The 72,089-nt window shown below is 45.3% G+C and overlaps 1 protein-coding gene and 1 long non-coding RNA gene across 4 annotated transcripts; both read right to left on the reverse strand.

Annotated features, from left to right (window-relative positions):
- Positions 1–2,169: 2,169 nt before the first annotated feature.
- On the reverse strand, positions 2,170–45,727 carry LOC135376218 (uncharacterized). Of its 3 annotated transcripts, XM_064608821.1 has the most exons (10): positions 45,360–45,723; positions 38,028–38,090; positions 36,868–37,019; positions 36,562–36,602; positions 22,766–22,883; positions 14,970–15,041; positions 14,506–14,635; positions 12,707–12,817; positions 10,024–10,056; positions 2,170–3,528 (listed from the first exon to the last, which is right to left on the reverse strand). In XM_064608821.1, exons 1-10 carry the CDS (start codon positions 45,540–45,542, stop codon positions 3,409–3,411), a joined length of 1,023 nt encoding a protein of 340 aa, XP_064464891.1. In that variant the 5' UTR covers positions 45,543–45,723; the 3' UTR covers positions 2,170–3,408. The 3 variants fall into 3 exon arrangements, with proteins under 3 accessions (XP_064464891.1, XP_064464892.1, XP_064464893.1); XM_064608822.1 differs by lacking the exon at positions 12,707–12,817 and having other exon boundaries at positions 45,360–45,724; XM_064608823.1 differs by lacking the exons at positions 12,707–12,817; positions 14,506–14,635 and having other exon boundaries at positions 45,360–45,727.
- Positions 45,728–65,298: 19,571 nt separating this feature from the next.
- On the reverse strand, positions 65,299–67,494 carry LOC135376215 (uncharacterized). The gene is made up of 3 exons (XR_010417580.1): positions 66,619–67,494; positions 65,850–65,915; positions 65,299–65,471 (listed from the first exon to the last, which is right to left on the reverse strand). It is a non-coding gene; the product is annotated as an uncharacterized LOC135376215 (long non-coding RNA).
- Positions 67,495–72,089: the final 4,595 nt, after the last annotated feature.

A 72,089-nucleotide genomic window follows, 5' to 3' on the forward strand; every position in this document is an offset into this window, starting at 1 on the left:
CTTTAACCACCAAAGCTCATCACATTTTTGCATAATATTTGTGCTTGTAACAAACAGATCTGAAGGGTTCACCGCTGTGACTAGTTTTGCATACTTTGTGTACAGTTTTTTGTTGAAATAAATTCATTACAAAACGCGTGCTCTTCGACTGAAGTACTCACAAGGGGTTATACACAGACAGAAAATTCACATTAATATGCACGGGGGTACGATAGACAAGACGTCTAAACTACGGATAAGGGTAGCAAAAGTGAGGTATAACAAAGGCCTAATCCTAGACCTACTTCTGAAATGGAGGTATAAAACAGATCTAAGTCTAAACTTCAGTGCTAATGGATGTCTAAGAGCCATGACTAATTTTAGGCACCATGTCTAGAAAAGGGTAAATCATGTCTAAGGTTAGGCGGCTATTACTGTTACATTAGCACGTCTACTGCTATGCTAGTGAACGTCTACTTGACATTAGGTCTAGCCTTAGGCATTCTATAGTTATCCCAGATGTCTAAGGTTAGGCATCAAATAGTCATCTATTATCCCACCATGTGCTGCCTGGGCAGCCGTAATCAACTCTGATATCGAAGCTGTATTGCAAGGCAACTGAATCATATAGAGTAAATACTACGCTAGGTTTCCACAGCTAAGCTTAAAACATTGTTGCCAGGGTGGCTTTCTTTCGTAGTTGCTTACGTTGAGCGGCAGATGTGAAATACCAAAATGCGCGGCACTGCATCATTTGATGACTTATGTCGTGGACGCATACATTCTCCTTGTCCTCTGCCGTCTGTCCTCGCCTTGTCGCCTGTCCTCCAGCAAAAAATCACAACAAAGGATGTGGTATATCGGAATATCTCGTTCCAAAACTGCGCAGATTTTATTCAATATTTATGAATTACGAAGCGAGCGCCTCTGTGAAGCTATAGGGCTATGGTGTGCTGAGCGAAGGATGGTACTCTCGCTACTAGATGGTTCCACATGCGTCTCGATAGCGAGCGATTGAATCGCCTCTCACGAATTTCCGCCGAGCTAATCGTCACGTGACAGCTTGTCTGGCCGTTAGCCCAAGAGCATATACTTCATCCTTCTTGCATGCGCTGTGTTGAACAGGCTAGAGGGCCCCGCCAATGCCACATATAGATGCAGTCTCTGAAATATGTTTTCTGTGCATTATCTGTATGTTATCTCAACCAACACGGGATGCGTGAGCTTCAATAACAGGGATAACGTTTACCAAGCCAACTTCCATGTTTTTCAGTCTGCGTGGGGACGTTGGCAGTTCATCATCCTTACCTCACGCATTTAAGGAAGATGGATTATCTGACTGTAGCCTCCGCATATTTTTGATCACCAGTATGATAACATATCTGAACATATATGAATAACTATCACCATATTTACCGCAGGAACAACTGGCACATTATCCCATCTTAAACAAAGTGCTCAACCGCTGACAACCTATGTCTATGAAGGCTAAGCATGACCAGGTAAAATTTGTTGATAGTTGACAGAAATCGTTCATAGCGGCGGTTGGCATCAACGTTGTTATCTGCAATATGTCGGATGTTTCACGAACCGTTGCACAATCGAAGAACTTTGTTTTTTATATATGTATTTAGATATATTTATATTCATGTTATGTAACTATACATGTCTTATGTTAAGTGTATATCCAACACCTCCTACAAGCTGCGCTGAATGAATGGGAGGCAGTCATTATTTAAACAAAAATTCAAATGAGTTTCATCCCAAAACATTATTTCTAAAGCAGGGCGCCGTCAGTATTGATGTGGCTACTACCCCTTTTGGCACCTTCAATGGACGTCTTTTAGAGAAAAATCTCCAACCGAAGCGGGTCATTGCAGTAATTAAAAGAAAAAGACAATAAAAAAATGTGTTTTCATGTTCATGGACAACATGCAAAGCCCCGCCCTTGGTTCCGTATGAACGGTATTTTGAACCGGTTACCGGTATTTTTCGTTCAGTTCCGAGTCGGCCAAAGGTAACGGTTAGTAATAGTGTTCGTTTCGGATTAGGTTCGACTCTGACACAAACAGACCCAAATGAACAAGTGCACGGTTCGTAATCTCTGCATGGACGTAGGCAGGTGGGACACTTATACTTTTTGCCCTCCGTGACCAAGCAAAAAGCTCGGGGCAAGAAAAAAATGCGCAGTGAACCACTCAATACGTTTATGAAGGGTACCTCTTATCGGCACGCAAAACTAATCCACTAGTAAAACCGCGATCTAGCGCATTCAGTCTGCTGACACAGTCCCTTGATGGAAGTAGGTGCACGAGGCAAATCACCTATTCGCTTTCTTCTGCTACGCATATAGTGTGCATGTTTGCTGGATTGCTGTAAATGGCCCCACTGATAAAAATGAGCGGCCACCGCGTCTGAGAGATCACATGTGCTGTTAATTTCCGGTGTCTTTTCTTGGCAGCGCACATGGAGTAGGTAGCGTCACAGCCCCGGGTGTCACCCAGCTTGAGTACAAATACTTGCTGGCGAATGACATAGCTCACTATCCGGACAAGCAAGCTGCTTTGAAAAAAACCCTACACCCAAAATAGCCACATATGAAAAAAAAACAAAAAAAAAACGCTTTATGTGCGGCAATCGCGTGCTGTCAAAGATCACGTGCCTGGCTTCAATCCAGGGGTACACGCCTGCAATGCTTTGCATAGACGTCATCATGGGAGAACGAAGGTTTGCAAGCGGACGACAATGCTGGTGGGTGACGTTATAGTATCCTGCTCCAGACGAACCATCGTAGTATGGAACTATTATTTTTTCTTTTGCTCTTCCCATTTCGGTCTGGGTGTGCTAGTGTCATCATTTACCAACTACCAGCGCAAAACGAATGGGTTTGTTGTATTCGGCATAGAGGAGGTGCTTCGTGTTCGCTCACGTTTCTGTTTTTCTTTTTTTCGAATCCCTGCGCAGTCTCCCTTTAACCTAACTCAACCGTACCATGTGTACAAGTGTTATTGCATGGTGGTATAGTGGAACTATTTGGCATTCCATTACTGCATTTATAATGAGTAATGTGTCGTGCTTATCTCTGTGCCGTCGTTCGCGATGGCATCCGCAAACCAAATTTAAAACCATTCGGATAACCTACACTTACAAAGTACTTTGACGGCACTCAATCAGCCTTGTTTCCAGTTGCATCCTACTTTACGCAAGCTCACGTTATAGCTCTTGTAGCACAGTTTCAACAATTACACACACAAGTGGCAAAGGAGCATCAATGTGTTATAGAATCACATAGTTCACAATTCTGAGCAGTTCTGCAACAGTGTCTCAATGCAGGGAATATTGAAAACAAGACAGCGGCAGCAGTCGCTTAGTCGAATCGAAGTAACGTGCACGACAAGACCAGGCAATCTTGAGCAGATGAACGCCACCTCAAGGATATTTTGCACAGGCAGCATCTTCGTCGTAATGACTGTCTGGTAGGTTCCAATTACGACGGGCCAGCGCCTTTATCTCGCTGTATTTCCTTCCACATTGCTCGAAGAAGCACAGCTGTAGGAAGAAAAGGAGAAACGGACGGTTGTTTAGAACAGAAAGCTGAGCGATTTTGTACTTTGATGACATTCCGTTGACTTGTGACAATTCATGCGTAAGCCAGACGGGGAGGTGCGTTAATGATAGGCTTATTTAACATGCTACTTCTCTGAAATCAGGGGCAGGAAGCAGTTTTGCGCTACACTGAGGAGCATGTGGCTACTGGCCTCTGCTAGAGAGCACTCGGGTTTTCGCCAGATAGAACGGTGAGCGCACCAGAGCGATATTCGAAGCTCTCAAGATCCGTGGCAGAAAAGAAAGCCGTGTCAGTGCTCTTTGCATTGAACTTCAATTACGAGAGATTGCTTATCTAAACGCGTCTCATGTGTAGCCACTGTGCTTGTATTCCCTTCTTCCCCTCCCATTTCCCTTTTCTTTTGCTGCGGTGCATAGCATAAACTTCAGCTGTTACTCAGCGCCTATGTTGTGTGGTTCTTCCTTCGTCTCGATGGTTGCTGCGCTGTGTTGCTGCGTTCATTAAACAGACCGTACCATGGAAGTACAGATAGATGAACACCTGTGTCCGGATCCAGGTCGTGGTGCAATAACATGAATCGTAAGAGACTTATTCAACTTTAGACCTGTCGTCATTTCAGCTGAGTCGTTCGTCACGGCACGCGAATTCTGTTTTTTTTTTTCGGCAAAAATAAACTTTCATATGACATACGTAGACCTGTACATGAAGACATGCGAGGTTGTCCAAACTATTTGGATAGCGAATTACTTTTCCTAGTGTATTGTGGAAACACAGCACTATTTGAATACAATATGCATCTCCGCGGCTATATGAAGCATTTTTATTTCATGCCACGCAACCAGGGAGTGCGACGGGAAACAGATGCTAAAACGATAAACGGTATCTACCTGAATTCCATAGGAAACGAAAATAAAGAGAGAAACAATAATGGCTCCGTTACTAATACCAGAAACAGAAACAAAAAAATATATTTGCATTCGTCTTACGAAAATCGGAAACCAACGAGAACGAAACCCGACACCGAAAGAGCAGAGACACAAAAACAGACGAAATATCTTCTGCAGGAACGGAAATCGAATCACCAAATCACCATTATTAAATTAATCACCAAAAAACGAAAACAGTAAGGAACACAATAAGCGGGGATCTTCGAGGGACAAAAACGGAAAGAGTGGCTAGTAGCCACTAGTCCAGATGATGTTCCTATTTGGCCAATATTGATATTGATGAATAAAGGTATGGATCAGCAGGCGTTTTATGAAAGGCTAAATAGACGTTCATTAAGGCTTTAGGCCGGTAATAGTTAGTACGAGCTCATCCTGTTAGAGCGACCGATTTCTCGAGAGACTTCAGTGGCAAAGCGTTCTCCGAACCTGCGTTAGACTAATGTTGAAAATGAAAAATAACTTGCTAACACAATCATCAGTGATCGAAGCTATAAAATGACGTAAATGCGTCATGTTAAACTCGCATAAATCGCTAATCAGCCTTAGACAGTGTTCCGCGGTGACGAGAAAAAAGTACAAGGTAAGGAACTTTGCTGACCTCCAACACGCTACAGCTTCGGAGACAAGCTCGGGAAAATCCTATTACGCTCCGAAAGGGAGATGAACACAACCGTCACTACTGAATGATCCAGAGTAGATGCCGCAGGGAATCCGACCCGACTGAATCTGAAACCATCTTGCCCCATAACGGAATGGAGTTCCTGTCGACCACGCGATGTCAGGCACAAAAATTGGATTACGGTGTCGCCCCGCTGGTCGCGTGACGGCAAAGTGGCGGTCCTGATGGCCAGGACAGATATTGATGAATAAAGGTGTGGGGCAGGAGGCGTGCTACCAAAGCCGACTTTTATTGAAGTTAAAGACGTTGTTAGCACTACGAGTTCAGGTTGGTAAAGGACCGAATTAAAGAGCTCGTAGATGTTGATGCGTCGATGCCGGCTGATGAACGCTCGTGGCCTCGCCGATCGCCTTTATGGATGCAACGATGAAAGCGATCAAAGTTCAGAGGTAGTGACGACAACGCTTATGATGCTCATACAATATTATTTTCAGTAACTCTTACTGTACTAAGTGTTACTTTCAGTAACACTCCACATAACGGAAAATGTCGCTTTCATGAAGGCCAACTAAATCATACGAATAGACGTAAGAAGGAAAGGGCAGGGAGGAAGATCGAAAGGGAGCAAAGGAGCTGAACGGCTCTGTGGGCGGCCGCAGGAAGCCATACTGAAGCAGCCGGGGGAGCGTAGCGTATTTTTAGCTGGTGAAAGCAGGCGCAGACTCTGAAAACAACTGGCAACGCTTGCTCCGGAGCTTCCGTTGGCTACAGATTTTGTCACAGTGCGCTTCAGTCGAAGCTCCTAGCCAAGGCTAGTCGAGGCAGTTGCGTTGATGTGGCGGTGGCGGGGCTGTCTGGGATGTGGCATCCACCCATCGAGATTCAAACTTGTTCGACCGCGTTCTGGCGGTAGTGGATGGTTCTGCTGATCATTTTCGAACTTCAGTTTCGCTGAGCCTCTCATTATTGTTATATTCAGCCTTAGCTTCTTAGTATTTCTCTTAAATATATTGAGCAACCAGGCTGTACTGAAAAAATGTTGTTACATGTATTGCGCGTGTTCTCAGCAAGCAACCAAGATCCCACGAAGGTCCTCAGGTAGCACAGAATATTAACCCACAAAGGCGAAGCGTTGTCAGGATTTTCCCCATATTGGCTGAAACTTGACACAAGGGCTCCATATTGCCAAGTGCGAGCCAGTAATGGGGAAAATGTCGACAATATGGGATACCATTGCAAAGATTCAACCAATATGGTGAAAATGTCTGCAACATTCCCCATATTACCCGTGTGCACCCCCTATTGGCTGAAAATGCAGAAAATGCGTATTGGTACCTATACCAAATGCCGAAGTAGCACGGCAAGATCGGACGTTGAAGCGTGTGAAATGCACTACTCAATGTGTTGTTACATTCAATAACTCCCCGTAGACTATTAACGTTGCTCGAAACAACATATCTAGCAATGTCACTGTAAGATGCACCGGATCTCTGCTTGTATACCTGCTGTAAAGAGTCATCATTTCACTTGCATTGCTTCGCGATGCCAATCGGTCGTAACCGCAAAACAAAAAGAAACGTTTCAAACATCATTTCAGCAAAATCACGCTAATTATACAAGGGCGTAAGACGTTTGTAGCGGTGACGACGATGGATGTGCCTTTGCAATGTCGCTACACCTGCATCCAGTCAACGTATGCCAACAATTCTGACAGCGTCAGTTCCTGTCAAATACTGTGTTTTCGATTCAGGCTGTGAGCTCTACTGTGATTACCTGCTATCTAGAGCTGTAAGGCCATTCATCTGTTTCTTTATGGATGCTACGTAAATGCTTTGCAATGCGAGCAACACGCGAATAAAATTTATTCACGCTATATCGGAAGCTCAGACAAGGTATTTCTGCTTTCTCCCAGCTCCATCGAAATACTACTCAGTAAAAATAAGACTGACAGTAAAAAAGAAATTGTATAAACGTCCGACGCATGTGTATATCTAAGACGACATCCCGGTGACATTCGAGCGACGTTCAATCAGTGCTTATATCTTGGATAGTCCAGGAACTTCCCCAGGATATATGAACTGCGGCTTATACATCGGAATGCAAGCATGCAGAGCGCGATAATCTGTAGGCGTACCTGAGACATGTGTTGTTTACTGCACCCTTAAAAAAATGGTGTACTTTAACTCATTTTTCTTGCCACATGTATAACTCCCTTTCGGAGAGTACAATCACTCTCAACAAAGGAGTTACTCCCTTAATTCCTACCGGAGAGTAATATTACTCTCCAGTAAGGCGTTAGAGCGTATCCCCACTCCCTACAGGTTGTGAGGAGACTCCCTTATTGAGAGTAATTGTACTGTCCAAAAGCGAGTGATATATGCTACAAGGAAAAGAGTTAAAGAACACTCTTTTCTTAACAGTGTGGGATCACAAGGATATCCGGATATTCAGGACGTTCGTGACCAGGTAGACATGTTCCAGGGATATTAATGAAAGAGGTAGATTTCGTTGAATCTGAACAACAAAGAATACGAAGACAACAGATGACTCAAACCAGCAGTGAAGCTTTAATGCGAAGGTAGCGCGAAAAGTGGAGCGTGGAATAACGTTGTCTCCTGCAAGGCTCGCAACCGTAGCAATCCTAAGCAGTCAGAGCTAGATTCTTTTTTTTTCTTTTTTTTTTACTGTTTTCTTCCCCACTTCGTTCTGTTTGTCCCGGTTTAGTATGTAACAGGAGAGCTTCAGGTAATTGTGCTTGTTGATTTTGCGAATGCGTTGCAACTGACAACTTAATGGGATAAATATCCTCGCGGCACTCGGCTCCCCAACGAGGAGTAACACGACACATGAGCTACGTGGATTGGGGACAGACCCGCTTACAGCCACAAATGTAGAACCGAGAACCGTGGCAGTCGTACGACTTTGCTGTTGCTGAAGTGGTCGAACGTTTGGGACTGATTTCGAGTACTAAAAAGGGATTAGCAAAAGTTAAACTCATAAATGAAATGATAAAATAACAGAAGGTTAGAATAGACAAATTGGAATACTAAGGGGGAATCAAGAGGGACTTACGAAGGAACTACTCCTAAATTCGCACTTACTATGCTAATTAATTAATTTATTCTATCTTTCAACACCATACAAAGTAGAATATCTTTTATGCTTTAGCATTACAATTCCCGAGTTCGAAAACCGTGATGTGATGTGTGAAGGGCCGGAGGAAAACCTTTCCGCTCCCTTCCTTATTCAATACCGGCATGCCTTGCAAGCACAATGGTAGATGGAATACCTCTCTACGGCAGCAAGGCCAGGGGAGGGGGGGGGAGAATGCTGCCGCCCTTGTTGTGGCTTTGCAGTTACTGATAGTGATTCTTAGGGGTGGATAGGTGTGGGTAGAGGTGGATAGCGTTGCGTAGTGGTAGTGGGTGCACGGTGTGTCCGCGATAAGCGAAAAAACAAGAGAACACGCGCATTCCGCCGCATTAATTATGCATTCATTAATCCTACTTCGAATTTCGCAGTGAACCCGTTCCCTGGGATAGCAGAATTTTGTAGCTGAAATTTCTTGTGTAAATAGTGCATACGTAATTCACTTGTTTTAGAAACTGCCAGTGGTCACACGCACGCGCACAAATTGTTCATCAATGTACTTGTTTCATGTATTTACTGTTTATTTTCACAGGTGCCTGCAGTATCTTGAATGGACTCCCCGCCAACGGACAACCGACATTCTTCCCCCCTCTATGTTGAACAGAGTTGATCCCATGCTCGCTTTCCGCATGCCACGAAACACATCTCGTCAGGATGCTGCATTAATCCACCGCATGCGCCTCGATGTGGCCTTTACAGCTCAGTGGCGTTACCGCTTGAGACAAATTGATTCTCCCACCTGTTGCCACTGTGGTGCTCTTGAGGATCTGGAGCACATTCTTCTTCATTGCCCTCACTACGAACCTTCCCGACTCACACTCTCCGAGTCTCTTCGTCAGCTGGACTCTGGCCCTTTCTCCCTACCGAAATTGCTTGGTCCCTGGCCCAATCCAGCCCAGCAACGCTCTGCGCTCAAAGCTCTTCTGACATTTCTGGACACCATCGGACTTCGATCGTTATTGTAAAGGGGCTCGTTATTTTATTCCCCCCATTCCACCAAGCACTGGGGTAGAGTATCGCCTGTTGCGATGAAACTCCCCACTCTCCAAGACCGAAAATAAAGTTGTTGTTGTTGTTTGAATGGGGTGATGGAAAGAACGGCGGTCTGTCCATGAAGTGTCTGCTTGCTAAGTTGTGATTGAGATCATCCCATCAGCTTGGTCTCAGTAAACTCAATAACTCAGTCTCAGTATCAACTACGTGGTATTATAATACGTGGTATTATAGTATTATACGAGTATTTGCCATTTTAGCGTAGCACAGCCGCTTTTAACACAGCCAGGAGCGTGGTAGCGCACGAGTGCGAGACATTTTAGGCTATCCTGAGGGTTGTGTTACATATCCATCAACTCTATATTTAGATATGTTTTGAATGTATGCTAGTCGAATGAAGATTGAAGGACAGACCGAGCTCTGGAAGGGATGACGTTTTTAAGACACTTGAAACGGGTGCGTGAGCTGCAAGCTGCGTCATCGGAGATGAAACAGGCAGTTCTCTCTATAGACATCAAGAAGCTAAGTGTCTGCGTCGTGTCTGTCTGTGTCTAAGCGTGCGTCCTTTGGGTTGTTTTTGGCACTTCGATTAATATTGTGGCATCAATGTCCTATAGTGACACCATAAAGCATTGAAGAGTGTTTGACGGAATGCCGAATGGTGCAGCCAGTTTTCACGAAAGATTCTGGTGCTTTCTGTCAATCTATCCGGTCATAGCGTAGCTAATAAAGTTGGTTGTCGAATTATAAGATAAAAGTGCACGTACCTCATGGTCGTCGTCGAAGCATGCTTGTCCGGACTGAAAGGCAATAACGAAATGTTAATCAGTTTTGTGACGCTCTCGTACATTTGCATCAGTTCATAGCACACAGAAAGGTACAAAGGGAAATGTTTTTATTTTACAGAATAACATTTTCTGTGCCCCATAGCTTGATGGATACATAATCATACAAAGTTCGGCACCAACCCCTGATATGAGAACAGATAGGAAATCGGCCATAGCATTTGTTCCCTTTAGGACGCTACGCTACGTCACCCTACGCTGCATGACGATACGTCATCCGTAGACGTCTCACTGACGGAGGTGTCTGCCGTGGCCATGGCCGTCATATCTCACACAGTGTGCTTCAACATATTTACACACTAGTACCCCGTCTAATGTAAAACTTGGCATATGGGTTCACGTAGGAGCAAATGTACCCTGCTTAAATTGGGGTATGTAGTTATTCATTCAAAATATCCTGGCACAGCGTCGATGTATTGTGTGCACCGGACTGTATTGAAAAAGCGTTCTGACATGTGTTCCCACTGTTCGACATGGCCCAGAACGGTTCTCAGCACCCCCTCAAGGTTTTGCCAGGATTTTCCCCATATTGCATTAAACTTGGCAATAGGGGCCCCATATTGCCAGGCTTGAGCCGTTAACAGGGAAGTGTCGCTAATATCGCCCTCTATTGCAAGTGTGCAACCCGTTCCAACGTTATTCTCTGGTATGTAAAGCAGCACATAAAAGTCTTGTGTTCTGTTTTCTAAAAGCGCTCTGAAAAGTTGACAGGGCAACAGCCAAAAGACAGCAGCAGATTCGTTCAAACGGCACGATTGTTATGACCCAGCAGGAAAACACTGATCATATACTATCGCCGTGTTCCGCGCATGGTGTTCGTCGCATCGCTAATGACAAGAACGGTGCAGCGGAACTAGACGCCATATAACAATGGCACGGGGAAAGAATCCGCGCCGGTTACGCTGTATTGCGCTCTTCCAACATTTTCACATTATTGCAGCCTCTGCCAACGCCTCTTAGCTACAGAAAGTCTGCTTATTACCTCCTCTCCCTTCTCTACGTGGTCATATATAGCCCGTCTGATTGCGGCTCGCCCTTTTACGAATCCAGAAACTCCGAAATGATTGCAACTAACTTGGAACCTGTAGAGACGAATGTGTAGATATAAAGTAGAACACATTCCACAAAATTAGTCACAAGAAAAATATGGGACAGTTTTGAGCTTTATTTTAAAGTTTTCCCGTTTAGTACGCCTGGACTGCTCGCAGACGTTAGTGCTTCATGCCGTGGTTACGACGGCTGAGAGCTTTGATTTGATGTGTTTGGGTTAGCGCAGGGAACAGTGGTAAGAAGTTTCTATAGAACGAAAGAAAATGATGTTCACAAAGATGCTGGTATGCTAGGCTTACAATGAGGATGTGAGGGATTGAGTTATTCCCCACAGTGACTGCATTCGGGAGGGTCTTCTTCCCGTAAGAGATATCCGTGTGTTAAATAGATGTGTCGCAGGCGGAGCCGACAGGATAGCTCTTCATACCGTTGATTGGATGCAGATGGAGGAGTGTATCCTGGGTTTTATAATGTGTAATGTGCTCCTTGTCAGTTGGTCCCAAAACCTCTGCCAGTGTCTGCTGCTTTTTAAACATAGACTTTTGATGGAATGTCGAAGGGCGTTATGTCGTTTCTTAGGGCAGCAGGAGCTGCTCGATCGGCCATTTCCGGGTATACCAAGATGGCTGGGTACCCAGCAGAAAAGTAACCGATAACCCCTTTAGATACAGTGCGTGCTAGCCTCTTTGCACCATGGACAATGAATGACACAGGTAGTCTGTAAGCAACTTAAAGAATCTGTGTATATGCCTGATGATTTGATTTTGTAAGATATAATTAAGGGCTAAAATTATGGCATACACTTTGCTGTGAAGACAGACATGGTTACCTTCAAACGACGTGACCTTACAACAGTGCCAGTGACCATACCTCGGTCTTTGAACCATCCGTGTACAGCTCTACATGGCCGCCAAAGCTATTCTTTAGCACATCAAATTCCTGTTGCAGTATTGTGTTTCACAGTTTCACGTTTGCTGTATCTGAAGAGGTACATGTTCCATTTTGGAGGGCGCTGCCACGGATATTTTTTTTTTACTTCACTCAAGGATGATAGAGTTGTACTCTGGAAAGCTACAGTGATCAACTGCTTGTTACATTAGAATGCTAAAAGAAGGCACAGCTGAAGGCCTGTTCAAGAAATTGAGTACCTGAATTGTGTACCTTTCACACATTGATAGGCATGGTTCTGGGGGTGCACCCTGATTCTTAATACATATGAAGCAGCCAGGTAAAACCCGCGTTGCTCTAAGGACCACTGATTTGTTTCTATGTATGTTTGTTCTATGTTTCTATGTATTGGCGAAGTTCTGAAATCTCCGTTAACTAAACGTAGTCCTCTGCGTTGTACTGGATCCACTGTGACGGCCGTGTGAACCGTGCACAGAAAATTCATAATCCAATTTGGAAAAAAACAGTGAAGACGTATATCTCTTTAGTGTTTCACAATCTGGATTGGCTACCGCTGCGGAAAACACTATTCTGACTATCACGCCACGACCACGGTTGAGCAGGCTTTATCCATCTAGGTAGTGTTCACTCAGCTCTGTGCACTTACAGTCTGCGGAGCCTTGCATGGACCAAGGAAGATGATGTGATGTATAATGTCATATCCCACCGAAATCCCACACTGCGTGGTACATGATTGGCTCACTACAGAGACTTTGCCCTAGAACGGTGACAGACGAGATGTGTATTCATCACTCACCATATCATTGTCACACATCCAACATGAAAATGACACCCATGAGCATTTTCAGTAAAGTTTCAGAATCAAAAGCATTTGATGAATTTTTATGGAGCCCTTATTTAGACTGAACTATAACGTTTTATTTTTAGTTTACTAGCGCCAGGAGCTCACGCAGCGCCTCACGCCAGACGCGTGCGTCGGATCAAGCCTGAAATGAAATACATGTGATCATCCCTACGGCTGAGTCTTTCTTACTCAACACCTTATGTGGCACAGTTGTGTGGAGTTTAAAAGAGTATTCTACTTTCGGCATGGATATGAGGACGGTTCTTGCCGAAGTCCGCCTAACACGCAAGGAAATTCGTCTGCCTCGACGCCACAGGTGCAGCGTCCAACGTTGCTCCATAGACGAAAACGTGCTGGGAGAAGGCAATGCATTTAGGACAGGTCCTGGTCGCACGTCACAGCAAATGTCAACCCACACGTGACCATAAATGTGGCCGCACCAGTGATCGTTTGTAAACAGTCCGTTTACTCTTTTTGTGCACTGTTCCGGGCGTCTTTCGACCTCGGTAGTTATATTCACCCGATACATGACACCCGTTTTCTACATGAGGTCTCCTACTGTTGACCACTTTCAAGGATGCGATGACGACCTACTATTACACACTGAGTCGATGCGATTGGCTTAAACTGCGGGGAAATCTGCTACTATGTCTGGGAAGAAGCATCGTATAGTGGACGTTGGCAAAATACGTTCGTCTTCTGGCTTGAAGCCAATCGGAATATGTCGAGAAGCGCTAAAACGACATGACCTCAAAATGATGTTGTCAATGCTATGACGCCACGCGTAATCTTGCTTCACGCGTGTTTCCTAACGTGGTGTCTAAGCAGAGACCTCGTATTTTCCACTTTCTGGGCTTCTATCAAACGCACACAGAGGACACATCTTTCAGCTGATATAGCTGAAACGGTGTTGTAGCTGAAACCGGTAGTACTCCCATATAAATGAATCGTGCTTTTCCTAAAGTGCCTTCAGGTGTAGTAAATAATGAACCGTTTAGTGCTGAGACCGAAATAGCACTGACATACTTGAGTTGAGGAAAAAATGTATACACGCCAGGAGTTTTGTTTCTCAGCGAGGTCAAGGATCCGCCTGAGGTAGACGACTTGCTTTGTGAGTGGCGTATTCATCGTGTCAGTAAAGTATCACTAATCATACGTGAATGTGGACACCCTGGCAACCACTCCACTAGGTTTGCCTTAAACCTGAGTGTAGGATCTATTCTTTGGTTCTATCAAGAAGCGGTCCGTCCGTAGTACCAGAGCACCTCATCACTAATAGTCTGCTGCTGAGACGCTTGGAGCTCGCACAATACTAATCAATCATTAATACTATCGATCGCCATTAAAAACGTTAATGCCGTCAATTCTTCTGGCCACTTGCGTCACTTCTTTGGTCACGCGCGAACCAATTTCCTTGGAAATGCGGTTACCGGAAAATGAAAAACAACGTATTGTCATGGAAAAAAGTTTAAAGCCATTCTAAGAATCGAAAAAAAATCGCTGTATTACTTCGCCGCACTACGACCTCGTCTACATTTTCATAATCTAAACAATACGAAAATACCAAGTATATGATATTTTTTTCACGTAGTGATGCTTACCGGCCTCCTTCCATACATAGTAGCGCTCGTCTTACAGAATTCATCTATGCGGAATCCCACTACTCCTGAAAATGTAGGCGCGTTTTTCGTGTCTGTCGTTGTGTGGCATAGGCTTCTATTCAAGTCCTCCCTGTAAATAAACAGGTGTAGTCCTAGATATTGTGCGCGTCTAATAGATATCCATTTTAATCCACGGGATATTTCAGGGATGTACTATAAACATGTATATCCCATCCACATGTCTGAGCACGTCTAGTGGACGGAAATACTGGACGTTTGTGACATCCATCAGAATAAAAAATCTCCGCATATGACACAGCACATTTAATGTCAGTCGCGAAAGACCTCAGCGATTTGTATCCGCCCAAAAAAGTTACCACCTTCATCGGCTTGCTTTGAATCCGCTATCTTGGAATCTACCGACTCATCCGCCGAGAGAAGCCATTATGAAACATGACCCTTACTTATATGCAGGGATGAGATGTTGGTAGCACTGTTCAAGATGTTCGACATCACATACATCCTCCTTCGCTATCCTGCAAAACGAGAGTCATATGGTCATGTGAGTTTATCGACTGCCTCAGAGACTTCGTGGCGCACATGCGGCAATCTCCAACTGCTGCAAGCGTACAATACTTTCACATACATTTAGATCACCTTGCTGAAGAAAACGACTTGGAAACAACGGCAATCCGGAAATGCTCAGCGCAGCGAAATACTTTTGTGCATTTTTCTTCCTTTTCAAATATTTTCGATTTCTTCCTGCGCACATGATACTGTGATGATGCGTCCACCTGTGCGTTGACGCGCGTTCACTTAGTTCTGTTATACTCTCTAGTTCAAATATAATTCTTACTCTCTCCGAACTGCCGAGACAGACTTCATCCGTCTCTTAGTTCGCCGGCAAAAAGCAAAGAAGCATGAAAGCAAAACGCACAAGGCTATCTTCCGACAGCAGCAGCATACTGTGAACTCCTTCGGTCGACTTTGCCGCTAGGGGCGCAACCTTTTTTTCTTTTTGCATCGCAGCCGTGCGCAGCCAACCCTCCCCCTGCGCCGGCAATTACCTCATGCATATAGTACATGGGTGTACACTTGAAAATATTTTGTGTTTCTGCCATTCTGTAACGTGAATTACAGATGGTACCGACAATGCTGATAATATGGACTGCCTATGACTCCCCTGCTCACGCCAGTATGTCGTACTGACAAAACTACAGACAGAACATACTCCCCTCCATTGCAAACACCTTCCCGAACCGTACTCTCCGGATCCCTTAACGAGCTGCGCTCCTCCCTCTCTCTCACACACAAAATTGCTTGGTCCCTGGCCACATACCCCCCCCCCCCCCTCAACCCACGAAAGCTCTCTTCACCTCTATGGGTACTACAACACATAGATCCTTATTGTGACGGATCTCATATTTTCATTCCCCGCATCACCACACGTAATTTATTTATTTATTTTATTTATTTATTTATTTACCCTCAGGGTTCTTCATTACAGAGGGGAGTGGGTAATATATTGAAAATAGACATACACATATGTTATACAAAAAACAAGAACAAGAAATGCAGTTGATCAAAATGCAGGTTTCATGGACAAATAAGCACACGTATCAAAACAGGTATCAAATACTATATTCGCTAAGTGCATTGTTGAAATGAGTGATAGAGCTGATGTTGGAAACAGAAGAAGGAAGGTGGTTCCACCTACGTGCTGTGCGCGGGATAAACGAATCAGCCAGTGTGTTAGTTGCAGCTATGGGAACAAACACTGTGAGAATGATCTACTCGCAAGGATATATAATGTGCAGAGGAAAGAAGTTCGTTTTTTAGCGACATGTTGTGATAATAAATTTTATGAAACAGAGAAATGCTAGAAAAGTCGCGTCGGGACTGTAATGATTGTAATGATAAATGATTCTTCATTAGTGTCACGCTGGATGTTCGATGGTAGTTGCAGAGAATGAATCGCGCGGCTCGGTTCTGCACTTGCTCCAATTCGTTAATCAGGGTACGATTACTAGGGCTCCATACAGCTGAAGCATACTCAAGATGGGGTCTAATCAGCGACTTGTACAAGTTTAGTTTAAGGCTACTAGGGACACGAGAGAAGTTACGTTTAAGGTATCCGAGCGTACGATTGGCCTTATTTATAATGTAGCAAACATGTGGTTTACCATGAGAGGTTTGAAGACAGGATTACACCTAAATATTTATAAGAAGATACCTGCTCAAGTGGCACGTTATCAATGCAGTATGGTTCTGCTGGCGACAGTTTACGTGTTATTCTCATGTGTTTACATTTTGCGATGTTTAATTCCATTGACCATTTCTGACACCATAGTGAGATCGCTGTTAAGTCGGACTGAAGCTGTTCAACGTCATCGGTTGTTTTGATTTCGCGATACACAACGCAGTCGTCGGCGTACAATCTGAGAGACGATTTGACAAAGCCAGGTAGATCATTAATATAGATTAGGAATAACAGAGGACCAAGTACGGACCCCTGCGGTACACCAGAGGTAACCGGAGGGGGAGATGGATCATGATTATTGACAGATACAAATTGAACGCGGCAGGAAAGAAACTGTTCAATCCATACTAAGATTTTCTGATCAACGCTAAGTTTGCTTAGTTTGTACAGGAGCAGAGAATGAGAAACTTTATCGAATGCTTTAGCGAAATCTAAAAAGACGCAGTCTACCTGGGAGCTGTGGTCAAGGATAAGGGCAAGTTCATGAGTCAGTGAAACTAGTTGCGTAGCACAAGAGAAAAATTTACGAAATCCATGCTGATGAGGACAAAAAAATGAGTGAAATTCCAAGTGATTGACTAAGTGTGTTCGAAAATTTTACATGGCACACTGGTCAACGATATAGGCCCGTAACTCAAGGGTGAACTTCTATCTCCGGATTTGTACAGCGGAATCACCTTCCCAACCTTCCAATCGGATGGAACACAACCTTCTTCTAGTGACTGTTGAAAAAGTGTCGAAAGTACAGCGGCGGATGAAAGTGAAGTTGCTTTAAGAAATTTGCTATTGATTCCATCAACGCCTGCCGAAGATGACAGTTTTATCGCGTCAATCACCTTCATAATTCCAACGATGTCAAACACTAGGGGATCCATTGGAAGAAGGTTAACTGATATGCTATATGACATATCTACAGATGCAGTGTGAGAAAATGACTTAGAAAATTGATCATTTAACACGGAAGCGCACTGATCAGGCGGAATATCATCACCACTTGGTTGTTGCAGCTTAACATCATGTTCGCCCCCATCTCTGAAGACACTCCAAAACTTCCTGGGATTCTCTTTTAGCATGGTCGGCAGAGTTTGCTCGAAGAAAGTATTCCTTGCGTTTAAAACTTCCTCTTTATATTTTTGCTCAGTGTAGTAGAATACGGCCCAACGTTCTGCGTTGCCAGACTGCTTAGCGGCACGAAATAACCTTTTTTTCTTATTTCGCAACCTCGTGAGATGAGTGTTGAACCACGGGGAGTCAGACCGCGAGAAAATTCTGCGTTGCGGAATGTATTTTTCCATGAGAAACTCCACAAAGTCTCTGAACGCGTTCCAGTTTTCATTTACTGACCGCGTGTGACATATTTGAAGAAAGTCTGACGACCATGCTTCAAGCAAGCTGTTGATAGTTGTGAAATCAGCATTCTTGTAATCCCGAATTATTTTACTCTGCCTTACTGGACATGGAGTAGACATGTTAAGCTTAAAGTGGATGATTTTGTGATCACTGAGACCAGGTAAGCACGTCATAGATGACAGGTAAGTTGGCGTTGTAGTGAAGACGAGGTCTAATGTTGATGAAGTGACCTCTGTTACCCTAGTTGGCTCTTTTACAAGTTCAGTTAAATTAAAGTCTAAGCACAGGTCTAAGAATTCATTACAGTCAGAAGAATATGGTACAACACATGGTGATTCACGCTCCCAAGTTATATTAGGAAAATTAAAGTCACCGAGCAGGAATAAAGGTAATGCTGGATAACGAATAACTACCGTATTAAGGACATCATGAAGTTTGCACATGAATGAACGATCCATCGATGGAGGACGATAACAGACGCCCAAAACAAAACGGACGTGTTGACAACATATTAAAACCCAAAGTATTTCAAGATCACAATCAATGTTCACGATAACTGCGTTGAGGTGTACGGCTACTGCCACGAGGACACCACCACCAGTGCCCCAAGCAGCACAATCTACTGAAAGTCGAGTGCAATAGGGGTGGACGGGTAGGTGGAAGGCCTTGAACACACTCGTGAATCTAAAGAACATTGATAAGACACATACCGGCCACCCCCATTGCACTCGACTTTCAGTACACTGTGCTGCTTGGGGCGTGAGCCTCTATCAGCGCGGAAAACATTGTAATCACGTTCACACCTAAATAACTCACGGTTTGAGATTAATGCACGTTTCAGTCAGCACAACTATAGATGCATCACATGAGTCAATAACTGAGCAAAGATCGTCACGCTTGTTTACAACACTCCGTATATTGGTGTACAAAACAGTTATTTCATTTGTAGAACTATGACCATCACCCTCTGCGAGTGGTCAATTAGGCGTGCGTTCGACGACGCTTACATACGAACCGCGTGCCTCATTACTCGAACTCGCAGAATCCAGCGTTTCTCCTGAATTGATTCTGTTCTGGTACCGTGAAGGACTAGTATTTTCGTAGACAGAGTCAGCTTCACTATCATACATAAAACATTTGTTGTCGATGTATAACTTATTGTAGCGAAGCTTAAAAGGACTGTTCATGCTCTTCCCATATTCTAATAGCTTTTTCCTAGCAAGACGAGTGGGTAGAGAAAAGTCTTCTGCAATGCTGAATTCACTCTCTTTTAGCTTGTGCCGCAACTGTAGCACACTATCTTTTACTTTAAAGTTCGCGAAGCGGACAATAATGGGCCTGCGTTTATCATTACGGAAAATACCGATCCTGGGGATCCGGTAATGGGGTAGAGCATCGACTGCCATCGACCATGGTGGATGAAACACCCCATTCGTCCTCTCAATATTATCAATACAGTTCTGTGTTGAGAATATTAAGAGATGGACGAATCTAGAATTTCTTGAATCCGAATTCGAATCCAAGGAAGGTTCTACGAATTCACGAGACTTACGAATCTCGAATCTTTCAGTCCTTTCTTTAAAGAGAGTTCAAGAGGCCAGGGAACAAACTATTCTACTGAAAGGTGCTGACTTTGTTTAATAAAACACAAAGAACATTTCGGCAGAAAACATAGCAACACAGTCAGCACAAATTATTGCAGTAACTTTGCACCAATATTGCAATGCAATGCAATTCTGCAAAGAGGCGGCTGCACAAAATTTGTCTGCTTTGACTAGTGGGCTGCACTGGTTATGCTGTGCTCTCAAACATGTTTCCTGTAAACATGAAAGTAGAGAATATTCAATAGATTACATAAAATATGGTTTCTACACTCTCAGAAAAAAAGTGAGTCAAAAGGGTGTCAAACAATGCTCGGACACCGTCGCGAACACAGAAAGCGTTGCAGCGACACCTTTTCTCGCTCGTATTTAATGTGGGGTCTTAGGTGCACTCCCTTCATGGAGAGGTGTTAGCCTCACTCCCCTAACGAGGTTCTTCCAGACTATGCAACAGTACAGTCTGGTATCCTTATTTATTTGTTAACTTTACCGAGACACGCCTGTAAATAATAGAAGAGATGAACAAGCCTGTGTCTAGCATGGCAAAAGTAGTTTTGTTCCTGCAGAAGGCATTTACATTTCGCAAGCCCTGGCAAGCCCTGGCTGTACCAAAAAAATCCGTTTGTGGCAAATATTCTTGGAAAGTATCCAACATTACTCACCGAGGAACAGATTCTGCAATTTCACGAGCAAGCTGGTGCCTATTTCCTACATATCTACCGCACAATATATGAGCACAAGGAAGTTTCCTTGTGCTCATAAAGTTTCTTAAAGAGATTCTACAATGTATTCTTTTCTCTTTAATTGTAACTGACACTTGGATCGGTCGTTTCATTGGAGGGAAAATGTCCGTGGAAATACTCTCTAAAGAACTAAGAAATGGAACGTTCGGTACAAAGGGATATGTGTTCTGCAACGCTAAGCGCAGATGCAGATGCAGATGCACTTTACTGCAGATGCAGTGCGAGTTCATGAGGCGTATGTCCGTCACCATTACAAGACTTTTGTGCTCTAGGGGCAGGTTGTAAAGTGCATAGTGCTGCAATCGCAATGAATGCTTCTGAGGAGTGTTCTGCTTCCGTAGTTCTATGGGACTCTACCTTAACTATTGAGCAAGACTGAGAGGCACTGCGCCTGTTGTTCGTGTTTTGGGGCGCGGGCAGTATTGTTTTTGTAACGCGGTGTAGCGCAGATCGGTATCTGCACAAAATAAGTCCAATGAAGTAACACTTAATGACAGGGTAGGAAAGAGTGCTTAGTGTTCTCTGTGATGTGCTTGTTAGGCAGTCAAGGAAGCACATGCGGGAATGGTGCCAGGGTAACACCCTCACGGAGGGGAGTCGAGGACTACTTTATCAAGGGAGTCAGTAGAACATCCTTAGAAGGGGAGTAGACCAAAGACTACAAAGGGAGGCATATGTGACCAGCGTGAACACCCCCAATAGAGTTTCTCATACTCTTTTTTTTCTGAGAGTGAAAGATCATGCTGAGCGAGATGTATTTTTATAAAAAGTGCACACCTGAGTCTTGTGACTAGTTTCTGTAACTAGTATTTTGTCTTTTTTACTCTCTCTCCCTCTTGTGTGTCATAAGCGGCCGCAAGGTTCCAAGCTGACCAGAAGATAATTAACCCATTTGCACAATCCTGATTATGTGATAACATTTGGAACACACGGACCTTGTTAGCCCCAATAACACAAAGCAATCACGCTTTTGCGCCGTATATTGTGGATGTTCTTTCACCGGTGTGGACAGGTTTTCTGATGGCACTGCACCTTGTTTCAGCGATTCATATTCAGCTTCTCTTTCGTAGTCGCAATTGTGGCAATATTCACTAGAAACACGAGCAGTTCATGGCACCGCACCTCCTTTCCATTCCGGCGGTCCGATTGCTTCGTGCGATAAAAAAAATCCGTCTCGTCACTTGAGACATATGCTTCCCACTAAGTCTAAAAGTCTGTCCACAAGACCTGCTGTACTTAGTCCAATGTTGACAGGGTTGACAAAACGTCGAGTGATGTCGCGGGACTCGTTCAGCCCATCAACACCCGATCCTCAAGTTCTGCTGGTTCAGGAGCAACAAATTCACAGGCACGCTGTTAGCACATGCAACGTCAGACATCCCATACTGACCACAAAATACACAAAATACACGACAAGCGTTGCTTGTTGTATATCTTCTTGGACGGTCATACCTCTGCAGCATCACATATGTTATGAGTAACGTACATGTCTTGACTTGAGACAACTAATCGCTTAGCATACTAAAATTGGTCATCGCATTATTACGGAACGCCTTCGCATACCAAGTTTCGCAAGTTTCAAGACAGTGTATACCAGAAGTCTCAATGTGTAAGCCCCAAGACAAGGGTGTAGCAGCTGTGTTTCAAACACGCTATATCCTTTGTGATGAAATCAAGGAGGTGCATCATAATTGGCTTACCGGAGCAGTGGTAGTACAGTTCGGATAATCGTACCCCAGTCGAAAAAAAAGTAATGGGTCCAATTGGAAAATTTTCAATTGGATCCAGTTTGTCGACCAGTTGTGTTTTCGACACCCATTTGACCAATTGGACCCGTTCCAAAAACAGTTGTTCTTCCCATTGTACACCAAACTGGTGTTCCAATTGGTCGACCGGTTGTGCTTTTGCCGCCTATTGGACTGAAAATCAAATGAACCTATTCAGGACCCAGTTCGTGCTCCCACTGCATTCGCAATTGGAGTTCCAAAGTTGAAATAACTTTCCCAAACGCAATGCATGCGTTACGAATACGTATTCGTAACACACGCATTGCGTTCAGAAAAGTTTTTTACAGCGAAACAGCTCCAACTACAACTTCTTTGTAACAACTACAAGGATGTAAGTAACTACACAACACAAGCTCGCGTTGTGTTCTTACGTCGCGTCCTTGTAGTTGTGCCTATAAGCTCATGCTTCGTCGTCATGGACCCGGCGGACAAGCTTTCCTGTGCGTGTCCTGTTATCTGTATAGCGTGTACTTAGTGTATACTCCGTTGAATTTGGATATTCTCGCATGATCGACGTACCTGACCAGGGTGGTGTCCCACATAGATTGTACAATAGCTTGATATGAAAAGGGAGCGTCGTAGAAGATGTTGGGCTCCAAGCGTCCTCCACAGGGTCCTTTTCCTGTGTAGTACCAATCTGAAAGATGTCAGTACATTGAAACAATGAAGACTCAATGAAGGACACAATGAAGATATCGTGATACTCTATCGACCACAGTTGATCGACCACAATTGAAGCATCACGAATTTCCGCACTAGAACGCTCCGGCAGAGACAGCCGTTGCAGTCTAAAGTTCCGCCAGCAATTCACTTCGCTAGACACATCTTGCCTGACCCAAACATACTCGGCAAGTTCTAGATAACATTTTTGCATTTCAAATTGAAATTCGGAACTGAACGAAACCGAAGATGGCCACTAGCACCTTCAAGTAAAGTAGTGTGTGAGCTGAATGAAATAGTTTCGATTTGTTTTTCACAAACACAGCAGTATGTTGTGAGGCTTAAAGGGAGAGTTCAGAACGATCGGGCAAAAAATGATGCACGTCATACCTGCCGAATAATATCCGCTTATACGTACCATAAGTCTGGTGGGTAGGATTCTGGCGGATCCGTAAGAAAATATGAAGGGAAGTTGCTCAGGACGAGAGCCCCCGATAGCCGTGGAGTGTTTGAAAGTGTTTCAAAAGTTCAAAAACAGTTGAGTGAAGTGACAATGGAGACGAGACAAGTACAAACACTGTCAGAGACAATGAACAACAACAATCATAACAATCGCCGAAATATCGGCGACCCCCGTCGTGAGGCACGTGCCTTCACACCACAGACTTTCTCCCACCTGTGTCAAATTCGGCTTCAAATCGGGATGGAATGAACCCGAAACAGGAAGCTGGAGAGATTTCATTTTCATTTACAGTCAACCCTCAATTTATGAACACCCTCGGTTCCCCGAAAAATCGTTCATAATAATTCATCGTTCGAGCGATTCATAAATCGAAAATTCCGTTAGGTGAGTACTATCGAGCAAATGGAACAGTATTTCCGAGTTGTTTTTTGTTTATAATGCAATATATTGTGTAATTTTGCTTTCGACCATGCCTTCTGCTGTATCAATCTCACAAAGCACAGATGTTATCGCATTCACACTGTTTATTATGCAATACTAAATAGTGTAATTTTGCTTTGGATCATGCCTTCCGCTGTGGCAATCTTGGAAAGAGGAGATGTCAGCACGTTCGCACTCAACTGTCTCGGATTTCCTCTGGGCTTTTTAACCTATGTCTATTAATCTCCGGGTGAGAGCGGACACCTTATTCGTGAATTGAGGTCAGGAACACTTCTGCAAAAACCCGTTTGTTGTTCGGATTTCGAGGGGTTAAGAACCGAGGGTGCAATACCTGGCAAACGTGTTGTCTGTTCAAGCGTCATTCATGAGACCACGAATAATCCCTTTGAAGGTTTTTGTTGGCCTCGGAACGACCCGTTCATAAATTGAGGGCAAAAACGCTGGGCAACTCCTAGTTGCCAGAAATTCCATTCATTATTCGAATACCGAGGTTCATAAAACGAGGGAAAAATGCATGTAAAAAGTTTGGGTCCTCGTGCTAGTGTTCATAAAACGAGGGAATTCATAAATCGAAGGTTCATAAATCGAGGGTTGACTGTATTTCATTCTACACAAAATATATCACAAACTAGAAACCATAGACATGGAGGAGCCAGAGGGAAAACACCCGGTTGCAGGCTCCTCCATTAGAGACATTTCTCCTCCCCAGGTCCACCGCGCAGAAGTTGTAGAGGAGATGGTGTTCCTTTACATGAGTCCTGACCGGCGATGATGCAGTGTCCCAGCGGGCAGATGGTCGTGGCGTCACGCTAGGACGGTGCCGGTAGAACTGACAAGCCAGCGCAGCAGCTCGTGGCAGCAGGGGCACATCGTCGTCGTCATCGGTGGACACAGGACACAGTACACAGTACTCCCCCTCTCAGACTCGGAGCGGGTAGAGACACGGTGACAAGAGGCACGGCGCAGGAATCACGGCTAACTTGGCGGACGCTGGTGGGCTAAGAGTACCGGAGCGTCGGGGAGGGTGGCGAAGTCACGCAGAGCGTGTTGCGATGGGGGCGACGTAAGCCGTAGTCACGAGCGTGTTCTGGCGTTGCCGAGCTGACGCGTCGTCAGGGCGAGTGACCAGCGGCTCGGAGATGCGGTGAGGGAGCACGTTGCTCGACCAGGTACCGCTGGTAGATCCGGGGAATACCATCACGATATACGTGAAGGCCTGGCGAAGTGTGATGGACCACGGCGTACCGCAACCGCTACGGGGCGTCGAAGCCGAGTGAGAAGATGGTGGCCCCTATTACGTTACGAGCCCCCGGTGTAACGAAGTGCTTGGGGACTCACGAGTTTTGCCGTAGCGCCATCGACTGCTGTCAGCACTAAGTTTGGTGGTGGTGAGGTGGGCCGAATTGATGCCTGATATTGACGGTGGTTGTCCAAATTTGGGTTGGTAAGATGCCGAATTTCGCCGAATCTGGTGTTCTTCGTCCGGGTCGCCAAATGTAGAGGACGATGGTCTTCCTCTACACATTACACATGTCCTGACCGGCGATGATGGAATGTCCCAGCGGGCAGATAGTCGTGACCTCACGCTAGGACGGTGCCGGTAGAACTGACAAGCTAGCGCAGCAGCGCGTGGCAGCAGGTGCACATAGTCTTCGTCATCGGTGCACACCACACAGTATACCACGCCGGTCGCAACCGCCGTGTAACATTCCGGAAACACAATAGACAAAGATTTCAGATCACACTGATGAATAGAAACAACTTCTACGAGCACAAAACAGCGCTGGAATGGTATGGCTTGTAGAAGCACCTCCGAAAAGGCTCGCTTGTAGAAGCTAGCCTTTATCAAATATCAAAAGCAGTTTTCATGACTTTTGAAATTTTAGATCGAAAACAAAAGGGGAACCCTTCGAAACAGGTAGGCAAATATTTCACAAATAATGAACCCCATGAACGAACGCAGCTCCTAATAACCCAATATACATTTCATTCGGCTCCTGCCTACTCAATGACGTATATAAATGCTTTCAAACATGATAACTCGCACGCCTCTCTCGACCACGCATACGCCACATGGCTACGTAGCCTTTTGCAGTCCGATCGCGGGAGGAGCTCTACGCTCTGGAGGGACGTGACGTGACGTTTCAGATTCCCAGCCAATAAACAAGCTCTATTATCAGCGGTGAGGCGGAGTGTTCTGTTTGCTTCTGGGGAACTACATTTTGCCATCCGCCGTTTCGAAATTAAGCGTCATGAAATCTCTCTCCAACATCTCCGTCTCGACTAAGCAATACTTAGAGCCTAATGTTGACGCGAAAGTCAGTAGTTGGGCTGCTATCACATGACACGATTCGCACCCGGGTACCTCCCAATTACGACGTGACATGGCCAGCACGCACTAACCACTGAGTCGCGCGAGCTGGTGACGCGATGCCGCGTGGTTCAATCCAAAGTACCCCAGCCCAGTCGTCTGAACCATTCGAAGGTGACCAAGACGACGACCATCGCTCACCTGAGATTCGGGAACTGTAGCGCCGTATATTCATTCGCGCTTGTGTGGTGCTGCGTGTAAGGAAACCTGTTGCGTGTGTGATACCTCAACTGAACGCAGAAAGCGACAACGGTGGTGGACAGCGGTACCAGCCTGTGATCTGCCTGCGACCTCACGCTAACGCTACAGGGTCCGCACTCCCTGATTCGTTTCACTGATTCGCGTTTTTCCAGTTTGAAGATGGAACCGTTTAGGGGTTGAATATAATATGATTAACAAACATCTAGTCAACTTTCGCAAGTGAAGTAAAATTATTCGTGGAACCCTTCTTCATAATTGGTGAGGAAAGAGCCAGGTCAAAATGACGTCAAGTGAGATCACAGGGCGGAGCTAAGAAGCGACAGAGTGCATTGTATATATCATCCGCATGCAAGCGCATTTCGGATTTCGGCGATAGTAAGTACAACGAGCTGTCACTGCCTAAGCTTTCACTAATTTAACGGAGAGAAATGCGCACCTTGTTTACGTATTTACTGCCCCTTTAAAGCAGCATGGAAAATGGGGAAGTTCACTCCTTGACCGCGTTCAAATATCTCAAAACTGTCCTACCAAATATTTTTTGGCCTATGCGAACGTTTGATAACCCTCTATTGCGAAGCTCTCAGCTTATCTGTACAGGTCGCGTGACAAGTCAAGAGAAGGCGTCGCATGATCTAGCGAAGCACCTGCATCTTCTCACAGGATGGATGCCACTCAAAGGGGCACGCAGGTTCACATGAAGTGTGCGAGAGGACCGCCTGTTGAGTTTCAAGTGACAATCATTATGCGAAGATACGCAGGCAAATCTGGAATTAAGTACATATCAGACATATAGCGAATATCTTACAGCATGCAGTTGACATCAGAAATGGTCAATAAATTGATATTTGAATGCTCCTTGCGCAGTGTGTTAAGGCAGGAAAGTAATGTGTCATCAACTTGAGCAATACTAGATTGGCCAAAAACACCGAACGTGTCTCTCCAAACAACAAAATGTGTGGATGGCGTTTCTTATTGCGAGGCGAGTGAAGTAGCAACGCTGACTACATATTGTCAACATGATTCGTATATATGGCCGGAGTCCTAGTCTTCTGATTACATGCCCGTATATATCCATGATCGCTTGCTTTTGACGATCCTTACCAGCCGCATCTCGCCTTCTTGGGGTGTTTGTGATTTCGGGAGATCGTCGTTTGATTTACCGTTGTTTGTTTGTTAGTATGTATCTGTCACGTTCGTGGCGCTGTTCAAGCTTTGGTTTCTTTGCGAAAATTCGAACTTTATGGTATTAAGCTGTCCGAGTAGAAGTGACTTTCCCTGCTCGCTTAAGATAAATTGTGTCCTTTTCCTGCGCTTTCTTCACGCAGGGACAATGCAATTGAGTATTTATCATTATGTAATAATTATCTGATAGCAGAAATGGGCGTCTGTCAGTTTCTTAGCGTGTGCCTCGTTATTTTATTTTTTCTCTTATAGCCATGCAAGCAAAAGTGCATGTAATTTTCGCTGCTCTTTTCTTATTTTCTCTACTTTTCCGCTGAAGAAAGCCTCCTGGTAAAAGCTGAATAGTGTTCTATCAGTGGAAGTGGGGTTGTTTGTTTGATTTTGTTGGGAGTTCAAAAACTTGATGAAGTAAGCAGTGCTTAATTTTGCAGTCATGGGTTTTTGAGCAGAAATGCTGGTATCTGAGCACGGAGTAGAAATTCCTATATTTCTCTGCTCCCTAAGAAACTTTGTCCGTCGTTTTCCGAGCAAACCGCGTTTAGTTTACGCAAAATAGAAAAATGAAGTTGTGTACGCTCTATATGATTTTCTGTCGAAGGCTTAGGTCATTCCCCGATGAGCAGTATTTTGTATGTGATGTCGCATGTCTGGACTTATTCAGTAGTGTCTTGCAAATTTTACCCTTCGCTAATACCTTGTTGCTGTCATGTTGTGCTAGCCGCGTATAGCGATAAGCGGTGATTCTCGGATTATTCCTGAGCGGTTCGACTTAAGCCTTTTCTCTGCTCACTTAAGGAAATTTGCATCCCTGGGGCCCTATCCTCGTCAAAAGTAATCGACCTCGATCACTTTACGTCACAAGCTGTAGGGCGGGGCTGCCACGGAATACTCCGCCCTTAAATCCCGCCCGTTTCAATTGAAATTTATACCTAGTTTTCCTTCGCAGCCTCTCGGCCCTAATCTCGGACCGTGACCCTACGTCATTTTGACGTAACAATGACGTAAAAGATTAGTTTCAAAGCCGAAAAGTAATCTAGCGAAAGAGGGTCGATTACTTTGAGCGGCGATGGGTTTCGTGATGGGTCCGTATGTGCATTTCCGTTTATTGTGTTGTATAAAGTCTGTACGTGCTCGTCACAACAAAAAATTCATGTCTTTCTTCGTTGTGTTTAATGATGAGAAAAAAGCACCGCGTAACACCGTTTCTCTGCGCCGATCGCGGCATCGTATATGCGTGAAAGCGGCGGGCTTTTCGAAGCGTCGTCCGAGCCGTACGTCGTACAATCAATGTTATTGCAACGTAGCGGCGTGCACACAAAAAACTCATCGATCAAAGTTCACTGTTTCTTGAGTAAAACTATCAATGCTCATTTGCGGTATCATTACCACCCCCACAGCTCACGAGCAAAAGAAGCATATTGCAATGCGAATTATCATTTCGCATATCGAGCACACGAACACACAGAAGAATATAAAGAAAAGCTCATAAATAAAGCTCAAGATTTAAAGCACGAACCGATTTCTCATAAACGCGTTTCCGTTTCATAAACGCGTTTACGGCTCGCGCCACACTGTCCGTTCGACACTTTGCAATGATCCTTCGCGCTTTTACCCTTTTACCGTTTTGTCAGTTTTGTTGCCTGCCGTCAGCGCCATCTCACGGTACATACCGAATTATAAATGCCAAGTACAATCACGGTGTCACACAAACATTGCCGTCTTGCACACCTGTACGTCAAGAAAAATGACAAACAGCAAAAAAGGAAATTACGAGCGTGCTTTTCCACGCATTTTCCACGAAATTCAGTTTTACGCCGGTAGAGTTTTCTGTTTCCGACACTAATAACCGAAACAACAAGGCAGGGCCAGGGCGGGCAGATCACAGGTGTGGTCTTCGCATTTCAGGAGGAAACACCGATAAGGCTGGTCGCTTTCCAAGATAACACGTGGGGCGATTGGTTGATAGAAGGTGTCAACCGCTTTTAATATTCACGCCTTTTTCGATTGTGCACCAATGACAGAAGAAATTTCAAGTAATCGAGGTAGATTACTTTGACCAGGATAGGGCCCCTGTGCTGTGCTTCCTTTACGCAAGGGCAATGCGACTCTGTATGTGGCATTATGCAAGAATTATCAGGTGGCAGAAATGGGTGTCTTTTTCTCAGCTTATTAGCGTGCGCTACGGTTTCTTGCTGTTACAGCAAGTGGGGAACAAATGCCGTGTAATTTTTCGCGGTTCTTTTCTTCTTTCGCTGCTTTTACTCAGAATGTAGGTGAGGGGGAAAGTCAGCATCCAGGTAGAGCAGGAGAAGGCCGCTCGGCTGAGGAGAGTTCATGAGAATGGAATTTGTTTGTATGTATATGCATATGTCTGTATGTATGTTGTTTTGTATGTATGTGTTGTGTGTGTTTGTTGTGTGTGTAAGTATTTGCGCAGAAATGCTGGTATGTGAGCGTGGAGGAGAAATTACAGTATGGCACCTCTCCTTGTGCATTCCTGAGCTGATGACTGTGTGTGCATGCTTTTTTCCTGGTTTGTGACGTCATAACGGCATGTTGGGGCTTGTTTAGCAGTGTTGCAATTGTACCCGCCGCTATTATCTTGTTATCTTGGGTTAGCCGCGTAGCGATGTGTGGTGACTCTGCGATTACTCCTGAGGTCTTAAGCCTTTTCCCTGCTCGCTTCAAGGAATTTGTGTGCCCTTGTCCTGTGCTTTCTTTGCGACAATGCGACTGTGCATGTAGCATTATGCAAGAATTATCTGATACCAGAAATGGGTGTTTTTTTCTTAGTTTATAGCATATGCTTCACTTTTTTTAAGTCAAGCACAAGTGCGCGCAATTTTTGCTGCTCTTTCCTCAAATCTCTGCTTTTGCGCAGAAGAAAGTCGCATGGTACAGCTGAGAAGTGGGTTTCTCTGCTTGTTTGTTAGATGTTGTTAGGACCTCGGTATGTTGAAGTAGTACGCTGTTATAGGTATTTGTGCAGAAACGCTTGCATCTGAGCGCAGGATAGGAATTCCTTAAGCACGGCACCCTCAGTGTAAATTATTGTGGATGTGAGTCTGCTTCACTGCATGACAGGGCTGAAATTGAAGAGAAAAAATTGGAATGCTTCATTAATGGCGATCCAAGTAATAGGGCAATTATAGTTTCCATAAAAAGTACAATTTTAATAGGCTCCTAAAATTAGCTTTGTAGTAGCTTTTCTAAACTGCAATGCAATAATCATTAATATAATATAGGAATGCCATCATGTTCCCGTAAAGGCGTTTTGTCTAGTCTTCCGTCGAGCGCGAAACTTTGCCCCCGGCGTTCGCGACTTTTTGCTCGCAGGTGTAGCCTCAGACAACGAATGTATGAGCATAGAAAGGGTCATGTATTACATGAGCCTGGTAATGATGTTGAGTGGTCTCACTTATTATTTTAAAAGAGCAGTGGTAGTTTACTGGTGATATGATTCTAATGACCATATTGAGCCTCTGGGGTGAAAATCGCTAATATGCATGGTGCTTTTTTGTTGAATTTTATTGTAAAAATGTACGTCATTAAGAATCGGACAAAGGAAATACTCTTGCGATTCAATAATTAATAGGAGTCTTTGCCGCTGTCTTCTTCAGACAGGATGTGATGACGTCACGCAGTCTGTAGCAATGCGTTGACCGTTACTGGAAAAAAGTGTAGCAATAGAAAAATGGTACGTATTGCCCTGGACAGATTTATGATGAGCACTGTTTTTGAATAAGAGGAGTGCGTGTGCTTAGAAATAGTTTGATACTGGTTTTCTTCTTTATTCAAGTGTTGCTTTCCGCTTTTTTCCACCTTGTTGTCTGACAAACATGCGCTGACATGCCTGGGCCTGTTCTAACATGCTTTCCTTCTACATGTAGTTTTTCCTTTTTGAAAAGAGTCATTCTTGACGATGTCGATAGTGCTGCCCTGAATGGGAATAGTGCTATTCTTAATGCTTTTGCGATTCATTTAGTTCAAAGAGTAACCGTGAGGGGGACAGGTGTGTGACTTTATTCAGGAGGAACAAAGCATCATTATTCAGTTAGCTGCCTGGCTGTCGGATGGGATGGACATGTCTTGCTGAACCACTATTCTATTTTTCCTGTACAGTAAGACTTTGGGAATGAAATGCTTAATTCCTACAATCTCCTCTCATGTATGGTGCTCTTCTGCAATAGTTCCCTATGCAATCATTATAGTAGAATAAAGGAAATAATGTTGGGATACTGATTCAATAAATAACAGGTCCTCTGTCTAGAGCGTACGCGTCCTTGAGCCACGCACCTGCATGATGACGTCATACCGCAACACTATTGTTTCACGTTGACCTTGTCTAGAGGAGCATTAGTGGATAAAAACAGTGTAGCCCTGAGACAATAGGATGACGTCACGACCAATCCTGCAGGCAGTGTTGCCAAGTTGGAGGATTTCCCTCCAAATCTCGAGGGTTTGTGCCGGAGCCTAGCGGGAAGAACTTCACCAGCTCCGGTGGCGCAGCGGTAACGCGTGCGCTTGGAGACTGGGAGGTCCGCGGTTCGAATCCGCGGGCCGGCTGTGCCGTCTGGGGTTTTTCCTGGGTTTCCCTCAGATGTGTAATAGGCGTATGCCGGCACAGTTCCCCTGAAGTCGGCCCATGGACGCAGCTATCCTCCCCCCGAGCGGATTCCGCTCGGGATTCCGCTCGGTCTTCCACTTCACCCTTTCCTCTCCTCCTCTCCACCACCTTTCCCTTCCCGAGAAACATGCCACCTAATCAGGCAGGCAGACCTCTCGGGTTCCTCCCAACGACACTCCTCCTCCTCCTCCTCCTCCTCCTCGGGAAGAACTTCGATTTGGAGGGAGGAGGGAAATCTGGAGGTTTTGGTTTCACTTCGGAGGAATTTCAGAGGAATTTCGACTTTCGTCATGTACCCATAAAATTTTTGCTAATACGACCCAAAACAGGATCAACGAATGTCAGACGACAAACTGCAGAAGTTTCAGAACGCCTGATGTTTTAGAAAATAGCGTGTTGCACACCTTATGCGGCTGACTCGGGGGTTTTCTCGTGCTTCGTGTGCTGGCCTCTGCTCCGGCCAAGCGTCCGCTCCCCCCGTGACGGCGGACGAGTGTTGGTTTTTGCATGCTCTGTGAAGCTCTTTGGATTTTTCGCGAGTCTGTTTACTTCTGGGGCACAATATCCCTCCTCACAATAATGGGGAAGCCTTCCAATCCAGAGAAGAAGTCACCATACCGACAGAAGTTCTCGAAGGAGTGGCTTAAACTTTATGAATTCAAAGACTGGCTTGAAGAGGTATCCCAAAGCATAGCATTGCAAAGCAATGCATTCTGACAGACTTCTAGACTCGATCCCCACTCTTTATTTTTATTTTCTCACTACTCTCCCCTCAACTCGAGTTGGGGCGTTACTCGGTAAAGGTAAACCTGTGATATCTTGTTCCGCGCAAGTGAATATATCAGCATATCATCAATATCTAATTGTTTCACTGAAAATACACGATATTTTTAGAAACGGAGGTTTTTGTCCAGATTCTAGAGGGTTTTGGGGTTGACTTGGAGGGAGCGCCGAAAAAAAGTTGGCAACACTGCCTGCAGGGAGCGCAAGGATTCACTTCTCTCTTGGACACTGACGAGTGTGGACACGCTAATTCTGCTCCTGGCAATTGTGTTGGCCGTCAGTGGAAGAGCGTAGCTTCGGTGGGGTTCTGTCTGCCTCTGATGGGGTGCGGATGTGTGGTTCGTCACTGGCGAATGGTGTTCGACGATGCAGGTGGATTTTGTGACGAAACGGATTTACAATGAGGGAATGCTGTGAACGTGAAAAATGATGGTGAGTGTCTTTTTCACTCTGTTCAAGTGTCTGTGTTTGTTTTCCTCCATTGCCCAGCAGTCGTACGATTTGTCCTGACGTGTCCTGACATGTATGCTTTCCTTAGTTGACGCTTCGTATTTTCTTTTTTTGACAAGGAACATTCTTGTCTTGACGATGTCGATAGTGCTGCCCTGAATGGGAATAGCGCTATTCTTAATAATTCTATGGTTAAATTAGTTCAGAAATCAACCGCAACAGGGACAGATGCATGACTTTATAGAGGAGAAAAAGCATTGAGATTCAATTCCGTGCCTGGCTGTCGGATGGAGTAGACGCATCGTTCTGCACTCCTTGTTACCCGTACTCTGTGTTGATTTGTTGAGTGCCTAGTCCTCTTATTAGCCATTGATGGAGTTACGTGTTAGGATATTTTGTTCTGTTGCAAGTCTCATTTAGTAAGACTTTGGAATTCCTACGATCAGCTTTCATACATGGTGCTCTTCTGCAATAGTTTCCTATGAAATCGTTATAGAAGAATAAAGGAAATAATATTGGGATAGTGATTCAATAAATAATAGGTCCCCTGTCTAGAGCATAAGCGTCCTTGAGCCATGCAGGTGCATGATGACGTCATACCGCGGCTTCATTGCAGATTGACCTTGTCCAAAGGAGCATTAGTGGGAAAAAACGGTGTAGCCTTGGGACAATGGGATGACGTCACGACCAATGAGCAACGCAACAAGAGGGCGCAGGAATGCTCTTCTCTTTTAGCCTCTCGCAGGTGGTCGCCGCAGAGGGCCCTAAGAGCGCGCGCGCATGCGTAACGGACGCGGCTTGTCGCCCCAGTCAGTTGCTCGCTGGCTGTCGCAGAGAGCAGACGTGCACTCGGTTGCTCTGCAGTGCCCGCGCTCGCTCAGTTTCTGCCTGCCTCTCGGATGGAGCAGTCGCATCGGTCTGCGCTCCTGTTGTGGTGGGTTGATTTGTTGTGTAACTAATTATTTTGCCAACTTTGTCCCCGCTTTGTTTGCGATTTTCATGCCGGTGCACGTCGGGTGCTGGTTGCTGCTGTCCGGGCATCCCTGCCATTTTCTATCTTCTTCTGCCTTGGGAAGGGGAGTAGCGCTGGCGTGATTCTTAATAATTTTGTCGTAGATTAGTTGAGAAAGTAACCGCTAGGGGGTGCAGATGCGGGTCTTTATATAGGAGAAAAAAAAACATTACGAGTCAGTTCTCTGCCTGGCTGTCGGATGGAGCAGTCGCATCGTTCTGCGCTCCTGTAGTGGTGGGCTCATTTGTTGTGTAACTAATTCTTTTTCTTGTTAGCTATCGATGGTTAGCATACCCTTGCTTTCCCAGCCTCTGTATTACGAGTGTTTTTCTCCTCGCATGTCCAGAGCTGCCATGCCATGCCATGCCCAGACATGCCATGATGACGTCACAGCTGACGTCACAGGATGTCCGGAACTGGTGGCCATAGCTGCGATGCTTTCCAACCTGCCTCTGTGCTCCGTCGCCCGGCGATGGTCAGCGACCGTTCCGGACCGCTTTCTCCGAGATGGCATCCTTTATCTCCACTCTATCTCTATCTTTTTATTTTATTTTCTACCTATTTTTTTATTTTTTATCAGCTCAACTAGCCCACAACTCACACAGTGGTCTGGACACGTCTCAGATGCTCCCCAATTAGTGAAATGACTCCCTGAATGATCCTAATTAGTGTGGGGGGTCCCAAATTGCTCTAATTGCTCATTAATGGCGTCCAGGCCAATGTGTCAGTTGTGGGCCAGTTGAGCTGACTATATACTACTCGAACAATGGTCAGATTGTTGCAAACGTTTTAGATTCACGTCTCGTGAGTAGCTGAGCTTGTTTCTCCACGAGGTCTTCAATTCCATTTGCTTCAAAGACGGAGGTCAGACGTCCCACCTATACAGCCAAGCCTGAACCTCAAAATTGTTCCATAGATGCGTCAATTGTTGCTATTTTGCTTCCGTCTTGTCGCCGGTGCTACGCTTATTCTTGATGGCTTCGTGATATGGCACAATACCAGAGAAACCAAGCCGATCTACGGTGATTTCTTAAATTACCATCACTACGCCACTCATGCGCCACCTCGCATTTCTTTGTTCATCGTCGTCTTGAAACGTACACGAACATGTCATCCAAACTCACGTGCATAATACTCCTCCACTCCACTCCATCAAAGGTGGTTACATGCAGGAAAGCTTCAGCCCATATTCTGCTTTACTCTGTTGGCACTTTTTCAAAGTATTTTGAATGATCCTTGTATTCATGCAATCGCAACTGGAGACACGAAGCAGCAGCACAACGTAACCTTCACTGAAAACGTTGACTATCGAATATATCATGTTCTCAGAAGCAAGATGCATAAATGTCCCAGTAGATACTACATTCCTTATCAACCAGAGGCACCTAAACAGATCTGTCTCACCTTTCGCTCATCATCCGTCCAGTAACACGCCCTGAATACAAGCGTAGCGGCCACAATGACATTTCATGGCGTTCTGCGGCCGCTAACGCCGGTGACGCCGCGTAGACTGGAAGCGGCGGCGACAGGGGCGGGTTTGGAAATATGCCACTGAGGATCCCAAATAGGTCTGATCCTCCATAGGCCACAATATGCGATGTAGCATGAACCCCTTTTCAACAATCGTTCAAATTAGTTACCGAAAACGTGCGAGCCTATACAGTTTGAGCATGAGCGCCAATTTTGGAATTTCAGTATTGGGCTGCCCTGCTCAGTAGCTGAGTCGCTAACGTGTTGCCTGGCTGAGCTCAAGGTCGGGTTCAAACCCAGCCGCGCGGGGCAGGAATGTGGGGGAGGGAACGTTGCCTATAGCACCATGTGTCGGAGATTCCGAAGGAACCCCGGGTAGTCGAAATTATCCACAGTCCTACCCTGTGGCACGCCCAACATCTCAGACGTGTCAGACGGAGGTCAGACGTCCCGCCTATATAGCCCAGCCTGAACCTCAAAATTGTTCCATAGATGCGTCAATTGCTGCTATTTTGCTTCCGTCTCGTCGCCGGTGCTACGCTTATCCTTGATGGGTTCTCGTGTCAGCGTATTATAGGCCGGCAAAACCCACATATTGCCCCATTGTTGTCTCTACTAGGCTGTGCTTATTACTTGCTGTGCCTTGTATACTTACATAAATACGTCTCCTCATTCGTTGCGTTCCTGAGCACCTTCCTGAAAACGAGTACTGTTTAGTTTCGATGGAACCATTTTGATTACCATAAACTGACTTTCGCACTGACGATCGCAGCACACAGCTGAACATATAAACAGAACGATAGCTTTGGTGAAAACCAAGGTAGTAGACACGTTGAACAATGGGCAACTGTTTATGCTAAAAACACATTCTCTTGCATTCGGCGTGCAATGAATTTTCATGCAAGGGGTCAGCGACCTAGGAGAGGCAACTTGTGTCGTGTGCTATTCCCTCGACACCCACCTCGTGAATACGAAGACCATGTCGGACTCGTTGCTCCCAGGGTATTCAACAATTTTTGTTTTAAGTGTCTCATGGGCTACATATGGGTCAATTGACTGAACCTGTCTACCAGGAAGTTCCTGGAGGTGGGTCCTGTCCTGTTCCTCATTCATCTGGAAATACAGACGGTTAACAAAGTCATTCATGTGTCCCTAGGTCATAAATTCTGGGGCTTTCTATGACAGTAATTATCATCATCAGTGCCGCCACTGTGGTCGCTCCGTGACTTAGGCTAAAATTTTTGAATGCGACTGTCCTTCCAATGCTTTCGTTCCTTTCCATAAGAGCCCACAAAGGTACTGTCGTCAGACGGCCGCCTTCTTTACCTAGTTATAATGTGGAACTCTGCTTCTGTTTTCCTGACGAAATGAATCTTGAGTGCTTGCAGCAGTGCGTCTGATTGCGAGAGTACAGATCATATCTTTACTAACCGCGTCCTAAAGACAAGCTATCGTCCAATATTTTGAACCTAAAAATGTTTTTGAGTTGCGCTACATACGTTTGAGAATGGTCAACTGCAAGAAATCCCAGTGCTGAATGAAGCACGCGTAGAATTGCTGATTGTGTTTTCGATGACTTTGACACGTGTTAACATTGACGTTGTAAGGATACAGTATGCTGTCAAATTTAGCATCATGAACACTAATACATCACAATAGATGAAGCAGTGGTCCTGCTTGAGCCAATAAGGAGCTACAAGACCCTGCTGTAAAACAAGAAAACCGACAGCGTGTCGACGGAAGGCGAGACTTCAAACGAAATGTCATCAGCAACCTTTGTAAATGCGGCCCTTTAGTGTCTGCGAAGGGAAGACAAAAAGGGAAGGATAGTCTGAAACTGGGTGGAAGATTCTCTGTCGGAGCGAAAGACAGGTCGGAAACGAATATAGCGTTCCAAAGTTCGTGCCTTATTTATGCCCATTAATGATGTACTGAACTCGAAACACGGAATACCGCGATATCAACATCCCTTGGAAACATGTTCCAATAATTTGTTGCTGCTGTGAAATTGCCTTGCCCTCAACCTGGTTTCATGCCAGCACCTTGGCTCACTATATTCCCTCTCTAGGAATAGGCCCACTGATGCTAATGCATGTCTGGAAGCAGAGTATAAGGTCGTACCACATAGGTGTCGTAAACTTTCATCTTCAGCTTGATCTTATTTTCTGCAAAGGCTGCATTCATCTGGAACATAAGAAGAGAGATAGACAGTGTTCGTTAATTCGTATGTTATGCACTGTTTTTGCCATACCTTGTTGGATTTTTGTCATACGCGTCGAACTTGTGATTTTTAGATTACATAGCGGTACAAATTAAAGAAAATAATCAACTTCGTCCAAGAATAAGTTCCAACAACATCGTATAGTGTGGCTAATGGCGAGTTCCATTGAGAGCGAAAATCAATTTACTACCGCATTGGGTGGGGTTTAAGCAGTGTTGTACAGCTTGGGACAAGAGTTCACGGAACAGCACAGTGCCGCATCTCTACATTGCAGTGACATCCAAGCACGAAAACAAGGGCAGACATACATACTGATACATGAATAGAATAGTCAGTCACCCGTTTTTGACTGGGATTGTGGTGGGTTCGAGTACCGCCTACTGCTCTGTCTGAGGTTTTCCCGGGGTTTTCCGGAGACTTTCATGACGAATGTCGGCCAAGTTCCCCCTGAAGTCGGCCCACGACGCATACAAACTCCGCTGCCCCCAACTTCTTTATGCTGTCTCAGGTTCACCTGTCCACATCTGTACGCCGCTCATAGCCACAGTTGCATCGCGGCGCTCATACGGAATAGAAAAAGTTTCATAATTGACCTCTTCCTGGCATAATATAGATGACCACTGCGATGAAGACATGCGCCAGCGCCGTGCATGTCAACTATTGTCTCAAGCTGTACATGGCGGTACCGGACATGGACATATACCGTAGTGGCTCTGTGTTCAGTTTGTGAGTAGAGATCTCGCAACGTTGCAACATTTTCCGCTGCAAATATGGGTAGCTGTGGGCTCTCTCAGCGACTTTCTGTAAAGCACATAACTGAAAAACAGCAATGAAGCTTCCTTTTGAAGCTTGAACTTTCGCGTGTTGACCACGAGAAGGCTTTTAGTGACGTTTTGGAATGCCCGTTATCATTTTTGAATTGTTCTCTACTAGTTGACCTGATTTTTCTGGGTGAACTGAGGTGTACCTCATCTACTTTCTATAATATGGAAAATACAGGGCACCCAGGACTAACGCGATGGCAATCCTTGAACTTCAACAAAACAAAACAAATAAAATGCGAGGACACCTTGAAATTGCGTGTAATGCTTTGCCAATATGGGTCAAATGTAGGAGCTTACTAGAGAGGATAACACGCTGCGGGTTTGGCATTAAAGAGGCCATGAAATGGTTAACGCGAAATCTGAGTACTCTGCAGGAAATCGTTCTCATGATCCGATCCCTAACTATCGTACACACGTCGACATTTACCCGTATTCAGTACAAGGAAGGCGCAGTTACCAGGCAACAAAAAATAGCGGTGCGTGACAGCCGGATAGATGCCTTCGAAACGCCAGCTGAACAGCAGGCTAACCTTTTCCGCGACTTTCAACTTTCATCGTTAATTTCTTTGTTCATGTGGTCTCTGTAAATCTTTGTGCCTGCTCTTGTCAATATTGTACTGTTATTAAATTACTAAGGTTAAACATTTCCCTATGTATTCCGCAATCGCTCTTAAATCTCCGCGGCGAATCTCCTCATCCCATTGTCATTCATGTAGTTGTTGTTAGGCAACTAATAAATCAATGAATGCATTTCAAGGTTGCATAATACGGCGACTGTTCACCTTCAACCGGGAAACCAAGTAAGTGGTCATTTTTATCCTGTGGTTTATCCCAGATGCCCTAAATCACCATTTTCCGCTTCCTACAGCTGATGCTAGCTATGCCCGAGAACACACACGGTCCTCATGACGTCCTCACAGTGTCATCATGTATCGAGCTGTATCCCCAGAACGTCCTATGGATAACGCTCGTGGACTGTTCTTGAAGAGTAATTCAGATTCGTCCTGTGCCCGCCCCTATAGGTGGATAGCGGGGCGAGTAATGATACTTCGTTTAATTTACATGCTCAGACTCCCTAACACATTTGTTCTGTTTTGCTTTTTCCGGCCGATCCTGAGACATGGTAGACATTTCTCTCAAATAAAGAGTATTCCAACGTACAACCCTCTGGCTTCAAAAGGGCTGACTGAGGATACATGGAGTATTTCTCGTGGAAAGGACAGCAACGCGCGGTTATGTTGCACTGCAAGAAACATAGACATAGTGATCCAGAGCTAATACTTCGATCAATTCCTCGCTTGGAGTATTTCTTTTTTATTTTCGTAATCGAAAGGAACATGTACAGCTCACCCTTGGTTTTGTGTCGCAGGCGAGCAGGCACTCGAATTTACGGTTGGTCGAGTTCTAAGCAGTTAATAGGATCTGTTTTCGCTTCGGAAGAGAATAACACTGAAAACATCACATGGCGCTTGTTTCTGTGTGACTCCTTGCTGCCCGTCCTGTAAAACTTTGCAGCACTTTTTGCACCTTATTCCTTTTTATTTTATTCGACAGAAGGACATGTCTCGTTCGGCTGACACTCATGAATTTTTGAATTGTGTGAGCGAGAGCTTACTACAATCTGTTAAGGGAAGGGAGGAGAGCGTAGCGTGAGCCTGGGAGAGGAGATGGTAGGGTTACCGTAGTGCATGCGTTATCCCATCAACCTAAGAAGATTAGTCAGGAGCAGGACGCGTCAGTGGTGCAGGCTTCATAGACGGTGTCGAGTTTTTAACGCCCGTGTTGCGGGAAGAAGCATGCAGGGCATTTTGTTTAGTGCAGAACAGGAGTAGTGTATTAGATACAACTGTCGCGTGGATGATGCTATATTGGCCCGCTGCGAGGTGGGTGAATGACAGATTAAGAGAGCATGCGCTTGGGGTTCGGTCGGCCCAGTCTGGCCATTGCGTAGTTCACTGTGCCGCTGCACCTGTGAGCCGGATTGTTGTATGACCTTCAGCGTTCTCAACGACTCTCTAGCGTTTGTTAGAAACGTATTACGTACACGATTCGTTAGAAGTAGAAATATTTCTCAGAGAACCGAGAGGATGGCGAGTGAAGATCAACGGCATGTGTTAATGAAGGAGTCTCTCTCCAGTGGGTACGACTGTAATATCAGCTTCCAGGGCTGTGTTACCTGTTACTTTCGACAATACCAAAGCCATGTAGGTACCGCAATACGTGTTTGAGCGCGCCCGCAGACCGTGTATCACCAGAAGCACAACCGGAACCATGTGGACTCGGATTGGATTAGATAAATAGCGTAGTATGGCTTGAACTGTCTCGATAGTCGACAAAGCCACTATTGTTAGGTGGACGCGTGAGCTAGGCTATCGCAAGTGCAAGCACGCACTTCTGTTTTAGTATTGTTGCTGTTCAATATGGGAGGGGATAATTGGTGCACAGCGGCGCAGGAAATTAAATATTTTGACTTTTTTTAACAGAATGTAGCAGGACATCGCCCGGGCGCAAAAATGCGCAATCGGCTCAGAAATCATACCCCTGCAAATATGTCTGCAAAAATGGTCAAGAGATATGGAGCGGGGAGAGGAAGTCGCATGGACAGCTCTTCAGAAGAGAATATGTCGGCCGATATGTGATTCATTGAACTGTTAGAAATGAACAAAACACGGAAGAAAACTCCGCACCAGACAAGGTTGTTTTACGGTTTTGTTTTTCGCTTCCCTTATGGTACAGTTATTCCCCGAATGTTGAAGTAGAAAGAATAATCTAGTGCAGAGAGGGAAATCTGCGGAACATTCAATTAGGACAGAATAAAAAGACAAACGAAGTCGCGAAGCACCCGGGGCGAGGACCACAGAGAGACTGACACAACCTGCCTGACACAACCTGCCGTCGACACAATCGCCAATGCTATGCGGAATTTTTTTTCATTTCATTTCATTTATTTCACCTTAAATGCCCATGCGGGCTTTACATAAGGGAGTGGATAAATTGACAAAATATGAACATTTACAAACATGATGCAAACCTGAATTTACATGAAAAAAGAAAAATAATAATTCAAAATAAATGAGAGCCACAAAAAGTACACCGTACATAATAAGCCATTAATGCAAAAAAAATCCAAAAGTGAACATCGTAGTAAAAACACATTAGCAAAGAAGATATGATGACAACTGTGAGCCAAATGAAGCACTGTCCTGTATGTTTAATAGTGATTCGGGTAGACCATTCCATTCGCTTATTGCGAGAGGCAGAAATGAGTTCTGCATTGAGTACGTCTTATTTTGCATGGATGATCAATGCGAGATGACACGTAGTCAGGCGGTGTTATGAGGATGTCCTTAAGGAATGGAAGGTGATGGTAAATTCTGTGTAGTAGTGTGAGACGTGCAACCTTGCGACGGATGTTAAGTAGAGGTAACTGAAGACTAGATTTCATTTTCTGTTATGCCGGAATGACGAGAATAATTAGAGCATATGAAGCGACAGGCATGGTTTTGAACACTCTCGAGCTCACGCGAAAGATAGTCTTGGTGAGCGTTCCAGATGGATGAGGCATATTCTAACTTACTGCGGATGAGTGATTCTAAGCCACTTTCTTTACTGTGATGGGAGCATGTTTAAGATTGCGCCTGAGATCGCCGAGGGTTCTGTTAGCGTTGGCGGTGAGCTTGGTTATGTGTTCCTTCCAGGACATATCAGAGGCGAAGGTGATTCCAAGATTAGTTAAGGAGGTTACGGACTCAATGGGGAGGTCGTTAATGTAATAAGCAAAGCTAGGAACGTTTTCTCGTAAAATGAACGACCTTGCACTTCGAGCTGTTTAGTTTCATTTGCCATCCGGAACACCAGTTCTGAACGCGGCGAAGGTCGTCCTGAAGCAGTGATTGATCGGAGGAGTTAAGATATTTTTCTGTAAATGACACAGTCGTCGGCAAATAGACAGACCATCAGGTAGATCGTTAATGAAGATCAAAAAGAGGAGTGGGCCCAAGACAGTTCCGTGGGACGCCTTAGATAACGCGTGACCCAGGGGAAGAGCAATTATTGACAGATGTGTATTCATGTCTGTCATGGAAATCGCGAATCCAAGCAACGACGGGCGGGTTTATACGTAGGCGGGCTAACGTGTAAAGTAATCGTTCATGAGGCACACGATCAAAGGCCTTGAAAAAGTCTATAAAAATGGCGTCAGTTAGGCAGTTATGATCCATGTCGGAAAGTAGATCATTAGAAAAGCTAGATAATTGTGTCTCACACGAGTAATTTTTGCGGAATCCGTGTTGGAATGGTGAGAGAAGGTTATTAGTTTTGTGGGAATCGCCTCACGGCCCGCCCAGGGCCGGCAATTTCCACTCCCAGGGCCGCACCACCCGCTCGCTACCGGAGTACCAAATGCACCACACAGACCAAGTCGGCCAGACTCAGTTTATTCTCATACCTTTCAACGGAAGCCAGGTATCCGCACCCAACCGCCCGGCGAACACCAAAAGGCAGCCCCAGCCTTGAACGGAACAATCTCACAACCCGCTCGGAAACCGAGCGCCTCTTTTATACCAACAAACCCCGCCCACAGTTCTCTCTAGAGCGCCATATGTAAGGAGCGCAGATATCAACGCACAGATCTACGCGAAATCACAAGCTCGGAAACAATCTTTATCGCGAAAAGGCGAAAGTTCCACAGTTTCCAAGAATGATATTAGGTTTGAAAATAGGACGTGTTTCATTATTTTTGAACAGACATTAGTAAGGCGAATGGGACGATAGTTCGTCAGCTGGTTACGTTCGCCAGATTTAAAGATCGGGGCGAGCTTGCCTACCTTGCAGTCGCTGGGCACGGCTCCAGTTAGTAATGATTGGGAGAAAATGAGGGACAGGAAGCTACTGCAGGGATTTTTAATGCTGTTGAGTACTTTTGCGTTAATGTCGTCAATACCTGCGGCAGAGGGCTTTGATCTGTCAATGATATTCACTATTCCATCAGCATTAATCACGACGGGTGGCATCATTTCATGAGTAAGAGGAGGGAGAGACGGCACAGAAGACGCGTCCTCACGCGTAAATACAGAAGCAAAGAACTTATTAAATGCAAGAGTTTTTGTTTGTTTGTCGATGGTCTCATGGCAAACAGTACTCGTGTTAGTCTACATGACCGGAAACTTAGATGATGAAGGTAGACATCGGAGTTTCTGCATTTCTCGCTTCGTTTATGGTCAGGAAGCCGGTCATTAAGACAGCGGGAAGTCAGTTGCACATATATCGTCCTACAGGAGAAAGGGTGTAGAGTAGACGGCATTCTTGCAGTGCGGCATATACCGGTTGTTTCACGAAGGTCTCCAGGCTGGATAGTTCGTAAAGAGGTGGGGCCATCGAAGAAATTTCTTTTTCGTAAACATGCTTGGGACATGGGTCATCAACTGAGTCGTGAGCGGATCATATGGACATGCTCACTAAGTAGTCAATCATCCTAATTTTTAAAGTTTACTTGGCACGCATTCAAGACAACTGTTTCCCGTATCAGCACCTTGAGCGAAACATATTCAAAGAAACAAAAAACAAACGTGTCACGTTCATATAGAATGCCAAGCATAGCGATGCGTATCTTGCTGCTGTTCCTAATCTTCCGTCGCCCCGTGTTATGTACTAATCGGATGAACACGACATAGACAGCCGGATAGCTGATTGAAAGAGCACATTGGTGCACTACTCCGCGCAAGAAATATGTAAACCGAAACCGATTAATTGCTCGAAAAAGTCCTATGCGTCGACGAGTTTTTTTTTTTACGAATTTTTCTCGCTGAAGGTCCCCATACATAAAACAGATATACCGTAGGTGTGTGAAATAAAATTGAAAAATGGGATGTGTATTTTATTCGTGAGAGTATGCAAATGAGCCGCTCACAACTCAGTTCACGGCAGATGTCTTAACCAAAAAGAAAGGTTCGCTTTGGTACCACCTGTTTACGAATTATTCAGCCGAGGTCCTTTCGTTAAACACCCGGTAGAGCAGACGCATACCTGCTACACCTGACTTTAGGTACTCTGGTGTTTTTTTGCATAGTGGAGGGCGCGTATTTGGCTGGGTAATCACCATCATCATCATGATCAAATCAAGTTGTTTTCCTGAAACGGTAGGACAAGCAGGACAATCACTCAGCAAGTAGAATGCATCCTAGTTGATGAATTCGGGACAAGTTCATTTTGTTGAGTTTGGGGTCCGGTGAACCTCAGGAAGTGGACTCAATCAAGTATTTCGTATCCATTTGCTTAAAAAAAGTACAGAGTTCTATAGCTTTCACAGCAAGCTCTATCATGAAGACAACCTCTCCCACAATGTGAGAAACATACCTTCTCTCTACACATTCCCACCATACGCAGTACGTACATCTATTTCACACTTACCATATTAAGCTGGCTTTGTGCATATATCAGGAATTGTTCCTTCGATATCGTACTGTAGCTGTGGTCACCGACGAAGAGGACTGTGATCGGACGCGTTTCAGCCAGTTCAGTGAGTTCTTCGTCGGTCAGGGGACGCCTCGTAGCTGTAATTGAATATGAAAGCATCAGTGGCACTCTGCTCATATTTACGTGTTACTCTAGCTCCTATTTGTTTGCCATGTTGAAGGTTAAGTGCGCCTCGTGAAATGGATTCAATGGGAACTGTGTGGGGCCAACGTGCATAAACAGTTGTACAGCAGCACAACATTTGTACTCTCCCGCCATTGGTGCAGGATTCGTTCTTATGCAGATATTAGGATTTTTATGACCGGAAGTGAATTATGAGTTAAAATAAAATTTGGTATGAGTTACATTGATGCGTTAATTTGATGGAACGGACTACAGCTAATCGATATCAATTTCTATTGCCAAATAGTAATTTTTCAGTTCATTTACTTTTTGCCATCGTCTTACCAAGTGATCGGTATGTTTTGCGTCCCAAGGCGCATAACGGGTGGAGTTGTGCTAGCCGGCGATACTGAATGGTGCGCGTTCCCAACCCGCGCACGTCAAAGAGAGAGACAGTATGGGTGTAGCGGCACGAAAGCGGTAAAGGGAAAAGAGTGCTATAACTATGGTGAGTGTGTGAGAGATGAGGATAAGAGAGAGAGGGGAGGATGACGATAACAAGTGAGTGCGGCAGTTAAAAGCCATCTACAATTATGAGCAATCAGATGATCCAGGATAACAGATTTACATGATGAGTTAGATGACAAAGACTAAAAGCGGGGCAATGCTGAACATCTACATCTGACACGAGTCAGTACGACTGAGGTTTTCGAGTTTGGAACCGCACTGCGAATAACTTCATTTTAATGAATACTATCAGTCAAAGTTCCTTGCTTCATCTGCTACTGCAGACGTTCGTGTGCTACTCAGTCTGTGCAAGCATCCGCTGGGACTTCGAGGCTCTTTGTGCAACGGACTTTTGGCCTATAGCCGGAAGAGATGCCTTCACGTGTGCCTCCTTCATTTTTGGAAACACGCCAGTTGTCGATTGGACAATTCGTAGCGATTCTAGGGAGCACAGAGTGTCACGGTTCGAGTCTTGTTGATCCGTCCGCAAGTGATGAGAGAAGTCCCATCGAATATTTCCAACACACGTAACCGGGCATTAAAAAAACGTGTAAAACTTTGAAGATGAAACGCCATTGTTTTTGCATGCAGCGGTCCGGCGTAACATTATGCGAATACAAAAATAAGACTCTTGCACGTTCCTTGCTTTTCACGGCTTTCATTACCACTTTACAGGATCAGCGACTCAAAGCTCGCTTTGCTCAACAAGTGTCGTTGGTATCAATAATGCCTTACGTATCGCCGAAGCCTTTCTCCAGGCAGAACGAGAGCCTCGTCAACGCGAGCAACACCCACATCAACACATGTAAGTAAAGTGCCAAGTGCCGATATTCGGGAACACAAGAAATGTTCCATTGTCGAGTGTTCCTGTAGTTTCACAAAGGAAAGCTGTACAGTTGGTTTCTAAATGGTACATAGCCAACGCGTGTGCAGAAGGGAACTTCTCATGCGTTATATGGCCGTCGACAGGTAAGGACTAGAAGTAGGACGAATCCACAATTTTACCAATCGAATCCAAAGACGGTTCTGCGACTCCACCACGCCTACGATTCTAGAATCTACTTCGTAAATGTAAACTATGACGTTGTTTCATCGACTGCAGGAGAAACTCCCGAGTATGCATTGTTTCAATAAAAGTAACAAACGATCAAAACCGAAACCATATTGCCTTTAAGCGTGTAATGGGAGAGTTCCTTCCTGAACTCCTTCAGTCCAGAACAATGCAACCACACACCACACAGATATATTTGGTTTTCTGTGGACACCGGAGGCGCAACCTTTAAAAATATACAAATAAATGTGCTTGGTGGATCGAAATGCTCTTATTCGCCGTTTTGGGCACTGGGATTCGAGGATTCGGAGATTCTATTGGTCCATCCCTTGCGAACACTGTGACGACTTTTCGAGATGAGGATCAAGTATTGGCATAAACGTCACCGCGACAGAGGTTCGACTAATGGTCGACACACTATTACTGTGTAATATAATGGAGGGATATATGACTTAAGCTGGGAAAGCTGAGCCTAGATCCCACTGCTCAACAACTCTCAACAAAGACACTTCCTAATCATTCGATGCCGTTGAAATGTGAGGGTTTGATGGAAGTAGCAGCTAGTTCATCAACTCTGCAACCTGAAACGCTCTTCAACGACTTCAAAAGCGTCAGTAGAGGTCAAACATCTAGGACAAGTCGCACAGGCAAAGAAGTTTCAGCTATCACCGCATATGTCTTGGCATTTGCTAATATGCGAGCGCCGGAAACCGTGACCGAGCTTTGTTTTGTTGCGAGTACTGTGAAGACATTTCCGAATCTCTGGAATTATGAGATTGCCTTTCACTTGCATGCGCTAAAGTGCTTTAGGATAATAGACGATATGTCTGGCCTACCGATCCTAGGACACACTTCGCCCCACCAAGACCGTCTACTTGGCGGAGGATGCACTTTCGATAGGCTTGGTGCGGTGATCTACTACAAGATTAGTGGCAAGGATTCATTAGTGGCAAGTCATTCGTCCACGTTTGGCAGACAACAGAGCGGTTTAGCAGGTCGTTGGTAACGTTGGTAATGTGACTTGCGTCGAATCGTATCAACCAGAACCAATCAGCGGATGTGTTTCTGAGTCACGCACCAGTGCAATTGATTCAGATAGGCACGATAACCTTATCAACGGCATACTAAAACTCGCATGCCGAATGATGCGAGTTATGAGCCGAATGATGCCACATGCGCCGAATGATATTAAGCCCACAAGCAGAAGGAACCTCTTTGCATGATTTTTAAGCATAAAGAAGTTGCACCATCACAGCTCTGCCAAATAGTTCGTTCTCTATTCGAACCACAAGCCATTTACTGCAATTATTGGAATACGTCTGCTTCCAGTCACTGCGGCAAACAGCTAGAATGCTGTGTTGGGTTCTTACACTCCGGGGGGTTCTATGTGGAATCACGGGTTCGTTTGGAAATTGGACAGACTGCCAAGACTTCTGCTGTTGTGGTAGGTGGCCCGCCCACTGTTCCTTTCTTGTTCCTTTTTTGTATATTTTCTTCCGGGCTCAATATGTGTATGGACCGGCAGCAGGATCACACCTTCTATGTGTTTCAGTTACTTGTTGGCGACGATTACATCAGTTGCAATGGTTATGCTCCTTTGAACGTTCCTGAAGTTGCGTCATGGTTCTGCTTGGCCAACTGATGGCTTTCCACACAAACCGGCAACGTTCTTCAACTGCGAGGTTCTCACACGGCCACGTTTGCGGTTCAAAGGTGTACTTTTTTGCTCGTTTGTAGACCAATTGACCAACTGACCCTAAAAACAAATTCAAGCGCAACACCAGCGCAATGCGAGGAGGAGGTGGATGAGCGCTCTGGTTCTACGACAGTGGATCGAAAGCCCACAAGGGGCATCCATCCGCGATGCGGGCCATTTTGTGGATCAAAATGTAAGTAGTCCAGCTCTGCTCTGAGGGAGTGTTTCTATGTATGGTATTGTTGTTACAGGAAGCGATAGCCACTGTCGCCGCATATCATGCAGGCACAGGAACAGCCGTCCAGCAACCACCCCGATAGCCCAACTACCTGCCTGTATAGCACTACGTCCCCACTTGTACAGCATCGACAAGGAGACCATGAGCGTCCATCGTGAAATCGAGTGACCGTGGAACAAAGTGCAGGCATCTATCGACGAACTCTTTTGTACGTATTCAATAAAGATGTTTCAGTGAAAGGGTCTCGTCAAAGTTATTCGGACTGTTAATGCATTGCATGTCCGATAACCAAGTGGTATTTCAATAAGTCGGTGACAAAGTTCACGATGTAGACTGCTTGCAAATGTCGCTGTTTCCGCAGGGCGTACTTATATGAGGAATGGCACGAGCGAGATGGTCGACGGTGTCTGCAGCGATGTAGTTGAATTCTGCATTGGCCAAGCTCACAAATTCGCTCATCAGTCCAGGGGTCCGTCTGGAACCGTTATACAGACGTTCTTGTAACGGGCGTAGATCCGACGCACCATCTCCTGCAGCGGCCCCGGCGAGATCTCTACTATATTGCCAAAGCCTACCCTGTCTATCACGTAGCGAAAAGCAGTGATGACCAGCTCATTCTGGGGACTTTCGCTTTGAAACATACCTTCTCCACTTCTTCCGAAGAAGCATGGGTGCGGGAACAATTTTGAAATGAGTGATAGCTGAACATCTTCACGTATTGATGACGCGAGCGCGGTGCGCGCTGCCTTGATACAGATAAACGCGCGCAAAGAAATGAGAGCGAAACCGAAACGAAGAAGCCACCCATCGTCGCTAGGAGCGCGCGCGCGCAGCGGGAGGAGCATAGAGTGAAACCGAAACCACCTGCGGTGGGTGGCGCAGAGGGTGCTAGGAGCGCGCCCGTGGGTAGCTGCTGCGGCGCGGCGTCCCAGTCAGTTGCTCGCTGGCTGTCGTGGAGAGCAGGCGTGCGTCAATTGCTTCGAGTCCCCGCGCCCGCCTCAGTTTCTGCCTGGCACTCCGATGGAGCAGTTGCACCGTCGCATGGGGGAAAAGGTGAGTGATTTGCCGATGTTTGCGTGATGTTTTGCCGCGCTCTTTTTTCTCGCATGTTTGCCGTGCCCCGTGTTTAGACTTGTTTAGCGATGACCAACGAGTGATTTGCCGATGTTTCTGTGATGTTTGACCACGCTCGAGTTAAGCCTTTTCTCACATGTTTGCCGTACACGCATGTTTACACTTGTTAGCAGTGAGCCAGCCTTTTGTTCGCGTTGGCGCATGTTTAGTGATGGTGGCCCGGTGGTTCCCCCGCCTTGTGTTAGCTGCATAGTGTTGTGACGCTGTGGTTAGGCCTAACCGATCGCCCCCTAAGGCCCTTTTCCCCGATGTGTAGTTTTCCCCGTGCTGTTTAGCAGTAGAGGTTAGACCTTTTCTCTCGCAATGCCTAGACTTGTTTAACAGTGTTGCCATTTTTACCTGTCGCTAGTATCTTGTTGTTTTCTGTCTTTCTCGCATAGAGCGGTGATGGTGGCGCCATCTGGTGTGATGCTTGCAACTAAGTGGCCACATGTCGTCGATCTCTGCAACTGCCCGTTGCCAACTACCAACATGGCGGGGCGCTTCGGAGCAGTTTTCTTCGCCACGGCGTCGTTGATTTTTGAATAACTTGTTCCTCTCCACTCTATTTCTATCTCTTCTTTTTTCTTTTTTAGGACGGAGGTTGCCGCCAACTTACAGCTTGTCTGGACACGAGATACATGCTCCACAATTAGTGTAATGACTCCCTGGAGGTGCCGATGAATCTGGGGGTCCCAATTAGCTCTATTACTAATTAAATCGTGTTTAGACGAAGTTATGCGTTGGCTGCAGTCTGTGTCCAGTTATACTACTAGCGGCTGCCTTAGTGCGAACCCGACAAGGTAGCCCTGAATCACGCGAAAGGCACGTACGTCTGCACCGTCATTCCCTCGAACACGTACTCTGAACTTCCCATTCCTTCAAGCCACACTGAAGCCACGAGGCCTACACACCTCGAAAGACTGTGACATGGTCACTTTCTTCTGACCGTCTCCAGCCGGACGACACTCTAGATGGGGGAGCCCTGATTGCACCTCTGTGGACGCCATCAAGGTGGACGCCGCCGCAATAAACGTGTCTGCCAGTTGCCACCTGCCTGGTGCACAGCACAGACCAATGTTCCTTCTTATGTACCCAGAGACTGTGTCCAAAGGACACTGTCAGACTGAACAAGGGTACTCTCAGATAGACAAAGAGGCTCAAGCATTATATTCGGTGTAAGCAAGGAGCTTCCTCCAAGTGCAGATCAAAAGCCTTGATCTCAATATTTGCACGAGACAAGAACATCCCTTACTAGCGGTTGCTAGAATGCAACATTATGCTCTGTACCCGCAAGGGTAGTCAGTAACACAACAAGTACCACAATACAAAACTGCATGGCAGCGCAAATGCCCTGTCGCGACTTCCCCGCTCCAGTGAAGGATTTCCACAACTGGGTGATGACTGAACTGTTTGAACTACAGTACGTTTACAGCCTACCTGTGACCTACAATGAAATTGCCTGAGCACAAGAAGGACCGAGAACTGCAAGAACTAAGCCGTGAACTCAAAACGGGCGTCAACAAAGCCAAGAAGTGGAACTGGGGTGGTGAAGAGTCCACGCTGCAACAGGACTGCATCCTTCGAGCACACAGAGTGTTAATTCCACCGATCCGTAGCAGCAGGGTCCTCATGGAACTGCACCGAGGGCACTTCGGAATATCACGAATGAAGGCACTCGCTAGAAGTCTGGTGTGGTGGCCAGGCATTGATATAGATGAGATGGTCAATAGCTGCACGGAGTGCTTACTACACTGGGAAACGGCGCCCTTGTGTCAGGAACTTCGATGGGAGCAGCCGGAAACAGCATGGCAAAGAGTGCATATAGACTATGCAGAGTCCAACAGGAAGTAGCTACTCATCTGCGTGGGCATTTTTTTTTCAAAGTGGCTGGAAGCCTTCAAGCAAGGCTTCAAGCAAGGAGCAAGGCTACAGGCTTTTTCGATGAACAGTGGAACAAAGGAGATTGCAAGTTCACTAAACATGACAATGGCGATCTCAGTGTTCATCGGGAGCCGAAATCCCCATGACGTCAGGGCTGCCACGAGCCGTGTCGCGTCTTCCGGTGATGCAAACCAAAGCCATCAAAAGCGTTTCTCTGGAGTGTCTGACTGACAACGTGATATTTAGGGTAATTGATTTTCCATGTTACTTTGGCGTTATGAGTGATGGTATTCTCTTTACATGCTACAAATTCAATCTTAAAATTTGCATAATGTAAATACTCGAGACTACGGACCACCAAGGGACAGCACAACACCAGGTCTCCCTTCGTCTTCCCTATATGGTGTCGGGTTTCACATAATGTTCATGAGCTTGTTGCTTCTTAGCCATTTTTTTCATTGTCTTAAAATACGGATGTCAATATTTTCTCTTATCCCCTACATACGCAAATGTTTCAATTGATGTTCATACTTACATTGTTTGGGTGTTGTGCTACTTGTGAGTTTTGGGCGTCGTCGTATCCTCTGAGGTTCATTTGGGATTGAATTTCGGATGTTAGTATTGTCTGTGATCTTTATCCTCTGCAAATTTTTCAATCGATTGTTAATACTTACGCGTTGTAGTGGATGTGCCATGTATGACATTTGGCGTCATCGATGGGACCTCCAGGATGGATGTCTCCTGAATCTGTAAAGACGAGCAACTCTTACAAAAATCAGGACTTGGAGCAAACGAATCGAACTGTTGCAGAATAAACGTTTGCCGCTAATTTGAGTTCGACACAGACAACAGTCTGATCCGTCACAAAATTTGCCAACGAGGGACGAAATGTTGTTCGGGAAATCTTATTTGCGGCTAACATGCCTATCAACACGGCAGAACGACAGTCGTAGAAATGGAGAGCAATTAGTAGAGAAACGCTTTCAGCAGATCAGTTTTCAGCAGACACATGAGAGACAAATAGTTGTATCACCTGCATGATTCTAAACGGATCACTCTTGATCGGATCTCAGCTGTGCATTCTCTGCACTTACGCACAGCCGCCTTTGGTTATGACTGTGATACATGGAGCACAAGCCAGTAAGGCTGCACTTTTCAGCACAAAAGCGGAAACAGAAAAAGGGTGGTTAGCTAAATAATGATACTGACTTGGCAGTAGGATACACCAATATATCTTGCTGTCTGAAATTTGGCTTTGGCATAAATACGCTACAGGGAGGTCAGGAGGTATATATATTTCACATTTAACATGCACTTACTGGTTGAGGAAGATACTATTTTCCAGTGTTCCTACCTTGCTTGAAGAGCATCCAGGTTCTTGCGCGATGACGAGGATAACCATTGCAAGAAGAAGTTATACGCAGGCCAACACCAGGCCTCTGGAAACGAATAAGCAACAACAAACACGTTAAGCATGCGAACATCTCGAGTTCATCGAAACTTAGTGGGAGACGCTCTTTAGTTGGTGAGTTCTTACTGCCGCAGTACCGTGGAATAGCATATTTTTTTCCCTTGTGCATTCTCTTTCGACGGTCAAAGTAGCGACACCTAATTCGCATTAATACACGTATGTCTATGGCCCGCAGATGACATTCTGGCAATGCAACCACGACCGTTGCACCAGTAGCACTAGCTGTGCGAAAACTATAGTAATTAGCCTTAGCTCCATTTCACGAAACGCTTCAAGACATTATTCGCGAGCGAGATATATCAGAGAGATCAGATATACCACAGACATATCATATTGTATGTCAGAAAAGCTCACACATGGTGTCTGCAGAAAAAACACGGGTCGGATTCGATTAGGTTTCATTTGATTTTTGCGACGGACCTTCCACGGATCGGCGATCTAGAGACTAAAGCGTTGCAGCAGCTGTGCAAGATCATGCCGGCTTACAAGCTTCAGTGGTTTAAGAGGGTATCGACATTGCCTTTCCGAAGCTATTTCTGTTCGCCCCCGATATAGTTCATATTATTCGCGACATTAATTACCTTCCTATTTAATGTTATGATGGAATGCGAAAAGTAACCACTAAAGCAAAGTTTTTGCTTATAATACCAACCAACATACTCGACGTGGTAGTGATACCATCACGTGTACAATATCATACGCAGCAGAAAGTACACTTTATTCTTACTGGTTTAGCGATACACTGCATTTTGTTGATTTTATTTTTGCAGGGGTCATCAAAGGCAGCATGTAGTCAACAAAGTTTCATCGAGGTGCCATCCTGGTGTCTATACCGCATGTAGCGATGATTACGCTGTTCTCAAAGGGGGTGGAGGTTCTATTTATTTTCACAGGAAAAGTCAGGGGGGGGGGGGGGCTGTCTTGTTCTTCCTCATTAAGTAATTCCTTAGGGTGTATTCTTGGGGCAGTTAAGAGTAAGGCGATGTGGGGTCCGAGGTCATAAGTGTTGTGCCGTCACACACGCGATGTCACGGACTGCTGAAGAGACCGGTATCAGGAAGGTAGTGGAGAAGCACCGCGGTTACACCACTGCTCCGCGTGCCAATTAGTGTCGAGAGAGAGATGGAGTATCCGAGGCTGGTCAGGCGAGACTTGAACTTGTCGCGAAAGGACTTGGAACGGCGGCATTCGAGAAGAAGGTGACGAATATCTGCCTCAACGTTCCAGTTAGAACATAAGGGTGTGGCTTGCTGATCCACTTTGAACAGCAGTGAAGGACTGCGGCTGACGTTGAGGCGGAGGCGATGCGTGACAGATTCTTCCCTCCTTGAGACACGCAGATAGTGTACTCCATTGTTGCGCCAATAAACCTCACTAGTCTGTTCTTAAGGGGATCACGCTTTCTAATGGAAAAGTACTTTTTGTAACAGTCAACTTTTTACTGCACAAAATAATCGAAAACGCAAAATAAATGAGTAAACTGGCTGCAGAACGGCTAGCTCTGTGGTTTTTGATGGGTACGGTGTATTTAGGTTGCGTTCCGGTTTAGATTTGTTTTGGGATTTGTTTTGGTAGCACTTAACATTTATGTGTAATTTCCGTAGGCTTTCATGCATCTGCTTGTGACCGCCATTGAAACCGTCAGATTGTATTGATGCAGGCGTAAGATATTCATTTTTACTGGTTATCATAGCTAGCCGAGAATAGTAATTTTCTTCATTGTAGCTTAGAATGTCTTAAGTATATTCTGTTCATTTTTGGGGGGGAGTGGGAAACCGTATATCTATTATTGCATTTGGTATAAAGGTGACCATACATGTAGAGAAGCTCGCCGTATGCCTGGAAGGTTGAGGCTCACAGCCTTGGCAATTGCTTCGCCCTATTTTGCGAAATGAATAAGGAGTCAAAAACACATGGACTTTTCAACGTTGACAAGCCTACAGTTTAGTGAAAGTTGCAGCATCGAGCCTGAAGCATTAAGCAATATCAGACGTCAAGGGCTTACCTCAGCAGTATTATGAGCGGACAAATTACTTTTCAAAATAATTGATAGTGTGCAATAGTGAATGAAGAATCATGTTATACAACCTGAATTCGTGTTTCTTTTCAGTTTGTGGGGCGCTGGTGTATGTGAATCGTAAGGTTCTGCTGGTTCGCCTTTTCAGGCTAGAAAGGAGGGCCGCGTGGGGGGAAAGACGGCAGTCGTTTGCTGGCTCTGGAAGCAACTCCTTCATACTTCTCTACCGGTTCGCTGGATTTCTACCTATCTATACATACAAAGTTGACAGTACTTTATTCTTTTTTTTTCTGCAGTAGGCTGACCGTAAACAGACCTCAATTTTTCTCTTTTTTATTTTCCCCTATCTTTCTCTTATCTTACGGACGGCGTCTGAGTAATGTTTTCATTTACTTTTTCCGTAAAATAACAGACATGTTTAGAGTGTAGGAGCATAGCACACACAACATGTGTTATATATTCTTTTTTTGTAACTTGATGTTAGTCTTGCAGCCTCTGCGTGAAAGTCTTTTCTCATTAAAATTTAGATGCTCTCAACCATCCTCTCTTTGTTGTACAAAATAATTAGAAACTAAACATGACTATCCATTGTCATTAAATTCGTTTCGTAACACACAAGGAAGATCACGTTTCTGTCGCGGATGACAGCGTGGCCCTACACGAAAGGTGAACAAAATAACAGCGTAGCGTCAGTCTGTGGTGTACACGCATTCTGTATGCACCTGGTGCCTGCTTTTTCTTCTTTTTCTTTTTTCTAGGACATATATTCATATACGTACTGTGGTACACAGCTAGCTGTTCGGTATTTTCTTTGTCTGTATTTTCAGTGTATGCACACAATCATAATAAAAGGTATTGTATGGATATGTGCTTGATTGTCGCCTGACCTCATCAGTCTGTTCTCTCCACGAGTTCCTCCTCGTGCGAACGACAAATAACATACAGCCGGAAAATTAAGTGCAATTTATTTGGTGGTTGAGAGCTGATGTACATGATTCTAGTTGCATGGAACTAAACGTGTGGTCTACTTTATATAGGCCAGACGGGTCGGTGTGCCAATATTAGGCTTCGAAAACATGCGTCATCTTTGGGTGGCACACCCTCGGGGCATCTGGTCCTGCACTGAAATAGATGTGGGTACAGTCCGACTTTTCAAGATACGGTTGTTGATGTGGTACCACGCAACACAACGAAAATTGTAGAGGCGTAGAAGTGCTTTAGTCAGCCGTCCGTGGCCTTATCGGGGAGGGAAGAAGTCTTCCTTGATATCAGCGCATGGAAACCCCTTTGAAACCCTGATTGAGGCTGTTGATTTCTGAAGGCGGCCGTGGCGTTCCCCAAGCAGCACAGAATGCTGGACCCATACTGGCTGGTCATTGGCGATACGGGTCCAATGTTGTACCCATTTTACCAGGATTTTCCCCATATCGGCTCCAATTGGGCAATATGGGCCCCATATTTCCCAGTTTGAACCGATATGGGGAAAATCCTGGATATATGTACCCCATATGCCCATGTCGTGTCCTGGGCTGCTAGCCCCTACACTCTAAATCCGACACCCGATATGTACCGCATGAAAGAGGACCCGCACCTGGGCCAAGCGGTACACATGAGGTACAGTCCTCAACCAACAGGTGCAGTTCGCGACCACTGCGAAATTCAAACGGTACAAGGGCTCCGAGACCCATCCGTACCGGCTAGGTACCTTTTGAGCGCGATCAACTGCAGCTGTACCTCATGCGTGTTTCCGGCGCATGAGTACTAACGCCGTCTCACGATATCCATGCGCCGCAAAAATATTTCGCATGATTCCGAATACCAGTCAATAAATTCCCTTATGCAGCAGTGCCATAATGGGAGCACTATGATTCTGTCAAAGAAGTGCAATAACTAAAACCCGTGACTGTGAAGGATCGCACGTTTGGGAAGAATGCATTTCTTGCAACCGCTGCAAATCAGTTTGTTTTGAAACGTCGTGGAGCGAGGACGAGTCTGCTCGGTCTTCGAAGAAACTCGTTCGACGCTTTCGAGATTGGAGTCATTTAAGGTGTGTATTATATCTCTGAAGTAATTATTCGTCTGCACGACACATTTTCGTTTATCTTCGCTCTGATTCCCAGTGGTCCTGATCACCGGCAGGCTGGACACAACGACTGAGGGACGGAGACAATTTGCTTTGTGCTTCATGCACGGACGTTGATGCGTGAATTAGTTGAGCCTAGATTGCACTTTACATCTGGATTACACAAGCAAGTATGCATGTTTTTCAGGCAAGCTATTTCGGTTGTTGGATTTTATTTTCTCCTAGGTTACGTCCAGGCGATGTCGTAAATGGGTGAGTCAATCGTCCATTGTGGTTGGTGTTACGTTCTACGGAAGAAACGGAAGTTGGGGAAGGACAGCAATCCAAAGGTGTGGAAGAGATGAAGAAGCGTGACCACAGAGCAGCTGCAATGGTGAAGGAGAGATGCAGTGGTCATCGTTCATCCATATACGTTGTGCCCCGTGTGTTCGGCGTCTGTGCTTCATGACAATACAAGCTCGCGATGGACAAGCATCACCCCGTGAAATGCATATAATTTTCGAATAAAGGTATTTGTTTGTTATATTTATCGTGCAGCGTAGCTTCCTTGGGCTGTTAATATATCGTGGAGGAGGGGAACCATCCCGACGGGTAGGCATAAATCGCTGCGCGCTATCCGTTACATGTACCGCATGTGAGGGCGCATGTACCTCTTAATTTTAAGAGGTACATTTTTTAAAAAATGTACCTCTTGGCCAAGCGGTACTTAACCGTTACATATGCGTTACTTGATTTAGAGTGTACGGAGTCCAGGGGAGAACCCTGTGGCGCAACGCTTCAACGAAGTTGGCGCCACGCCTTCTCGTGGCATGTTTTCACTATCTTCCTTTTTCCACGGATCTTGCCCGACCGAATAAACTTCAGTTCCGACTCAGCACTTCCTCATCACTTCAGTGAACACTTCTTTAGCTTAGCCACTACAGGGTAACTCCCTAGAAGGGATTAATTATTGACTGTAATGACTTTTTTTAGACTTTTGAAAGTATTTCGACCACGTCTCATATAGAATGATATTGAGTAATCTGAGTTGTGTCTTGATAAACGACCAATTGATAACTTGGCTGGACCATTGGATCCTTGTATCAGTACGTCTCTATCGGTGACATTCAGTCCGAGACATTACCAGTACCATTAGGATTGCCACAAGGTTCACTTTTGGGTCGACTTCTTTCTTGGGGTGGGGTTCGCTTTTTTGTCTTTTTAATCTTTCTCAACATTTTTTTAGGTAACCTCACACCTACATGTAACTTATACGCAAATCGCTTAGGGCTATTGACGACCAGCCACGTCTCGATGGTTCCTTACACGGGTTTTCTCAGTGGGCGGATATCTGGCAGGTGCAGCTGAATGTTTCAAAGTGGGTACCAATGTCCTTTACTAATAAGAAAACCCCATTACGTCATGGATACTACATTCACAATATCGCGCTTAGAAACGGTTCATGAAGTCACGTACTTCGCTGTTACACTGACTTCGCAACTGCGATGGACCACACATATAGCATTAACAACGAACAGCTAATCGGAAACTGTACTTAAGGGGCACCTTGCGACAGTTCACACAAGGAAGTTAATTATCTGCTTATGTATCCCATGTGCCCTATTTTAAAATAGGCCGACGTAATATGGGATGTTTAGATGCTTACACTATGCCTTGCGCATATTTACTTCAAATGACTTAAAGTAGGGCAATTCGATTAACCACCACCGCATATGGACCATGTCTCTCCTCTCTTCGCTGAACTCGATCTTCCATGCTTGCAACACACCGCAAAATACACAATCTAAAGCATTCAGTTGGTAAGTAATTGTTTGAAGCGTGTCGGTAAGGAATATATCCCATTCAATGGGTTACCACCAGACCCTACTCGACACCACTGTCATGTCAGTTTCCCAAGGTCACATACTAATGCGCAGAAGGTTTCCTTCATCCTGAGAACATCGACTGAACTGACGCATAATGTCGTGGATAGCAAAACCGTTACGAAGTTTGTTGAACAGATTGTTGCGTGCACTCCATCGCGCTGTATTGTATCCTATGCGTTCGTTGGTTTAATGTTGTCTTTATTGCCTTGCCTTATGTCGATGTTGTTGATAGCAATAGTTACCAAGATAGATGAACCACGCGCTGCATGTACTCCATTTGGTTTGGATTCTATCCGTTCATTCCTTTAACCCCAGTGTCATACGTATCGCCGTTACAAGTAACGTCGTTACAGTAAGCGATAGTTGCTCGGTATCGGAATGCGTATCGTGATACTTTGTTAAGTCGGTATCGCAAAAGTATTTCCGTTACAAATTTATGGTAACGCGATCTCTGTATCGTTCCCGATACCCATAATTCTTAGTGCCCCACCTTTCTTCACTGACCACACTTCTCACTCTTATTCATTCTCATTGGTCCGCGTAGCCCTCGACAAGAAGCTTGCAGAGACGCCTACGTGCTTCGTATCCTGAATTATGGAATTACACCAAACACGTGTTCACCGTTTTTCTTTGAAACTGAAGGAAATAACCAAAGTGGGTTCAACAGAAGAGTTTATGTCAACGAACAGAGGTCAAGACTTCGACAGTGCGCTCTGAATTCCACTGCAAAGCTGCCGTTTCGCACTGAGTCAGGCTCACATACTGTGACATTGTTAACTTCGGATATAGCATTTTTTGGGCATTGGATTCCATGGTATGTGTGGGCCTGACACTAACGCAAATGTCACACTGGGCTTTGTCAGCTGCCGGAGAGACCACGACTTGCAAGGATGGCAGAGAACAATTTCAAGAATCAGCCACTGATAAAAGTCAAGCATAACGTTTCCGAGCAACATATGAAATATGTTGTCTTTTCACTGCAAAACTTGTCACGTAGGCGTTATTTCTAAGTTGCGACATCTCCGTATTTCAAAGAAAAGTATCGCCCAAAGTATCGCGTTTCTTTTTCTTACTAACGGTAGCGGTACACCGTTACTTTAAATAAGAAGTATCGATATCGCTATTTCGATACTTTTTACTCAAGTAAAGAGTGTCAGCATCGCGATACCATATTTCGGTAACGGGTACAACACTGTTTAAAGCTCACTCTTAATAACTTGTCTTATGTTTGTAAAAACCCTGATGCATTATTCATGCCTTGACAACCAAAAGGTGGTTGATTTTGTGTATAAATGAAAAATAAATAAATAAATACCCTAGATACAGTAATGATAAGGCAATTTCAGCTTACCTACATTGTATTATACAGGGTGTTTCACCTAACGGTTCAAAATATATATAAATTTACTTGCCCAAAAATCATGTGGTCAATGGTATTTCTGTTCCACAAACTTGTGCCATGACCCAGAGGCATTTTGATCAGTTTTCAGTAGTGATAAATCTAATCAATTGAATCCAACCCGAAATTTACCAAGCCAATGTCACTTTAACATGCCAATGAAGTGTCAATGGCAGTGTTGTTCTCTTTTCCTTTTTTGCCACAAACAGAAAATGCATGTCGGATATACCGTGTTCCATCCAAAAATAAACTGCCCTGCTATAGTGGTAAGACCTCGAAAAAAGAAAGAGAAAGAAAAAAAAAACAAAAAACGAAACTCGTCGCTTCGAGAGGCAGGAACTGCCGGCTGCACCGGTGACACCGCCCGTTCAGTGCCTTTTTCCATGCTTCTGATGATAACGGCAGCCAGAGGTATCTAAAAAGGCACTGAGTAGGAAATGAAAGAAAGAGGACAGTGACTTTTTCTTCTGTTTTCGCGTAACTCTTGCCTCTCTGGTGGGACACCCATGTTGTGATCGTACGGGGCAGATCCAACATGCGCTGTTTTTGGCAAATAAAAAAACAACAACGTGACATTGGATTCGCATATTTCGGAGTTGAATTTAGAAAATTAAATTTATCGTGATTAAACCGATCAAAAAAATTGATCAAAGCGATCCTGCGTCTTCGTAAAAGATTGCGGAAGTGTCCCGTTGAGCCGAGACTTCTCATGCAAGTAGATTTAACACATTTTTGTGACACGTTAGGTGAAGCACCTTGTTTAATGTTGCGAGTGTGACGCCACAAAAGTGTAGGAAACAGTAGTGTTGCGCTGCTCGATCTGGAATGCGGAAGTGAATACTTACTCTGATGAAGTCGCTGGAAAGTGACACCGACCTCATGTCAAACACTAGCAACAACTTAACAAATGGTTCAACATGTACCCTTGTGCATGACCATGGTTCTTTCGGTATGTGGCCAACACTCGCACATTCACAACATTCGCAGGATATTCACTTGGCAATTTTCCAATTTTTTTTTAAATATCGACGCGAATATTTATATGTTGGATTGTAATTCCGAAGCGAATACGAATTTCGATATTCGAGCTGCGAATCAAATCGATCCAATCCCTTTCATACCGAATACATTCGAATTCTCGCAGGGAAAAAAAAATAGCGCAAGGACAAGCGATGCCGGTGTGGTGCAGCGAAATCACCACAAACAATGTTTGAGTGCGCTAGTAGACTTATCCTATCACTTTCCTTAAAGCGACAGTCGGGACCTCCGCAGGGTATTCGGAATCCGACTGCATGCATTCGACTGTGTTGTCGTCCACGTAAACTATTAAGTGTGGAAGCTTCCCCGTTTTAGAGAAAATAGAGAGTTTTAGTACATGGTTACGAAAAGGCGATTCCGTTAAGTAACAGCGTTGATGGTTCTGCGCACGCCCACAACAGAGAGGAGAGAGAGATGTGCGCACGGCGCATAACCACCAACGCTATCCGTTACGTACGCAAAGGTGATAGCGCTCGATATACTAAATCTTACTAATGAATGACATCGTGCGCTTAACCAATATCCGATTTTGGTTTCCCTGTGACGTCAGCGGTGTTCTCGACGTCACCATTGAGCCAAACAACAGAAAGATCGGCGCGTTCAACCCGAGCGCCATGAGCTTGCGGGTATAGAGAAACTGGGTAGTTGGTAAGTCATACTTCAGTTTTGTTTTTTTTTTTTTTTCAGCAGGGAGACAAGGACAGAGGAAACAGACAGGAAGGCTGCGTACTCACAACTAAAGGGAAATTTTATTATTGACACATTTAAATAGGTAATTTCCAAGGCGTAGGCATGTCATAAACACGTGAGCACTAGGAACATTAGAGCACGTGAAGACTGGGAATCATTATCGAGATACATTGTCTCAGCTTGTTTGAGATCAATGGATGGTGCGCTTACATTTATCACTAGCTTTGTTAATCAAATAGGCTTCAAGGAGCTCCCTATCCACTTAGATGGGTAGAAATCCAGCGAACCGGTAGAGATGTAGGAAGGGAGCTCCCTCAGGACAGAAGCCGCCGATAGTTCGAACAGAGACTGTTCTTCTTCTGGGCACCGTCCTCATCATTGGCATGGTATTCAAGAGGGTTAGATGTGACGTGTTTAAAGGTTCATGCGAATTGTGGGTCAACAGCCCGGAGCGAAGAAAGGGTCCGTACGGGCTTTTACGGCCGGAGTGAATGGCCGCTTTGTTAGAGTGTGCAGAGGATGCAGTCCCTCTCTGTGACGGGAGTTTCGTGGAACACCACGTCCCGGGATACCTTGAGGAGTATTCTGCATCCCTTCTGTGTTTCACTGAATCCAAGTAGTGTGTCTTCTACAGCACGACCATCAATTTGGATATCTTCTGCTTGGGCACATGTACAAAGGCGCGGCTTGCAAAGGTCCTTATGTGCTGTAGGCTGGGCTTCTTGCCATGCCACAGTTCGTAAGGTGTTCTGCAGAGGGCTCTACTAGGAAGCCGATTCTGAAGATAACACGCTGTCAACACCGTTTCCCCCCAAAACATTTTCGGCATGTTAGCTCCGAAGACCATGCTTCGGGCACCCTCACAAAGCGTGCAGTTCTTGCGCTCAGCTACACCATTTTGTTGAGACCTGTAAGGAACAGTTGTCTGGAGCTCAACGCCACAATCACGAAGAATCGCTCGTGATCTTCCTCCAGTATATTATGTCCCGTTGTCTGCGCGAAGAACTTTGGGGTACGTTCCGAACTTGGTCTTCACCATGGCCAGAAACTCTTGTAGTTTTGAAGCAACTTCATCCTCGGATTTGAGCAGATACAGCACAGTATAGCGAGAGAAATCGTCGATGAACGTCAGAAAATATCGATTTTTGCTCGGTGTCATGCTCGGGATGTGCTGACTTTCGGAAACGGTTTCCGCTTCATTTTTACTCTGACGCAGCTTGTGCACTTGAGCAGGTGACCGCAGTCTTCGATGAGGATTCCATCTGCTAAGCCTTCCTTCTGTAAGCGCTTAATAGCGTTCGGATCACGGTATCCTAGGCGCTGATGCCAGTCGTGAATGCCGTTCCGGTTATCCGAGTCGCGAGTCGCAATGTGCTGAGTGAGAATTTGCTGTCACAAGCCGATACAGGTCCTTCTCAGCTCTTGCCTTCGCTAAAACCACCTCATTCTTCGTGACAGACCACACGTTCCCGTTAAATGTCACGACGTTCCCACGGCTAGCTAGCTTTTTGACTGAGAGTAGGTTACTTTCCAGAGAAGGCACGAAAAGGACATCCTTGATGCATATCCTATTGACCGTTGATCGGGACACCTGACAGTAGGGAAGTCCATCACCGATCCTGTGAGAAGAGAATTGCTGACCATTTGCTACAGTAACAAGCTCTGCTTTCTCCTTGAAGTTCCTCGTGAAAAACCGCAGGTCATGACACATGTGACTTGTAGCACCGGAATCAATGTACCAGCTCTCCCCAGTAGAGCCTGTCGACGTAAGAAACGCAACCTCTGAAGACGACGAGTGTTGTGACACTGCAGTGCGAGCTCTCTGTTTGAGACGCCCTTTCCGGAATTTCCTCTGCGCCCTCCAGGCATGACAGTCATTCGTGAGATGTCCCACCTTCTTGCAGAAGAAGCATTCTCTGGTGTCAGAGGAGAACTTCCCACGGTGCTGTTCTTGCACACGGAGTGCCGATTCAGAGTCGGGTGCGCACGCTGCAGACATTTCTTGCTTCCTCTTATACTCATCCATAAGCTTTCCTTTGACGTATTCCAAGGTCAGGTCGTCATCTGGCCGAGTGTCCAGAGCGGTGACAGCGCTTCGTAAAAGTCCCGAAGCCCGCTGAGAAGAAGAGCAGCCACTTGGAAATTGGTGATTTCTTGCGCGATGCCTCTAAGCCGCTCTACTAACTCCACATTCGCCTGATGTAAGTCTATATCTTCATCGTTTTCCACACGTGACTGGTATAGCTCCCTGAGTAAATAAAGCTTGTTGCTTAAGTTTGCCGCTCGTGAACCTTCTTTAGCTCCTCCCACATCTGCTTCGCTGACGTACAGTTACAGACGTGCACGATCTGTCCGTCATCGATGCTCAGGGAGATTGTGCTCTGGGCCTTACTGCCTCCGGTGATCCATGCAGGCGTTGTATCCGCTGCGACGTCACTCGCAACGTACGACCAGGTGCCCCCGGATGAGTAGCATTTTCATCTTAAACTTCCATACTTGGTACTTGCCGTCAACGAGCTTCGCCACAGAGAATTTGCTTCATTCTGCAATTTCCAACTCGACGCAGCAGGAGATGACGAGCAGACCCGGTTGAACGATTACCGACGATCAACGCGCCCTGGGCCCATAACCTGTTGAAAGGGACGAGCCACTTAGCGAAAGTATGAACAGCTTTACTGACTGAAAGCGCAAGTGATCAGAAGAACCGCCAAATGTCAGTTGTCGTCGTTTTCCAACAACCAATCACAAAAACATCACGCAGTGTTGACTGCAAGACAGGGAAGGAAGTCGTAGTTACTGAAGGACACACGGCTGACTCTTGATGGTGTGTCCCGCACCTGTTCACCACTTACACCAGTTGTTTGTCTACTGCAAACACGTCACAAGAGGCACCTGAGAAGAAAATAAAAGCGAGTACTGAAGCAAATGCAAGAAAGTCAGTGCGGGGAATGATATCACAATGTTCTCAAATGTATCAGACAAAATGTAAATCAAACTCTTCCTTTTTTTACATGTTTAACCCATTCCACCCCCCACCCCTAAAGTGTACCTGCAACAACAGGCTTAACGAAAAGAACACTCTAAGGTGTTTCTTCCAACCAGCATTCCCTGACATTGACAGGGGAGTCGACGTTGAACGAGCATCATGTAGTGCACTGTATAATTACTATGCGCTTAAGAGAAAGAACCTAAAAAAGCGTGCTACTGAATTTACATTCGAGGCCCTCAACGAAGCAAACATTGAGCAACAGAATGCGAAGATTCCAGCACCTTTGTAGCCGAAACGCATACGTTTGTTGTCAATGCTGCTCTTCATGAATCGTACTTCGACAAGTTCTGCATGAGAAAAAAAGAGAACAATCAGAAAGAGAGATCCAGCGTCATTGCTCAATACATTCGCGAGAAAGAAGATAGCTATAGCAATAGAAACTTCCGTTTCAACACGTTCTAGCTGTAAACAGGCTGTTGAACAACATTAAGCTGCGACAGATCAGTTGCACAGGGAGAAGCAGCTTCTCAGAAACAAAAGATAAAATTCTACAAGGTGAATACTAATGGTGCCATTTAATAATAGTAATAATAATTGGGGGTTACGTCGCGAGACAACTCAGATCATGAGCGACGCCACAGCTGTCGGTCTGTGGATTGCGTTTGCCCACCTGAGGGTCCTTTAACGTGCGATGAAAGCTCATCACACGGCGCCCCTTATTTAACGTCCCTCGCGGAAGAGCAACTTGTACCCTGCCACCGAGTTGCTGACGTCCTCGGCCGGGTTCGAACCCGCGATCTCGGGATCAGAAGGCGAACACGCTACCGACTGAGCCACCGAGGCCGGTAATGGTGCCATTTGATCACAGCGTTCTATGGGTGCCCTTCATAACGTAGTCAATGTTGCATCCAAAAACTGTAATTGTACGCCTCAAAGTACAACTTTTGCACGTATTTTGAAGTATGCTGTTGCAAACCGTTCTAGAACTGTTCCTGAGGAAGTATTAAAAGCTACACCAGTCCAAACGAGTAGTAAAGCTGTTCAACTCACCTTTATTCGTGCTTTCGTGTACTCTTAGCAGCAGAAGTTGTAAGTCGCTGGGCTTGCCGCTGTGTACGCAATTATTCCGTAAGTTATGGGCACAGACACTGCAGTAGGATCCTATTCTTCGGAAGTACACGCTCGTTCGCTGTTTCACATCGAGAAAACGGGTGAATTCGTCTTCGAAATAGCATCTCTGCCGAACGCAACCACAGCAAGCGGACGCCATTGTTGGCTTGCCGACGGACGGCATAGGGTGACGTCACGGAGCTGCGGAGGGGCCTTGTGTATGTAGGTGGTGTTGACACAGCCCGCTCAGAGGAGCCTAGATGATGCCGGAACAGAACGCTCCTGACGTCACTACTGTTCCAAGTGCGGCTTTCAGTCGAGGGCAAGAGATGCAAGTTCGGAATTGCATTACAAATTCTTGGAGTCGAATATAAAGGAAACATTTTGCATGGTACATCGGAACGATATAAGGAATCATCTGACAAGGCCTGTTTTACTTCACATTTCGTGTCCAGATTGGACCTTTATTATGTCAGAACAATGGTGGTGAAATACCATTTCGTCCTCACCTACCTCACTACCTTCTCAATAGATACTAACAGAGATTTGGCGCTTGTAGACCTATTTTAAACATATCATTTATCTGCTAACATTTCCGTTCGCTCTTGATTTCCACTCCGCCTATGCGGGCAAACCGGTCCATTTTGCAGCTATTCACTTCCTATTCGCTACGGTTCTAGACTTATTCGCTTCGTATTCGATTATCCAAATCAGTTGTTCGCTTCATATTCGCTTCGGTTTTCAAACCACTCTTTGCACGGGATAGTTAACATGCAGGTGGCGAAGATGTTACACTGTATGTCGTGATGTAGTAGGGCGATAAGATATCTAAGGGAGTTGCTCACTGAAGAAGTAGCGATAACCATATTCGCACTCACGTTCATCGACGAGGTTTACTTCATCAGGACGTTCAGCAGGAGCGGGAGCAACTTCTGCGGTACCAAATGCAATGCATTAAGCAACACAGGTAAATGAGTGAGTCAATCAGAACTTGTGGACTGCGCAATCTGCAACTCTTCTAACGTTTCCATCAGCGTCATATTCTGATGGGACCATTCAGCCGGCTGTGGGATATGAGTCATAAAACGGCCATAATGGCAGTTATCAATTGTTTTTGCGAGTATATATTTCCCGCTCAACATATGCTGCTTGCGCAGAAATGCTACACTTGTAGAAGCCGTATGTTATTTGAAAAACACTGCATGGACCGCTGATCTGTGCCGCAATCGGTAGACGGTTTCAAAACCATGGTCAACATGTCAGTAGATAATGTCGTTAAGTTAATATATTGTTTCAAAATGCATTGAAATGCAAGAGGCAAACACGTACAAGAACAGCACAACACACTCCGAAAACACTGATAAAGCACTCCCTCAATCCCTTTCTTATTTACATCCTCGACTCGTGTAATACTGTGTCCGTCCATGGGACGTTTGCTGTGCGGTCATACGGCGTATTTCGGAGGCGATGCCTGGTGGCATTCTTACTCTCTTCTCAACTGTGCACATCATGACAGTGCACATCTCATCAGACACTATTGCTACACTATGGACCTTCACGATGGGATGGAATGAAATGGTCGCTCAATCGGTGCAGTGCGTCTGTCACCATTCTGACGTAGTCAGATAATGTGCATCCTGGCGCGACTACTAAGGGAAATGCACCGACATATGTATCAAAAGCGCCCGAGGAACACCCAGGAAAAACGAAATGCCATTAATTACTAATGTTCTGCCATTGTCACGCAGACCAGTCATTTCGCTCCACGAGCTTACATAGCTCGAATTTTGAGTTCACAATGACATTCAATAAACATACAGCACTTGATGCATATTTCCATTTCGACGCCACGTATTGCCTTTTTTTAATTCACCGGAGCACCAAACCTCATGCCCGGCGTACCCCCAGTGTATTTGCTGTTGCATGTTATCTATGTGTCTCCTCCCTGTCCTTCCCAGAGTTTTTTTTCCTCCTCCTTACATATCCTCATGGTAGTCTGTCAAGTCAATATGTACCGTAGCTTGGAGTTGATAAAATTCCTACTCAGTTAGAACCTATGTTGACACAGGTTTCCTAAAGTGTAATGTAATGAGAGGAAAATACAAGAAGAGCGCAACACCCGAATCAAGCACTCCCTCAATAGCCGCAATCCCCCCTTATTTACTCTCTCGACTCACGAAAGTCCCAGTTACCCCTTAGTACCCTGAAGATGGGATGCCATGCTTGTTCATGGGACGTTCGCTGTGCCGCAATGCATCTCGTTTTCTTTTGCAGCATGAAATGAACTGACAAATTTACGAGTGTGAGGTCTTTCGTAGTTTTCTCAAATGTAAATTTCACTTCTTTAGATGGTATATAGTCGACACTGCCGATGTCAGTACACGCTGTCGCTACACTTGGGACGTTGACGGTGCAATTGAATGCAATGGCAGCTCAATTGGTGCAATGAATCTGTTACTGCTGGCAAAGCCAGTGAGAATGTTTGGGATTCAACCCCCATCGACAACCGTGCCTTTGGTAGTGCGCTTTTCAGAAAACGAAATGAGGGTGACATCCTCATTTCATGTGCACCATTCCCATAGAACCCCTCCCGAAATATATTTGCTGCTGTCCATCACGTACCCGGGCCTATAACTGCTCCGACGCCTGAGCACTTGCCGTTCCTGAAATATGAATTAAAAAGACAGAGAGTCAGCATCTCCCAGAACGCGATGTCCATAAAAAGACGCAACTGCTATGCCGCCAAGTTGCAGCGTTCAAAACTCAGGGTCTCAATCCTAGAAGATAATGGGTCTGAAAATGACCATGTTTCAAAACACGATATTACTGAGCAACGTGCCTGTTTCCTGTTGTTGGTTATTATGTCCGTTCAAGTCGCTTTACCAAATGAAATATAACTTATGTAATGAATGAGCTGTTATCTTATTTATGCAAATGTAATGAATGTGACTGGCGGAGCGGTCGCGCTACAGCACCGCAGTGACAGCATTGGGGAGAGTCAACTTGTCTCAAGCGGTAACGCCACTGCGCTGTAGAAAACCACACCAAGGCTTATTCGATTAACTAATGCAGCAGCTTGGAGAGAGGTATGTCCCGCAGAGCGAACGCTGCATTAGCTCTGCTCAGCGTAGCTGGGGGAGAATGTCAATGGTCTATTGCGGGGAGTCACAAGGCGTAAAAGTACGGAATGACGATCTCCTCTCAGCAGCGCGATACGCGTCCGCCTCCTAGACGAGACAGCTGCTTCTGCTGTGCTGTCGGCCTGCTCATTCCCTTCGACACCGCAGTAGGCTGGAACCCACTAGCCAGCCTGTGCCCTGCTTCGTAGACGAGCTCGTAAGACATTAGCATATCTATCACCAACAGTGCGGGTGAGTTTTTGACGCCAGATTTTGAATGGCTTGCAGCAGATTTAGAGCGTGCCAACATATGCCTGAAATGGTCTGAAGGAAACCCATAAAAAACGTAAGCCAATTACTAATATTAAGCTCCTGCCTGTGTTACGCAGACCAATCATTTCGCTTCATGAGCTCATGTAGCGAGAATATTGATTTTGCAACGACATTCAACAAAGTCAAAGCGCTTTATGCGTGTTTCTATTCCAGAGCCACAGACTGTTCGTGTTTTTTTTTTATTGGGTGGTTGTGCGTGGTGTTGTAACTGTTGTTATAGGCTGCTCACAAAAGCGCAACACCACAAAGCACTTCCTCAATAGCTCAAATCCCCTCTGTACTCTCGACCCATGAAAGTCCCAGTTACCCGTTGAGACAGTCAATATGCGATGTCATGTCTGTTAATTGTGCGTTTGCTGCGCGTCCATACATTTCGTTTGGTTTTGCAGGTTGCAATTAAATGCCAAATTTGATAGCCTTGTCTGTTTTTTCTTCATTTCCCCAACTGTGAATTTCAACTCCTTACATGTGAAATAACCTGCAGTTTCTCGTGTCAGTAGAACTGTCGCTACAGATTGGACGATCACGACGTAATCGAATGGAATAGCCGCTGATTCTGTGCAAAGCATGTGTCAACGCTGACGTAGCCAGAGGGGAAGTTTAGGGGATTTAACCCCTGATCCGAAAACGTTCCTTTGGGAGTGCTATTGGGCAAGGGAGATGAGGGTGACATCCCCTGTCCCCATGTAGAATTATCATCAGGTGTATAATCAGAATTAGCATGATGTCTACAAGCTAGCGATAATACCACAGCATCACTCCTTTCGTTGAAATATCACACACGACTGCACTCGATCACGTGATAACCAAGAAGTGAACGAAGAGCGAGCTTCTCGCGCCTCCTTGTCCTAACTTTATTTTTCTCGTATAAATATTGTACCGAAGAACCCATGGGAAACATGCCCCATAGACCCCCCCTCCCCCCCAAAAAAAAATCATCGCTACGTCGCTGTTTTTCACATACCCAAGTCGGAAGCTGCCGACACCTGAGCGCTTTGCGTTTCTGAAATAAAAATTAAAATGAAAGCGTCAGCATCCACCAGAAGTGATGTCCACAGGAAGAAGTCACTGGTGTGCCACGATGTTTCAGCTTTAAAAATCCAGGGTTTATATCTAAAAATGTCTATATATCTGCAGGGTCCGAAAATGACCGTGTTTCAAAATAGGACATCACTGAGCAACGTGTCTGTTTCGCGTTTGTCGACGTCCGTCCAAGTGGCTTGAATCCACTTCCAAGAATGATCCAAGAAGCAATGGTTGATGTACGACGAAATAAACTAAAACTCAGATCTGAACAGCAGTGGTCCAGAGGATAATTTTCGTCTCATTATGCAATCTCTTCCATTTCTAATGCGAACGAAACGAGGAAACATTAATCTGCAACATTTCGTTGCAGTCAAACGTGATACTTGTTGTGTCACTATCGCCAAGCACAACACATCTCACCCATCATGTTTGATGCCGAGCTCAAACGACCGCCCGTTCAGAACTTTTACCTTCAACACTCTGCATACATCGTGCATCGGAAGCGAGACGGCTGTCGCAAGGTGTCCAGTCGGGAGGGCTCTCTTGAAGAGGTGCGTATTTTGAAGAAATAAAATGAGAACGATTCTTGCCGAACACGCATTAATTTACAAATAGAAGGTCGTTTTCATCACGGTAAGTCATAATATGGGAAGTGAGGTTCAGCAAACTTACTCAATGATATTTGGCGATAATTTTCTACGTTTATCGTGTCAGTTGTTTTGGGAAAAAGTATCACGTTTGCATGAAGCCAGTCGAGTACAACGTTTTCTAGCGATCCCTGACACAAGTGTTGTGTAATATTTATGCGTAATATTCCGCAGCACGGCAAATAATTTACTATATATATAATACTGTAGCGGCCGCCTGGTTGCGAAATGGGCGTGATGAACATCGCGAGACGGTGCGACGTATGTTTCGTGACTCAGCGCTCGT

Source organism: Ornithodoros turicata, unplaced genomic scaffold (assembly GCF_037126465.1).
Source record: "Ornithodoros turicata isolate Travis unplaced genomic scaffold, ASM3712646v1 ctg00001057.1, whole genome shotgun sequence".
In the NCBI taxonomy this organism is placed as follows: domain Eukaryota; kingdom Metazoa; phylum Arthropoda; class Arachnida; order Ixodida; family Argasidae; genus Ornithodoros; species Ornithodoros turicata.

What these genes read in the sequence shown, in the direction of transcription:
- LOC135376218 (XM_064608821.1), bottom strand. Translation starts at nt 45,542, where the DNA reads ATGAGCAGAGTGCCACTGATGCTTTCATATTCAATTACAGCTACGAGG. An exon ending in ATGGTCTTCGTATTCACGAG is followed by an intron (nt 36,603 to 36,867) that starts GTGGGTGTCGAG and finishes ACTCGTTTTCAG; the next exon opens with GAAGGTGCTCAGGAACGCAA. An exon ending in CATCTCATCCCTGCATATAA is followed by an intron (nt 14,636 to 14,969) that starts GTAAGGGTCATG and finishes GTTTATTTACAG; the next exon opens with GGAGGACTTGAATAGAAGCC.